Source organism: Solanum dulcamara, chromosome 10 (genome assembly GCF_947179165.1).
Source record: "Solanum dulcamara chromosome 10, daSolDulc1.2, whole genome shotgun sequence".
NCBI classification, from domain to species: Eukaryota; Viridiplantae; Streptophyta; class Magnoliopsida; order Solanales; family Solanaceae; genus Solanum; species Solanum dulcamara.
The window spans coordinates 1,050,026-1,112,579 of NC_077246.1; the positions used below are offsets into that span (position 1 = coordinate 1,050,026).

At 33.6% G+C, this 62,554-nt stretch overlaps 4 protein-coding genes and 1 pseudogene across 4 annotated transcripts in view; 3 read left to right on the plus strand and 2 right to left on the minus strand.

Annotated features, from left to right (window-relative positions):
• Positions 1-3,033: 3,033 nt before the first annotated feature.
• LOC129870639 (ethylene-responsive transcription factor ERF017) lies at positions 3,034-4,115 on the plus strand. Its single transcript, XM_055945465.1, has one exon. The coding sequence runs from the start codon at positions 3,124-3,126 to the stop codon at positions 3,868-3,870; it is 747 nt and encodes a 248-aa protein (XP_055801440.1). The 5' UTR covers positions 3,034-3,123; the 3' UTR covers positions 3,871-4,115.
• A 15,401-nt stretch (positions 4,116-19,516) lies between these two features.
• LOC129870272 (oligouridylate-binding protein 1) lies at positions 19,517-32,675 on the plus strand. The gene is made up of 12 exons (XM_055944994.1): positions 19,517-19,802; positions 21,442-21,503; positions 22,393-22,495; positions 23,589-23,665; positions 23,740-23,801; positions 23,890-23,977; positions 24,083-24,158; positions 24,277-24,307; positions 30,517-30,636; positions 30,999-31,084; positions 31,486-31,659; positions 32,249-32,675. The coding sequence occupies exons 1-12, from the start codon at positions 19,716-19,718 to the stop codon at positions 32,495-32,497; spliced, it is 1,215 nt and encodes a 404-aa protein (XP_055800969.1). The 5' UTR covers positions 19,517-19,715; the 3' UTR covers positions 32,498-32,675.
• LOC129871831 (U2 spliceosomal RNA) lies at positions 21,575-21,662 on the plus strand (annotated as a pseudogene).
• A 4,180-nt stretch (positions 32,676-36,855) lies between the features above and the next one.
• On the minus strand, positions 36,856-38,867 carry LOC129870939 (protein TIFY 10A-like). Its single transcript, XM_055945810.1, has 2 exons — positions 38,634-38,867; positions 36,856-37,801 (listed from the first exon to the last, which is right to left on the minus strand). The coding sequence occupies exons 1-2, from the start codon at positions 38,788-38,790 to the stop codon at positions 37,194-37,196; spliced, it is 765 nt and encodes a 254-aa protein (XP_055801785.1). The 5' UTR covers positions 38,791-38,867; the 3' UTR covers positions 36,856-37,193.
• Positions 38,868-59,361: 20,494 nt separating this feature from the next.
• Positions 59,362-62,554, minus strand: part of LOC129870264 (probable polygalacturonase) — a 9,076-nt gene continuing 5,883 nt past the window's right edge. Inside the window, exons 3-5 of the mRNA XM_055944983.1 lie at positions 61,598-61,846; positions 60,725-60,878; positions 59,362-60,082 (exon numbers count right to left, since the gene is read on the minus strand). Coding sequence (XP_055800958.1) covers positions 59,557-60,082; positions 60,725-60,878; positions 61,598-61,846 — 929 coding nt within the window. The 3' untranslated portion in view covers positions 59,362-59,556. The remainder of the gene's footprint in view (positions 60,083-60,724; positions 60,879-61,597; positions 61,847-62,554) is intronic.

The window sequence follows — 62,554 nt, forward strand, 5'->3', positions numbered from 1 at the left end:
AACAGACAAGATGAGGAAAAATGAGACTTAAATGATATGAATACAAGAGATTCACCAATATATTAGTAAGGAGGTGTGAAAAGTTGATTGTAGAGATTTAAGAAAAGTAAAGGTAAATCGAAGAACAATTTGAGAGAGTCAATCAGACATGAAATAACATATGACACACCTTCAATTTATTAAAAATATGACACCATATAGAAATGATGAATGTCGAAAATCAGAATAGAAAAATCGTAAGTAATTGAGTGTTGTACTCTATGCTCATCTTCTCCTAATTAGATTCACCAATATATTAGTAAGGAGGTGTGAAAAGTTGATTGTAGAGATTTAAGAAAAGTAAAGGTAAATCGAAGAACAATTTGAGAGAGTCAATCAGACATGAAATAACATATGACACACCTTCAATTTATTAAAAATATGACACCATATAGAAATGATGAATGTCGAAAATCAGGATAGAAAAATCGTAAGTAATTGAGTGTTGTACTCTATGCTCATCTTCTCCTAATTACTATTTACTCAGTTTTATTTTTAGTTTTTTTTTTTTTTTTTTGGTAATACATTAATTTTAATTTTATACATGACAAGTTTAGAGTCATAAAATTAAGCAATATGTTGGTTCATTTGATATAACTTTGATTTAGAATCATAAGATTGAAAAGTCTTTTTTATCTATGCTAAATCAAATGAGGTCATTATTTTTTAAAAATCAACAACAATGACATACTTAGTATAGTTCTACAAAATGAAATTTGACAAAAGGTAAACTATATACACAAATATTTTACTTTTAATATTACTAGTATACTTACCCACGCGTTGCGTAGATATTTTAAAATATAATAATTTTCAAACTTAAAATAACTAATACGAATTATTATTGAGTAACAAAAGTACATGTATAAGTACAATGTTCTGATTTTATATATACACTTGTTGCTAACAAAATTTTACCCTAATCTATGTGCAATGAGGATATGTTCTTCAAAGAGACCAAACATTATTCTAACAACTTCTCCTTCTTTTAGTATAATGAAGATTAATAGCACATGTGACGTGTGTTGAATTGATATTTGCGTTAATTAATTAAATTTTAAATTCATAGATCAATTTAAAACCTAGTATTAAAAATATTAATTCTATTTTTAGCTAAGCTATAAATATAATTGCAAAGCACGTTGCAACCTTTTTAGCACACTCCTCTCTCGTTCAATCTTACAAAATAAGACCATTTTTATTTAATCAAATATAATTTCATAAAATAAGAATGAACAATAAATGAATTTTAGAGATCAATATAAAAAATACTATAATCAAATTAATTTATACCACATAAAAATAAACTATTTTCAATGCAAAGAAAAATTTGAATGAAAAAAAAGGGATCATCTTCTATTCATTTAATTAACTATATCTCTTCTTTTTTTTTTTTGATTTTTAGATTTGGTTAGCCTTTTTAAAATATGGTGTAGATTTTATTCTTTAGTAATATATATAACTTACTAATGGCAGATAATATTAGGATTTAGTTTTAAAAAATTTAAACTATTTTTTATAAATAATTAATATATTATTTTAATATTAATTAGATAAAGTTTAAAAGTTACAAACACCACCAATATGCTATTATGAGTATACCGTGAAAATATATATGGCAATTCATTTCAAATTAAGTCTAATTCAAAATTTTGAAAGTAATAATATCAATTATTATCTTAGATTTAAATACATGTGGAGAAATTTTATATGATAGAAGAAATTTTAAAAATGATAAGAAAGTTTCAGCCAAAAAAATAATGATAACAATAAAATTGATAAAAATGAAAATCTAAAGAAATAATAACAACACCACAAAATAAGCTTGACTATAGCAAAGTCTATTGAGTAGAAATCATTAAATTATCCAACAAATATAAATTTTATAGGTCCATTGTACATGTAATCAAAATATCAAAATATAATACATTAAATCTGCATGATGCAACAAGAAAAAGCTCGATAAAAATAAGTTAGATTAAAGTAAATTACAAAAAAACTCATAAGTTAGTAGATCCAAAGCATGTATAAGAGATATTATGTTAATTTATTTGTAAAACGACAAATTTAAAAAGTCATTATCAAAAAATATGTCAACAAAATAAATTCATTATCGCAGATGATTTATCTTGTTTTGATTTTCTAAAAATTGTCTACTAAAACTCTACCGCTAATAGAGTAGTACATAAGTTAATATGTAGTTATAACATATTCTAAAATTATCATCAAGTTGAAAACTAAACAAATTATAAATATAAAATCATAACATCGATTAAATTTTGAGATGGGATTCATGTGAAGAAATAAATTAAATTACCTTAATCAATAGGATGAAAAGTGATGATCAGCTTGATATGCACGAGCATAGAGATTAACTATTTTTGCTATGTTAACTCAATATGTACTTTAAGTATTTTCCATTAAACTGCAAGATTAAAATTGAAATTTTTGTTTTAAATTCAAAAGCTTGGATAAGGTTTGAGTGATCAAGCTCCTCATAAATTCTAAATGTGATTATAGATTTACTCATAAAAAATATAATACATCATAAATAACGTAACATAATTAAAAAAAAAAGAATTAAAAGTCAAATACTAAGAAGGGATGTGAGTTAAAGAAGATAGTTGGAATCTTTTCATGATGATAAGTAAAAAAGGCATCGAATGATCATCAATGTATCTATTATTTTAAATTAATTTTAATTTAAATAATTTATTAATTTTATTTTTGTGATGATGACATATAACACATAAATAAAAAATCTTTTAAGAATCACAATAGATAATTTGAGACGAAACGAAACTCTTTATAACCCAACTTCCACGAGACATCTAAATTTAATATCCACGAGGAAGTTAAATCACACGTGGTCCTCCTCCTCTTCTCCTTTCTTCTTCTTCTTCTAAAATACCCGTACCGCGTAGTCCACAACACGGCCTGTTGACCTTACACTCTTCACTTCACTCTCCCACAACATATAAATAGAGCCGCCAATTCCAAATTTTAACAACAACCCACAGTCCAATTTCATCAATTTCGATTCAATTCTCCAAAAGATAATTTTTTTTAAAAAAAAAACTAAAAATGGTGAAACCCAATGGAAAAGATTCATCTGAATATTCACCATCGTCGTCGTCGTCTTCATACAGGGGAGTAAGGAAGAGGAAATGGGGGAAATGGGTATCGGAAATTAGATTACCCAATAGTAGAGAAAGAATTTGGTTGGGTTCTTATGATACGCCAGAAAAAGCTGCTAAAGCATTCGATGCCGCACTTTTTTGTTTGCGGGGTAAAACTGCTAATTTCAATTTCCCGGAAAATCCACCGGATATACTGAACGGAAGGTCTATGACTCCGTCGGAGATTCAATCAGCGGCGGCACAGTTTGCTAATAATACAGATTCGGTTCTTACCCGGGTCGGGCCGAGGGAGAGGGAGAGTTCGGATCTTTCTTCTTCGTCGTCGGAAATGTTTCGGGCGGAATCTCCGTCGGTTTCGGTTTCTGATAGAGTGGAAAGGGAAAAGACGGAATTGTCCTTGGATATGGATATATTTCGGGCGGAATCTCCTGTTTCCGGTAGAGTGGGTAGTGAAAATACGGAATTGTCCTTGGGTAATGGATTTATGGACATGTTTTCGTCGTTGGGGACGGGTAATAATATGTCCAATTTCGGTATTTTTCCGGGTTTCGATGATTTATCGGGTGAATTTTTCGTACCACCATCGCCACCACAAATGCCTAATTTGGAATCATTAGAAGAAGAGAATTATTTAAATTATGATGGATTTCAATCACAAGGACCTTCGTTTCTTTGGAATTTTGAAGATTAAAAATGTTACACTATATTAATAATGGTTAGTATAAAGTTTAATATAAGATTAGAAGTAACAATAAGTATTAAGTAGAATTGAATTGTAAAACTTTAGTTGTTGGTTTTGTAGACAATTCTAGACGTTTTTTTGGGTTGCTAGAATTGCCACAGCATATGTGACTTTCTATACATAAAAGAAGATGTAATTTTTTTATTAATCAATTTGATAATCATTCTTATTAAATTAGAGTTATGCTTGATCAATATTCGACCAGTGTTTCTACGGAAAAAAATTAATAATTGAATTGATGAGAACAGAAACTTATTTAAATGTAGAAGTGAATGTTATTAGTTGAGCTCGAAGTGATTGTTATAACTCTAAAGTAATATTTGCTCGGCTATAATAATGCTAGGTTACGTGATTTCTGACACTAGAAATTTTATTGACTTTTAATTATTTTGCAAATATCATTAATCGATAAACTCATCAATCATGAGTAGAAAAAATTATAATTAAACACGTAACTACTATATTGAAAGTCTGTGTTATGATATTTTCAACCAATAAAGAGACGATAAAAATAAAATAAAAAATGAAAAACAAACAATTAAGTTCTCGCATCTCAATTATCGCTCGATAAGAAATCTAAAAAATCAAGACATGTTTTTTCCCCTACATTTTACTTTGTATACTTAGGTAAATCTTTAAAGAATGAAGGAGATGTATACATGTACATATCTCCTTGTATATTTGTATATTCCATTTTCTGACATGTGTATCTCCCACGTGTATTTCGATATATCTGTGTATATCTACTTGTGATATATACATGATATCAATATAGTAACAAAAAACACTTTTCAACTCAATATGATGGCTATTCAAGTGAATGATGGATCATTAAACTTTGGTATATTTATAGAGTGAGTATTAAGATGGATATGTAAATATGCAAAGATTAAATAAAATAAAAAATAATCATATTCGCTAGAACATGTAAGTAGGCAGTACCCATTTAAGATTAAATAAAGAATATTGTTTGAATTGATTTGATCATATCTTACATACACCTAAAATCGCATAAGAGAAAATTATTTTGAAAAAATCAAATTTATCGCAATCGATATAAACTCTAATAAATATAGAGCACGAAGAAGACAAAGATCAGTACATAATTTAAAGGGATAAGTACGCCACATGGCTATTCAGTAAAAGTAATTATCAAAAAAATGGTCATTCGTTGTATAAGCATATATAGACAATGTATATTTCATTTATAGTTATGTTATATTTAGCTTTTAAGTGTATCGTAATGTATTTGCAGTGTATAGATCTGGTATAATTAATATATATTGTATACTCAATGTATACTTTCTATAACTTTTGACAAATTATATTGTATAGTCAATGTATATATTTCATATGTTCTTGGCTACTTTTTATTTAAATAAAACATGACTATATTTATTTTAAGCTAATTAACTTATTTTATATATTTGAAATTGTCCCTAAAAAATTAGTTGAGAATAGTTTTATTCTCGTTGTGCGGTGATTTTGAACTTATTACTTTTTTTTCTTTTTTTTTTGAGATTTTTGGCAGTGTGTATAAATGCTTTTTTTGTAGTCTTATTTCATTTTTTTGTTCCCTTCTTATATATAAATAAATTATTGGATCAATAATAAAAAAGGGAAAATCAATGCTTGTATCCCAAAAGAAAAACTATTTACAAGGAGTTACCCCCTTAATTTCATACCCCCTCGTATTTTTAACTGTTAATTCGCGTTTATTGTCTGATTTCATCGGAGTATATATCAACGAAAAATTGAGAACACTACTCAGCAACTCCCTGATACTATTAGAGTATATATATAACATGCAGTGTTTCGGTGAAAACACTATTTAATTACTGTTTGATACCGTCAAAATATATAGATACTATTAGAGTATACATATGAATACCATTTAAATATTTATATACTCCGATAGTATCAATGATGAATAAGCAGTGGTTTATTAAATAGAACAAGGGGCAAATGGGTAAATATTTAAGGCCGTGAGTCCATTTCGGATAAATAGTTTGAGTTGAATCCATTTTGAATAAATAGTTTGCCTAATGAATCTAGTTTGTTTAGTTTTCCCATAAAAAAATACAGAAACAGATGTGTGGCCTTTGTCGGATAGTATCACTTGTCTAATAGTTGTCAAAAGTGAGTTTTAATTTTGAAAAAATTATAATCTTTTTCTTATTTTTAAAAAAGGAAAAGTAAGAAGGAGATGCATTAATCATAGTTTTAGCATTACGACAAATTCGTGTTAAATGTATAGACAATAAGGATGTTCTAGTCAAAATGAATCCTATTTTGACTAGAAAATCTTTTGCTTTTGTAGATCTAGGAAAATACAATAAATTCTCTTTCCCAAATTTCATCTTCACGATCTATCAAAAATATTATACTTATATAGCGGTGAAACATGAAAGTTAATTAAGAGAAATACTTTTAAAATTTAAATTATGAAAAAACATCCATATAAATTTTAAAAATTAGATAAAAATGGACCAAAAGTAATTGTATTAGCATAACCAAAACATCACGACAAAATGAATGAGATTTCTTTTTTTCTTGACCAAATACAAATATACATATGAAGGGAGAAATATTATTAACGTCGCGATAAAATAAATGAGATTTCTTGACCAAGTACAAATATATATATAAATGAAGAATTTTCTATAATATTTATTATTATTTTTTAATAAGAACACCTGCGACCGTCATTCTTTAGGTGCACACAAGGTAGATCTCGCTTCACTATAATAGCCCGCAATTTGCACAGAAGATAAATCACAGTAGGCGAATTCCATACAATGAGGTCGAAGTGATTGTTATAACTTTGAAGTAATATGTGATCGGCTATAATAACGCTAGGTCACTTGATATCCTGAAAATTCTTCGTTTACAATTTTAAGAATTCAAAATTACTATTAGAATTTGTAATAATATGATTCTATGTTTCGTAAGTCTAACACTTTCTAAGTGACACTAGAAATTTTATTGACTTTTAATTATTTTGCAAATATCATTAATCGATAAACTCATCAATCATGAGTAGAAAAAATTATAATTAAACACGTAACTATTATATTGAGAGCCCATGTTATGATATTTCCAACCAACAAAAAGCCGATAAAAATAAAATAAAAGATGAAGGAGGTTTATATATGTACATATCTCCTTGTATATTTGTATATTCCATTTTCATACATGTGTATCTCCCGTGTGTATTTTTATATATCGGTATATATTTATGTGTGATATTTACATGATATCAATATAGCAAGAAAAAAATACCTTTTAACTCAATATGGTGGTTATTCAAGGTGAATGTTGAATCATTAAAGTCTAGCATATTTATGGAGTGAGTATTAAAATGGATATGTAAATATGCAAGATTAAATCAAATAAAAAATAATTATATTTGCTAGAGCATGTAAGTAAGTAGTACTCATTTGAGATTAAATAAAGAAGATTGTTTGAGCCGATTTGATCACATCTTACGTACACCTAAAATTGCACAAGAGAAATTTATATTGCAAAAAATAAATTTATCGAAATCGATATAAAATTTAATAAATATAGAGTACAAAGAAGAAAAAGATTAGTACATAATTTTTATTAGTTGAGAATAGTTTTATTCTTGTTGTACGGTGATTTTGAACCTATTATTTTATTTTTTTTGAGATTTTTGGCAGTGTGTATAAATGCTTTTTTTGTAGTTTTATTTAGATTCCCCCCCGGCCCCCTTCTTTTATATAAACTGGTGTAGATTACGTGCGCTGCACGTATATGTCATATTAATATAAAAGATTTCACGCAAAATGAATTTATTATATAATATTGCAACAAAAATTACAATACATATAATAATATTAATTTAAATGGAAGAATATTTCTTCTAAAATTAATATATATGTATTGCACGTGTATATCACATCAATTAATTAACATTAAATACATAAAAAAAGATTATATTGTTGAAAAATAGCAATTAACACTAAAAATAAATGCAGTATTTACAATCGCTCATAATAAAACACAAATATCAATCTACTACATAACTTTATCTCATAAGAAATTTCACCTTTGTATCGATATTTATGATAAGTAATGTAAAATCTGCCTTTTTGTCATAGTGGTCAACTACTCTTTATTTTAAGCTTTTTTGACTTCAAATTCTAGAATTCGGGACAAAGTAAGTATATATATTTATAATAAAAGAACATATCTTACGTACACCTAAAATCGCATAAGAGAAAATTATCTTGAAAAAAATAAATTTATCGAAATCGATATAAACTTTAATAAATATAGAGTACAAAGAAGAAAACGATTAGTAAATAATTTTTATTAGTTGAGAATAGTTTTATTCTTGTTGTGCGGTGATTTTGAACCTATTACTTTTCTTCTTTCTTTTTTTGTTTGAGATTTTTGGCAGTGTGTATAAATGCTTTTTTTGTTGTCTTATTTCAATTTTTTGTTCCCTTCTTATATATAAATAAATTATTGGATCAATAAAAAAAAGGGAAAATCAACGCTTGTATCCCAAAATAAAAACTATTTACAAGGATTACCCCCTTAATTTCATACCCCCTCGTAATTTTAAGTGTTAATCGCGTTTATTGTCTGATTTCATTGGAGTATATATCAACGAAAAATTGAGAACAGTACTCAGCAACTCCCTGATACTATTAGAGTATATATATAACATGCAGTGTTTCGGTGAAAACACTATTTAATTACTGTTTGATACCGTCAAAATATATAGATACTATTAGAGTATACATATGAATACCATTTAAGTATTTATATACTCCGATAGTATCAATGATGAATAAGCAGTGGTTTATTGAATAGAACAAGGGGCAAATGGGTAAATATTTAAGGTCGTGAGTCCAATTCGAATAAATAGTTTGAGTTGAATCCATTTTGAATAAATAGTTTGCCTAATGAATCTAGTTTGTTTAGTTTTCCCATAAAAAAATACAGAAACAAATGTGTGGCCTTTGTCGGATAGTATCACTTGTCTAATAGTTGTCAAAAGTGAGTTTTAATTTCGAAAAATTTATTATCTTTTTCTTATTTTAAAAAAAGGAAAAGTAAGACGGGGATGCATTAATCATAGTTTTAGCATTACGACAAATTCGTGTTAAATGTATAGACAATAAGGGTGTTCTAGTCAAAATGAATCCTATTTTGACTAGAAAATCTTTTGCTTTTGTAGATCTAGGAAAATACAATAAATTCTCTTTCCCAAATTTCATCTTCACGATCTATCAAAAATATTATACTTATATAGCGGTGAAACATGAAAGTTAATTAAGAGAAATACTTTTAAAATTTAAATTATGAAAAAACATCCATATAAATTTTAAAAATTAGATAAAAATGGACCAAAAGTAATTGTATTAGCATAACCAAAACATCACGACAAAATGAATGAGATTTCTTTTTTTCTTGACCAAATACAAATATATATATGAAGGGAGAAATATTATTAACGTCGCGACAAAATAAATGAGATTTTTGACCACATACAAATATATATATAAATGAAGAATTGCTATAATATTTATTATTATTTTTTAATAAGAACACCTGCGACCGTCATTCTTTAGGTGCACACAAGGTAGATCTCGCTTCACTATAATAGCCCGCAATTTGCACAGAAGATAAATCACAGTAGGCGAATTCGATACAATGAGGTCGAAGTGATTGTTATAACTTTGAAGTAATATGTGATCGGCTATTATAACGTTAGGTCACTTGATATCCTGAAAATTCTTCGTTTACATTTTTAAGAATTCAAAATTACTATTAGAATTTGTAATAATATGATTCTATGTTTCGTAAGTCTAACAATTTCTAAGTGACACTAGAAATTTTATTGACTTTTAATTATTTTGCAAATATCATTAATCGATATAAACTAGTGTAGATTACGTGCGTAGCACGTATATGTCATATTAATATAAAAGAGTTTACGCAAAATGAATTTATTATATAATATTGCAACAGAAGTTACAATACATATAATAATATTAATTTAAATGGAAGAATATTTCTTCTAAACTTAATATATATGTATTGCACGTGTATATCACATCAATTAATTAACATAAAATACATAAAAAAAAGGATTATATTGTTGAAAAATAGCAATTAACACTAAAAATAAATGTAGTATTTACAATCGCTCATAAAAAAACACAAATATCAATCTACTACATAACTTTATCTCATAAGAAATTTCACCTTTGTATCGATATTTATGATAAGTAATGTAAAATCTGCCTTTTTGTCATAGTGGTCAACTACTCTTTATTTTAAGCTTTTTTGACTTTAAATTCTAGAATTCGGGACAAAGTAAGTATATATATTTATAATAAAAGAACATATCTTATGTACACCTAAAATTGCATAAGAGAAAATTATCTTGAAAAAAATAAATTTATCGAAATCGATATAAACTTTAATAAAAATAGAGTACAAAGAGGAAAACGATTAGTACATAATTTTTATTAGTTGAGAATAGTTTTATTCTTGTTGTGCGGTGATTTTGAACCTATTACCTTCTTTCTTTTTTGTTTTAAATTTTTGGTAGTGTGTATAAATGCTTTTTTTGTTGTCTTATTTCATTTTGTTGTTCCCTTCTTATATATAAATAAATTATTGGATCAATAATAAAAAAAGGAACGACCCTTCGTTAGTTCCGGAATGTTGGTTTTGGTCTAGAACGACCCTTCGTTCATTTTTTGAGGCTTCCGAACTAATATCGAGGCCCGTTGTGGAATGAGGCTTAAAATGACTCTTGGGTGTATGATCCACTTTTTAATAAAATGATCTCGTATGAGAATTCTGAATGTGCCATTGAGTCCGGAACGTTGAATTTAGTGGGGTAGCATATCTGGTTTATTTTTATCGGATTTCAAACGAATCCCGAGCACCAATCGGAGATCTTGATTATTTTTTTGTTCAAAAACTGCAGCAGTGTTGCAGCTATAGCAGCCCTTCCATTTTCTTTTTTTTTTTGTTTTTTTTTCTTCAACTTTAAAACCCCATAACTTGAGCATTAGGGCTCCAAATTGGGTGATTCAAAAGGCAAAATTGTGAGGTTTTTCGTGGAGAACGCATTGTAGAGATTGAAAACTGATTTGGAGCATTCGATTCAGGTAAAAAGCGCGATTTTAATTGCAGCTGTGTCCATTTTCAGATTGAGTTTTTGAAGAAGTTTGAGTAATTGTTTCTCGACCTATATAAACCCGATTATGGTGATTCAAGGGTCTAAATTCAAGAGAATTTAGTGAGGAATCTTGTGGTAATCTCAGAAACACGAGGAGAAGCTTCGTTTGAGGTAAAAATGCATTTTTAGTTACTGATTTAGTCATTTTCAGAATGAAATTTTGTGGAATTTTGGAAGAGTGTATCTTGGTCAATATAACTCCGTTTTGAGTGATTCTTGAGGCTAGATTGTGGTTTTTTTTGCAAGGAACGTCATGGTGTAATTTTTTTTGATTGACAGATTTTTGTTTTTGAGAAATCGACGTGTAAAGAGGTTGTTTTATATTATTTTCTTAGTTTGAAAATGTGGGAATTGAATGTTTGATCGTCTTACGTAATTTTCCACCCCGAATTGTGTTATAAATCTGATTTGTGAGCTTGAGGTGACGTTTAGAACCTATTTTGGGGGTCAAATCTAAAATTTTGTATGTGGGTCCCACAATTCCCGTTTTCGACCCCGAAATTGGTCCGTCTCCAAAAATTATGAAATTAGTGTCTAAACGACCGTATTGATGTATTGGTTCTATTTTTGACAGCTTGGAAACATTACGAGGTAGTTCGTAAGGTAAAAGCTCTGGCACAGTAATTTGGAGCCCGCGTGTTTAGCCTAAAGGTAGGCTACGGTTTTACCTTTCTTTAGATTGAGCTGAAATGTGTGAAAGCATGTTGAAATAGTTGGAATTTGGGTTGGGTAGTTTGATTGTATATCTTAGGTGTTAGAAATCATGCTTTAGGCTTATTATCGGGTTTTCAGATATTTAGAAGCATGTGTATCTTATCGTTATTTGTTAGTTTTAGAAGGAGAGTTGAATGAGCATGTTGTTGATACGGTGGAGTATGTTGGCCTTATTATAGGATGTAAACTTGCTTTAGATGTCCCGACGTCGCTCAGGTAGATCTAGATTCTTGTAGAATGGTGTAGCGGGCTAGTGCTTGGTAGTTTGGCCTTAGCTAGGCGTTACTCTTGTTCTTAAAAATACCATCATCCATAACTCGGTATAATCGTGACTTTCATGATGCGTCGGCAACACTAGATTTCGTGATCATTGACTTTGGCTCCGATTTTAGTTTTGGCGGCATATTGGTTGACTCATTGGGAAGGAGATTCTCGGTACTATTATTGTTTAGTTGGAAAGGAGAATATTCGGCACCCTAGGATAAAATACCTATGAGCATCTAGGTACCCAGTCTCGACCTCCATTCTGAATTATCGGGGAGCATCCGGGTACCCAGCCTTGGCCTCCGCCGACTTGCTAGTATGACGAGCATCTGGGTATCCAATCCTGGCCTCGATCATATCGATGTGTTACGGTGAGCATCCGGGTACCCAGTCCCGGCCTCGACCGCACTTATGTATTATGGCAAGCATCCGGGTACCCAGTCTCGGCCTTGGCCATTTTGAACATTCGGGTGAGCATCTGGGTCCTAGTCCCGTCCTCGACCCCTAAATCACCACTAGATCGATTGACTCTTAGAGATTCTGAGTTTGGAAATGATATAGTACTTCGGCTCCTAACATCGGAGATTCTTGGTTCCTAGCCTTGGTAGTTGTAGCTATTCTGTGTACTCGGCGGGCTTATGGAAGTTCGTCCGGATTTTTATTTAACTTGCGCACGAGTGTCCCGGCTGGGCTTATAGGGGCCCAGTTGGGTATAGATAGTTGTAGTTCTCATAGGTAGTACTCTTTCCTCCTTTTATGCTTATGTTGACTCATATTTAGGCTATTCTCTATTTCATATTGTGTTTACCTTTTCTGCCCAGTCGACCTATGATGCCTACTGGGTATCTATTGTCATGGTACTCATACTACACTCTGCATCTACTTTCGTGATGCAGGACCGAGCACCAGCTATCGACGTGGATAAATTGAGCCTGTTTGTAACGACCCATTAGGTCGTTTTGAATACTAGGGCTTTTTATTTCATAAAAGACTCACCCCGTAAATTTTTAATGGGTACTTTGGATTAATTGATAACTAAGGTTATTTAATTGAGGGATGAATTTAGATAACTTATTTAGTTAATGGGCTAAAGTGGTAATATATTTAATATCCTATACCACTTATTCTATATTCATTAAAATAAGTTAATAGGTTTTATTACTTCAATACATAAGAATTTTTAGAAAAGAAAAAGAAGCAAGAAAGGACGAGAAACTTACCTTCGCAGACGACGAAGAGAAGGCAGCACGTACAAGGAAAAAAAAAGAGGAGACAAACTAGCCTCAGGTAAGCCACCAAAAATGTTTCCTGAATTGTATATATATGATATACTTCATATTGGGCCATTATCATAGTTGTTAAATGTGAAAGTGAGAAAGCAACCTGCTTGCACGATTTTTTTATTTATTTATTTATTTATTGTTTTGGCTATTCAATTATGATTTAAGTTTTGATATGTTGATATAAGTAATTAGTTAATAGGGTATTGTATTATACAAATATAATTAGATTTATGTTATTGGAGGAATTGAGACCTAACCCTAGACTTGATATTTAGGATTTGATTATAGATTTGGGTGAGTTTTAGGTCTAAGCTAGACACATAGTAACATGGGTGTCTATGGACTCAGTTGCTTACGAATATTGTATAATTGATAGATTGAAAACGTGAGGCTTTGAAGAAAGAAAAGACATTCGTGAATTAGCTTGCTTGGATTCGGTTCTTCGGTTGAGGTAGGTTATGATTTTTACTCTATATCATAGATAGACTCTTAATAGTGATTGATATTAATTGGGTAATATGTGTGAAGTTTACTACGCATTTAATTGTTGTGGTTTGGATGGTTGATATGTTGTTGTGATTGGTCTAAAATCCCGAGGCCATGAAATCCATAATCTTGAACTTGCCATATCAAAAATGGTGCCTTAAATGAAGAAGGCTTGATGAAATATTGTTAATGAAGTGGAATGTAATCATGAAGAATGATAAATTAATTATATTTGGATTGGGTGTCACGTTCCGACACAATATATTTGGATCGAGTGTCACGTTCCGACATGGTATATTTGGATCGGGTGTCACGTTCCGATATGGTATATTTGAATCGGGTGTCACGTTCCGATACGGTATATTTGGATCGGGTGTCACATTCTGATACGGTAATATTAAAGGAAAATAAATTAAAATAACTTAATACTACCCAATCTCCAATAATTCATTTTCCAAAAGAGTGTGATGTGGAGGCTTGATTCCTCATGTGTGATCTTGATATTATTGACTGATTATGTAATTGATCTTGTTGGTTGCCACCTGTTAAGTGCTACGGTTAATTTCCCGCTGTTACTTATGGCATATTGATTCCTATTTTGAGTCGGCCGATGATACCTACTCAGTACATGTTGTCCTGTACTGACCCCTACTTGTATCTTTTCTTGTTTTATTTTTTGGAGTGCAGCGAGTCTTCCATCAGCTTCGAATCGACCTCAACTCTAGTCCGTATCAAGTTCATCGGATTTAAGGGTGAGCTATCCTTCTAGCTCGTGATGGATTCTCTCGGTTATGGCATGGTGTCTTTAGTTTTTGGACATATTTTGTTATTTGTTTATTTTGGTGTTGATATTTCCAGACTTAGTTTTATAATTTAGATGTCCTTCATTTGATGATTTTCAAGTTTTGGGAAAACATATTAAATTGAGCTTCCGCGTTATTATCATATTTATTAGTTGAGGTTTGTATCGTTGGTTCTCCCACCTAGGAGGTTAAGTGTGGGTGCCACTCATGGCCCATTTTGGATCGTGACACTATTGTAGTCAACTTCGGAGACGAGGGTGAGTACTTGGCGGTTTTGGATCATTCCTGTCTCCTTCATCATGGATGACCCATCTTTTGCCTTCTGAGACTAGCCAGTTGTTATATATATTTTTGGTCCACTTTCGGGACTTGTACTCGTATTTTATTTCATAGCAGCTCTGTACTTGTGATATCCAGGTTCTGGAAGATCTTTAGTTGTTTAAAACATGTTTTGGTTTACTTCCGCTTATTCATTCTGTTTACTTTTATAATTCGATACTCTTATTTAGATTCTGCCCTCAAACCCATTACTTGAAGTTCTGGGTTGACGGGTTGGCTTACCTACTAGAGGGTTATAGTAGGTGTCATCATGACCTAAGGAATTGGGTCGTGACAGAACAGTACTCAGCAACTCCCTGATACTATTAGAGTATATATATAACATGCAGTGTTTCGGTGAAAACACTATTTAATTACTGTTTGATACCGTCAAAATATATAGATACTATTAGAGTATACATATGAATACCATTTAAGTATTTATATACTCCGATAGTATCAATGATGAATAAGCAGTGGTTTATTGAATAGAACAAGGGGCAAATGGGTGAATATTTAAGGTCGTGAGTCCAATTCGAATAAATAGTTTGAGTTGAATCCATTTTGAATAAATAGTTTGCCTAATGAATCTAGTTTGTTTAGTTTTCCCATAAAAAAAATACAGAAACAAATGTGTGGCCTTTGTCGGATAGTATCACTTGTCTAATAGTTGTCAAAAGTGAGTTTTAATTTCGAAAAATTTATTATCTTTTTCTTATTTTAAAAAAAGGAAAAGTAAGACGGGGATGCATTAATCATAGTTTTAGCATTACGACAAATTCGTGTTAAATGTATAGACAATAAGGATGTTCTAGTCAAAATGAATCCTATTTTGACTAGAAAATCTTTTGCTTTTGTAGATCTAGGAAAATACAATAAATTCTCTTTCCCAAATTTCATCTTCACGATCTATCAAAAATATTATACTTATATAGCGGTGAAACATGAAAGTTAATTAAGAGAAATACTTTTAAAATTTAAATTATGAAAAAACATCCATATAAATTTTAAAAATTAGATAAAAATGGACCAAAAGTAATTGTATTAGCATAACCAAAACATCACGACAAAATGAATGAGATTTCTTTTTTTCTTGACCAAATACAAATATATATATGAAGGGAGAAATATTATTAACGTCGCGACAAAATAAATGAGATTTTTGACCACGTACAAATATATATATATAAATGAAGAATTGCTATAATATTTATTATTATTTTTTAATAAGAACACCTGCGACCGTCATTCTTTAGGTGCACACAAGGTAGATCTCGCTTCACTATAATAGCCCGCAATTTGCACAGAAGATAAATCACAGTAGGCGAATTCGATACGATGAGGTCGAAGTGATTGTTATAACTTTGAAGTAATATGTGATCGGCTATAATAACGCTAGGTCACTTGATATCCTGAAAATTCTTCGTTTACAATTTTAAGAATTCAAAATTACTATTAGAATTTGTAATAATATGATTCTATGTTTCGTAAGTCTAACACTTTCTATGTGACACTAGAAATTTTATTGACTTTTAATTATTTTGCAAATATCATTAATCGATAAACTCATCAATCATGAGTAGAAAAAATTATAATTAAACACGTAACTATTATATTGAGAGCCCATGTTATGATATTTCCAACCAACAAAAAGCCGATAAAAATAAAATAAAAGATGAAGGAGGTTTATATATGTACATATCTCCTTGTATATTTGTATATTCCATTTTCATACATGTGTATCTCCCGTGTGTATTTTTATATATCGGTATATATTTATGTGTGATATTTACATGATATCAATATAGCAAGAAAAAAATACCTTTTAACTCAATATGGTGGTTATTCAAGGTGAATGTTGAATCATTAAAGTCTAGCATATTTATGGAGTGAGTATTAAAATGGATATGTAAATATGCAAGATTAAATCAAATAAAAAATAATTATATTTGCTAGAACATGTAAGTAAGTAGTACTCATTTGAGATTAAATAAAGAAGATTGTTTGAGCCGATTTGATCACATCTTACGTACACCTAAAATTGCACAAGAGAAATTTATATTGCAAAAAATAAATTTATCGAAATCGATATAAAATTTAATAAATATAGAGTACAAAGAAGAAAAAGATTAGTACATAATTTTTATTAGTTGAGAATAGTTTTATTCTTGTTGTACGGTGATTTTGAACCTATTATTTTATTTTTTTTGAGATTTTTGGCAGTGTGTATAAATGCTTTTTTTGTAGTTTTATTTAGATTCCCCCCCCCCCCCCGGCCCCCTTCTTTTATATAAACTGGTGTAGATTACGTGCGCTGCACGTATATGTCATATTAATATAAAAGATTTCACGCAAAATGAATTTATTATATAATATTGCAACAAAAATTACAATACATATAATAATATTAATTTAAATGGAAGAATATTTCTTCTAAAATTAATATATATGTATTGCATGTGTATATCACATCAATTAATTAACATTAAATACATAAAAAAAAAGATTATATTGTTGAAAAATAGCAATTAACACTAAAAATAAATGCAGTATTTACAATCGCTCATAATAAAACACAAATATCAATCTACTACATAACTTTATCTCATAAGAAATTTCACCTTTGTATCGATATTTATGATAAGTAATGTAAAATCTGCCTTTTTGTCATAGTGGTCAACTACTCTTTATTTTAAGCTTTTTTGACTTCAAATTCTAGAATTCGGGACAAAGTAAGTATATAGATTTATAATAAAAGAACATATCTTACGTACACCTAAAATCGCATAAGAGAAAATTATCTTGAAAAAAATAAATTTATCGAAATCGATATAAACTTTAATAAATATAGAGTACAAAGAAGAAAACGATTAGTAAATAATTTTTATTAGTTGAGAATAGTTTTATTCTTGTTGTGCGGTGATTTTGAACCTATTACTTTTCTTCTTTCTTTTTTTGTTTGAGATTTTTTGCAGTGTGTATAAATGCTTTTTTTGTTGTCTTATTTCAATTTTTTGTTCCCTTCTTATATATAAATAAATTATTGGATCAATAAAAAAAAGGGAAAATCAACGCTTGTATCCCAAAATAAAAACTATTTACAAGGATTACCCCCTTAATTTTATACCCCCTCGTAATTTTAACTGTTAATTCGCGTTTATTGTCTGATTTCATTGGAGTATATATCAACGAAAAATTGAGAACAGTACTCAGCAACTCCCTGATACTATTAGAGTATATATATAACATGCAGTGTTTCGGTGAAAACACTATTTAATTACTGTTTGATACCGTCAAAATATATAGATACTATTAGAGTATACATATGAATACCATTTAAGTATTTATATACTCCGATAGTATCAATGATGAATAAGCAGTGGTTTATTGAATAGAACAAGGGGCAAATGGGTGAATATTTAAGGTCGTGAGTCCAATTCGAATAAATAGTTTGAGTTGAATCCATTTTGAATAAATAGTTTGCCTAATGAATCTAGTTTGTTTAGTTTTCCCATAAAAAAATACAGAAACAAATGTGTGGCCTTTGTCGGATAGTATCACTTGTCTAATAGTTGTCAAAAGTGAGTTTTAATTTCGAAAAATTTATTATCTTTTTCTTATTTTAAAAAAAGGAAAAGTAAGACGGGGATGCATTAATCATAGTTTTAGCATTACGACAAATTCGTGTTAAATGTATAGACAATAAGGATGTTCTAGTCAAAATGAATCCTATTTTGACTAGAAAATCTTTTGCTTTTGTAGATCTAGGAAAATACAATAAATTCTCTTTCCCAAATTTCATCTTCACGATCTATCAAAAATATTATACTTATATAGCGGTGAAACATGAAAGTTAATTAAGAGAAATACTTTTAAAATTTAAATTATGAAAAAACATCCATATAAATTTTAAAAATTAGATAAAAATGGACCAAAAGTAATTGTATTAGCATAACCAAAACATCACGACAAAATGAATGAGATTTCTTTTTTTCTTGACCAAATACAAATATATATATGAAGGGAGAAATATTATTAACGTCGCGACAAAATAAATGAGATTTTTGACCACGTACAAATATATATATATAAATGAAGAATTGCTATAATATTTATTATTATTTTTTAATAAGAACACCTGCGACCGTCATTCTTTAGGTGCACACAAGGTAGATCTCGCTTCACTATAATAGCCCGCAATTTGCACAGAAGATAAATCACAGTAGGCGAATTCGATACGATGAGCTTGATCAGGAAAATACTGCAATCTCGAGACCGTCAACTGAAAAATCACATGTTCAACCAATCCAACAATCTTGGCGAGTCCTCCCGAGTAAGTTGCATTTTTCTTCTTGAACAGTAGATTTTATGAGACATAAATTTAAATTAATTGATTATCATATAATTTATAGAAAAAAAAAGTAAAATATTTTTTTAAATTTTTTTCCCATCACTTTTTATAAAATGAGGTAATTTCATAAGGGTACATAAAACCACCATGTCTATCTTTCCTGCAATCTTCTGTTTTGCAGTATTCTCCCTCTTCTTTGAGGGTTTTTTTTTCTTTTCTTTTTTTCTTTTTTTTCTTTTCAATTTTCTTCATTTCAATCGAAACCCTAATTACCCTTTCAATTTTCTTTATTTATTTTTTATTTTTTTTCTATTTAAATTTTGCATTTTTTTTGTTTGTTGAAGATGATGCAACAGCAAAGGCTGAAACAGCAACATCAAGCCTTGATGCAGCAATCCCTTTATCATCCTGCTCTCTTAGCACCTGCTCCGGTAATTTTTCCATTTTTGCCCTTTCAAAAGTTTTAATTTTTTTTTGTGGGTAATTTCATGTTTTGCTTTACTTGCTATTAGCTACTTAGCATTGTTGTGTTTGTTTTGTGCTTTGGTTATCGCGTTATTTTGTTGTTGTAAATGTTTTTGCTTATGTATGTGTGTTGTTTTTCATTTAACATTATTTTGTTGTTGTTATTCTTTCATTTTTGTATTACCTTTTTCAATTTTTTTTAAAGCTGAGCATCCATCGGAAACAACTTCTCTAGGGTAGGGGTAGGGGTAGGGGTAGGGGTAGGGGTACGTGTAAGTTATGCATACACTCTATCCTTTTGAGACACCACTTGTGGGATTACATTGTGTATGTTGTTGTTGTTTATTTACATATTGAGTCTGTGATTCTGGGTCCTTTTTCTCTGTTTGTTGTTTTGTTTGGCAATTTCTCTTTGTTTATTCTCTCAAAGATTTAATTTTTCCTATTATTCATGTAAGTATTTGTCAGGTTTTGACCTCTTTACATGTATCAGATTTTACATATCCAATGAAGCTACACATGACGTGTTTTCATTTCTGGGTTTTGGTTTATTTGAACATTGAGTTTTGGTTTACAAGTTTGAATATCAAAGTAGCTGCTTGGCATTGTGTTTAAATTGTGGTTATCCATTTGTCTTCTTAGTATGTGATGGATGTGCAAGTCTGAATATCAAGAAGCGACATGCTTTCCATTTCCACTTCTGACTTCTTGAATAGTATGTGTGTTTGAACAATGACAATTTGAGTCTAGTACCTATTTGTTTGTTCGTTTTATTTCATGATTGGGTAAATATTTGGTTCCTGAGGGAAATATGACATATAGGAGAAAATTTCTGAGTTTATCTCATTCCTTACAAGCTTGTAAATGATTAGAACAAGTGAAAGAGGCTGGCCATATAGTGTTTCGTGAAAGACTAGTGCTTTGTAGTACTTCACACAAATTCATTTTGTGTTAAAGGATTTTAATAGCATGCAGGGACATTACTGAGTCTTATGCCTTTGGTTTGTATTATAATTTTATCCATTATTGATGTTTGGCTTTCAAAAAGTTGAGGTGATCATATCTCTGTTTGACATCTGGAGTTTCTATTCTTGTTGAGACAAGTGGGGGATAATCTAGTGGAAAAGTACTTCACCTTCAACCTTGAGGTTGGGGTTTAGGTTCAAGTCATCAAGGGAGCAATGTGAGAAAGCCAGTGTTGACTCCCCGGGATGGGGGATGGGATGGTTTTATCATTTGAAAAGATTTTTTTTAATGTTTTTGAAGTGTAAGACCCACATGATGTTCAAATTTTCCTTTTCTTCTTTGTAGATGTAATTTCATGATTTCCTCAAATAAGTTATTAAAAAATAAATTTTTACGAAATCCTTTGGGTGGGGTATAGTACTAACCGGCTCATTCATATGTCCTTTCTCTCCCCCCTCCCTCCAAATCTTTATGTAATTTGTATATGTGAGTATTTTGTATTTTTACAATGCGCACTGTCATTCTTTTATTGTTCCCTGAATCACTGTTTATAGATTCTTACTCGACTATAACTGGACTGACTATTAGCATTTACTTCCTTTTCATTTTCACTGACATTTTATTACTATTTATTTACAGTTAGAGTCCATCTTGAGTGGAAATCTGCCTCCTGGATTCGATTCAAGTACTTGCAGGAGTGTGTGAGTGCCTTAAACATTTTGTATCTGATAATCATTTCATGTCCCACTTTTTTGCAGTTATAACTTTTAAGATACCTTTCTCGGTCTTTTGGCTAAGATCAAGTGTAGTATCTGTGTTTTTTTTCAGTAAAGCTAACATTTATTCACAAAAAAACTCATCAACAAAAGAAGAGACATGGCTAGGAGGGAATGAGGGTTTTCCTCTCTTCTCTTTTTTGGGTTGTTGGGGTGGTGGGGGTCAGGACATTTTAAAGACTGTAATTAGGAGTATCCTGACCATTTGGCAAGGACTTACTTGCATTGATACAAGACTAACTGGGCAATTTGCCTGTGTTAGCTTATCTTATTCTTCTTGAATTGTCTCGAATTACCTATGGAGTTTGAGGGGTTCACTTTTATCCACATAGTGAATAATTCTGGAATTTAACAAAGAAGGCCCTCTTAATTTCTCAAGTGTAAATGATTTGGGGCACAAAATCTGCCGTAGATGTGAAACATGCTACCAAAGGAAAGAGAGTGACGTTGACTTGCCACTTGACATTGCCCCAAAAGAAGCCGAACACTTGCTTTTTCCCAATTAACATCTCAACTATTGGTGAAGCCTGAAGATGAAATTAGAGCCTGATCATTCAAAAAATTCAATTAAGATGGTTGCTGCTGCTTGGAAATAGAAAATGCCATTCTGGCAGTCTACCCTTATGTGTGACAATCTACTCATTTGTGTATTTTCCATATTGATGCGAGCACCACAGACAAGTTTATAGTTGTTCTTTTATCTATTTCTTCTAGGAATTTTATTTCTCAAGCGAGCTCTTCCGTATACTTACAAGAGGATTGGTATATTATTGAATTCTGATAACCTTTTTGCTTTTGACATGATTGAATGCAGGTATGTTGGAAACATCCACTCACAAGTCACAGAACCACTTCTTCAAGAGGTTTTCTCAAGCACTGGTCCCCTTGAGGGATGCAAGCTCATAAGAAAGGACAAGGTATGGTCATGTTTTACTTACTATATAAGCCATGAGAATCAGTTGAAAAATCTCACCCAACTACAAAATTACAATTGATAACTGTGATAGTTCTTTACCTCATCAAACATGTTAATTTTTTTTTTTTAATTTGGTATGTGTTGTTATTTTATGGTACTTGTGCATTGGAAAAAGTCTAAATTGTGGTGGGAGTTCAAAATTCACGAATCACTTTTGAGCTCTTGTAGATAAAATTATGTCAGTTTGAATGCGTTGTTGGTTTTCTTTTATCGAGTTATTCACAACGATATTGTTGGTCTTATTCCTTGATTTTATGTTTCTGAGTTAAATTGTCTAGCATGAACAAGGCAAATTGGGGAAGGATGTGCAATCTACAAACCAAAACTGACCTAGCTTGACCCCTGTAGCAGTCTTGTATTTCTTTGTGTTGAATCTAGCTCAGAAGATACTTATATATCTTTGTCTAGAATTCATATTGATAACTTGGATTATTGTGCAATACTTTTGAGTACATTTATTTTATTTTAAGTCTGTAACGCTATGAAGCTCTTTGATTTGTTGTATAAGCTGTGCTAAAGGTCACTACAAGTTACTGGATTTTTTGGAATAGTAAAAGTATCTTTAAAACTGTGTAACTTTCCAGATATTTGGTTTTATAATAGATAATCATATTAATCTCCATTAATAGGTGAACATATGGAGTGTTTTCCTGTTGTTAGGCTATTCTTTGCATTAATATTGATATTATTGTGTTCCAATTTATTAATCTTGACAAGTGAGGTATAGCCTAATGCTAAGGACTCCCCCTCTCTAACTATAAAGTTGGATGTTCAAGTCTCCTAGGGAGCAAAGTGGGGAAACATTGTTGTTGGACTGGATATATCACAATTTTTTTTTAAAATTCAAACTTTAATTGTATATTGTTAAGAACATGCATTTTATTGCAATTCAGACAACCCCGTAGAATACTGATTTATACATCTATAAAATCAGTAGTTCATCTCAAGTCTGAAAATGGTTTAAGATTATCCCTTTGTTTGTTGTGTGATTAGTTAGTACGAGATTGATATATGATGATTCTCTTACAACGCAGTCATCCTATGGTTTTGTGGATTACTTTGATCGCCGATCAGCTGCGTTTGCTATTTTGACGCTTAATGGAAGGCACTTGTAAGAGTTTAAACAAAATTTTGACTTCATAGTTCAATATTGTTGCATGGTTTGGCCTAACTTGTAAACCACAGATTTGGACAGCCTATAAAAGTTAACTGGGCGTATGCCAGTGCTCAAAGAGAGGACACATCAAGTACATATCTTATACACCTCCATTTTCGACCCTCTTAATTTTTTATATTATGATTTTAAGAACTAAAACTGTTTCTTCTCACTTGCAGATCATTTTAACATATTTGTGGGCGATCTTAGTCCGGAGGTTACAGATGCCACACTGTTTGCGTGCTTTTCAGTATACACTAGCTGCTCGTACGTTCCACTCTCTGTTTATTTTGTACTATACACGTTTTCCTGGCATTCGTATTCAGAAAATGGATGATAATACTCAGTGCTACATTAATGTTTCTCTTGCAGAGATGCAAGAGTGATGTGGGATCAGAAAACAGGCCGGTCTAGGGGATTTGGGTTTGTTTCCTTTCGTAATCAGCAGGTATTAAGCGAGCTAAATACTATCTTCTGATCCTTTGCTACGATTTCTCATCTTTACCCCCTCCCCCCAAAAAAGTAAAAATAAAAATAAAAGCAATTGTAATGTTTGTTTTGTGCAGGAGGCCCAAAGTGCAATAAATGACTTGAATGGTAAGATCAAATGTTTGGTCTATATCTTGTTTCTCCATTATATTTGTATACCCTGTCTACAATCTCATCAAATTAAGACCTTGGTGTCTGCAGTGAATCTTTTTTACCATCCATATACTTTTGGAAAAATGCAGCTGTGCCTATTTATATTCCTTAAGTTGGTTCAATGGTAGACCTAATATGTTTTTTTTTTTTATAAAGTTATCTGGTATTATAAACAAAGAAGTACACCAATAGTGAACTCCTGTAGTAATTACATCAAAAGTATGGAGGGAAAGTCAAAAGAAACTAAACACCTATTTCCCTCATAAACTATCTAAAAATAGGGTGATGTCCCCCGGATCCTTAGGTACATTGTGGATACACCAAAAATAAAAGGTCACTAGGCAATTCAATTTAATGCTTTGGAATGGGATGCTCTTGTTCTCATAACATCTCTGATTTCTTTCCTTCCATATAGTCCACCAGATGCAGGCAGGGACAATCTTCCATCTCTCCTTGTGTCCTTGTGTCCTGATTGATTTCCATCTCTATTCCAACATGCTAGAGCTTCTGCAGTATTCCTAGGCATGGTTCATCTAATACCCCTCAGGTTAATAAAAAAATTCCATAGTTTCCCAATCACTTTACAGTGTAAAAAAAGATGGTTTATTGTCTTTGTCTCAGATTCACAAAAAAAAAACATCTGGAGCATAACTGTTTTCTCCTTTTCATTAAATTGTCCCGAGTCAAAACAACTTTTCTTGCAACAAGCCCTGTGAAACAGACCACCTTATGTGGTATCTTCCCTTTCTAGATCATCTTCCAAGGCCACATATTCTTGGTTTTGGTTGAAATGTCTAGTAGTTTGTAGGCTGATTTCACCTTGAACCTGGCATCTTTATCCAGCTTCCATGTCAATTTGTCTTCCTCATATGTGAGGTTCTTGGTTTGTTCCAAGATATTGTAGAATTGAATCATTCTCTCTATTTCCCAGTCATTGAGGAACCTTCTAAAGGTCAGGTTCCAGCCTTGTTCATTTCTGACTTCTAGAATTGTAGCCATTTTCTGTTGATTGAGAATGTAGATGTCTGGAAACTATTGTCTCAAAGGTGTTTGTCCCACCCATATATCATTCCGGAACAAGGTTTTCCTCCCATTTCCCACATTGATAGCAGAATTACTCCACATTCTTGGCCACTAATTTCTGATAGTTCTCCATAAACCCACACCATAAGGAATATTGACCTCCTTAGTAGTCCAAAATCCTTCCTTACCATATCCCTTGCAATGATGATTTCCTTCCACAAGCCATGTTCATCTGTTGCTAGTCTCCAAAGCCATTTTAACAGAAGGCTCTTATTGTGGGCTTTTAGATTCTTAATTCCTAAACCTCCCTGTTTTTTGTTGGTTATGCAAGTATCCCATTTGACCTAAGTGAAATTTCTTTCCCCTTCTCCATTACCTTGCCGTAGAAAATTCCTTCTCATGGCATCCAACTTTTCAATGATCTTCCCAGGCATAGGGAAAAGGGACATCATATAAGTTGGCATGGCCTCAAGAACACTGTTGATCAGTGTGACTCTACCATCCAAGGATAAGTATTGACTTTTCCAATTAACCAATTTCTTTTCACATTTTTCCACCACTGAGTTCCATATGCTCAAGGATTTACTCTTTGCTCCCAAAGGCATGCCAAGATAGGTGGTGGGAAGCTCACCTATCTTGCCACCTAGAATGTTTGCCAGTGAACTGATCTCTGGTATTTCATTCACTTGGTAAATAAAACTCTTTCCCCAATTTATATGAAGTTCAGATATTGCTTCAAACAAAATGAAAATAACCCTTAGGTGTTTCAGTTGTTCACACTCTGCATCACAGAACACTAATGTGTCATCAGCATATTGTTAATGGGATATAGACACTCCCAGTGAATCCCCCTCACTCACCTTGAAACCCCTAATTCTGTTGTTTTCTTGAGCAGTCTTCAACATATCACTTAGACCTCCCATAGCTAGGATAAAAAGAAAAGGAGAAAGGGGATCTCCTTGTCTCAATCCTCTCTCAGAGGAAAAGAAACCAGATGGTGCACCATTGATCAAAGCAGAGAACTTCACTGTGGTCATACAAAACCTCATCCATTTTATCCAGGTATTTCCAAACCCCATCCTCCTGAGTGTACTCCACAAATATTCCCAGTTCAAATGATCAAAGCTTTCTCTATATCTAGCTTACAAAGAATTCCTGGGACATTGGATCTGTTTCTCACATCTACACATCATTGGCCACTAGAATGGCATCCATAATTTGCCTACCCTTTATGAAGGCCATTTGTTGGTCATCGACTAACTTTGGCATAACCCTCTTGAGTCTTTCTGTTAGGATCTTTGATATGATTTTGTAGAAGTTCCCAATCAGGCTAATTGGCCTGAAATCTTTCAATTCAGATGCTCCCACTTTCTTGGGGATCAGGGCTATGAAAGTAGCATTAAAACTTCTTTCAAAATAGCCCTGATCATGGAAATTCTGGATGGCAATTACCACTTCCTCCTTAATCACATCCCAACACTGTATGTAAAAGGCCATTGAGAAACCATCAGGGCCTGGGGCCTTGTCCCCTGCACATGAGAACGCACTGTCTTTGATTTCTTGTTCTTCAAATTGACCTTGCAAAGCTATATTATCCTCTTCACTGATCATAAGTTGGAATCTAGAATTGAACTGAGGTCTTTCTGTTTCAGTATATAGTTTCCGGTTGAAACTAATTATTTCATCTTGGATCCCATCTGGTTCAGTAATATTGGCTCCATTTATGGTTACTTTGTCAATGTTGTTGTACCTCATGTGACAGTTAGCAATCCTGTGGAAATATTTTGAATTCCTGTCCCCTTCCTTGAGCCAAAGGTTCCTAGATCTTTGCCTCCAAGCCACTTCCTCCCTCTTGGCAATTTCCTCCAACTCCACTGTCAGTACTGCTCTCAAGTAGGACTTATCATCAGAAAGTGCTCACTGATCTTGAATCAAATCTAGATCAGCTAGTTGGTTGAGAGTACACTGTTTTTTCAAACCAAGGTTTCCATGAAGTGTTTTGCTCCATTCTTTCAGCTTGACTTTCAGTAGTTTTAGCTTGCAAGCTAGTATATAATCTGGTCTTCCCACATAAGTTACAAAACACCTCCATTCCTTAATTCTTTCCTTGAATTCTTGAGTCTGTAGTCACCAGTTCTCAAACTTGAAGTAAGAGGTTGGTTTCTCCCGGTTGCCACATTCCAATAACAAAGGATTATGGTCAAATGTTACTATAGGTAAGATTGATTGCTAATATGTTTTTTTTTTTGAAAATGGTAATGTTGTATTCTTCAGCATTTAAGAATATGCTGGTGACCTTCAGAAAACAGAGGGGAACAAAAGAAAAGAAAAGAAAAAAAATACTTATAAGGATCATAATAATTCCACAATCTGCTCTGTTTCCTCTTAACCTTTCTCTTTACACCAAAAATAAAAAGATACAATACAATTCCATTTAACCTTCTGAATGGAATTGGACATAGCTTCAAAGTTTCTATTGTTTCTTTCTTTCCAAACTGTCCACCAAATGCAATGTGGAATTACTGGCTCTTGCTCCCCCCTCTTCTTATCCAACAACTCAACAAGTCTGCAGTATGCTCGGGCATGGTCCAATTTGTCTTTGTGAGACTAAGGAAGATGGCCCACATTTGTGTTGTAAAGTTGCAATGCAAGAATAGATGCTTATTGGTCTCCTCTGCCTTCCCGCATAATAAACACCAAGATACTATAATCTTTCCTCTTCTCTTCAACACTTCATGTGTCAGGCAAGCCCTTCTAGCAACCAACCATGTAAAGCATTTTATCTTAGCTGGTGCTAAGGTTCTCCATACCTTTCTCCACAAACTTTGCTTAAAGTTGCCTGGTCGGGGGCTTTCCATTTTGTATGCCCTGCTAACAATGAAAGTCCCATTTTTACTATGTTTTCATCTCAAAGAATCAGGAGCATTGGTGGTGCCAGAGAATTTTTCTAATAGCTCTAGCAATTTGGCCACTCTCTCCACTTCCCAGTCATTCACAAACCTTCTGAAGTTCAGATTCCATCCTTGTGCTGTCCAACATTCATTGATATTTGCATCTGGATTACTACATAGTAAGAACAGATCTGGAAAGGATTCTTTTAGAGGGACCTGTTTGTTCTCGCATCTGCCCAAAACTTAGTTCTCCTGCCATCTCCCACTTCAATGTATATATTAGTTTCAAGCTTTTGCCACAAGTTTCTAATAGTTCTCCGGACCCCCACACGTTAGGCATCAACACTAACATTATTACACCAAGGATTGTACTCGACATACTTGGATCTGATGACATCCTTCCATAAGGCTTGCCCCTCTTCATTATATCTCCATAACCACTTCATCAAAAGGCTATTGTTTTGTTTCCTCAAATCTCTAATGCTCATACCCCCTTTGTTTCTGCTGTTCAAGGTTATCTCCCATTTGACTAGGTTATAGCCTTTAATTTCTTTGCATCCATGCCAAAGAAGTCCCTCCTTAATCTGTCCAGTTTCTTCAAAACTTTAGGGGGTAATGGAAATAATGCCATGACATAAGAAGGGAGTCTAGCACTGAATTGATGAGGGTGTGTCTGCCTCTCGGAGACAAATATTGAGCCTTCCATCTGGCTAGTCTCCTTTCTGTTTTCTCTACAATGTCATCCCAAATTTCCATATCCATGTGTTTATTGCCTAAGGACATGCCTTAGTAAACTGTTGGCATATTCTCCACTTTGCATCCCAAAATATCTGCCAGATTCAAAATGTTGGTCACCTCCTTGATTGGAAATAAATTGCTTTTCCCCCAATTCACTTTCAGACCCGAGGCGGCTTCAAAAAACAGTAAGATTGTTTTGATAAATCTTATCTGGTCCTCTTGAGGTTCATAAAAAATGATAGTGTCATCTGCATATAGCAAATGACAAACTTCTTGAACTCGACCACTGCTACCCCTTATTTGAAAACCTTTGATCCATTTGTTTTGTATTGCTATTCTCATCAATCTATCAAAGCCTTTCATTGCCAAGATAAAAAGAAAGGGGGATAAGGGATCACCCTGTCTCAGTCCCCTTTCTGAAGGGAAAAAGCCCACTGGTTCACCATTCACCTGAATAGAAAATCAGACGGTGCTGATGCAAAAATTAATCCACCGCAGCCACTTTTCTCCAAAGCCCATTTGTTTGAGAGTGTTCATCAAGAACTTCCAATTTACATGATCATATGCCTTTTCAATGTCCAGTTTGCACATTACACCAGGCTCAACACCTTTCAATCTTGAATCCACACAATCACTAGCTATAGGTCTATAGTCCTAATATGTGAATTGGAAAAATGCGGTTGTGCCAGTTTCTCGAAAAAATGTGGTTGTGCCTATTTATATACCTTATGTTGGTTTGATGATAGACCTATATGTGAAACCATGGTGAGTGAAGGTGTTAAAAAGGGAGAAGGTAAACCTAAAATCATTTGGAATGAAGTCAAGAAGGGCCTAAAGTTTTCAGGGATCCATGTAGACTAAGCGAGAGATTCAGTTTATGCGATACTCTTTCCTTTTTAGTCGGTCACAAAAAGAATGACACCTTTTTGTATTTAGTAACAATTTAACTTTAAAATGTGTATTTTAACTTAAATGAAATGATATATAGCCACACAATCTATGATTTATCTTAGACCACAAGTTCAAAAGTCGTCTTTTTTTCTTAAACTCCATGCCCAATCAAACAACATTCAAATATTCTCAGCATTAAGGAATACACGGATTGACACTATCTTTCCTTCTAGGAATTTTAATTTCATATGGCTAATAAGTTAGCTTCTTGCTATCTTTGCTTTATCATTTTAGAAGAGTGAATTCTATTAAAGATGCCCCTAGTTTTATTTATTACCTATTGAAACTTGGGGTTCGTTTGGTCTGTGGACAAAGTTATCCCAGGATTATAGTTCTGGGTTTACCTCTCAGGTGGGATGATAAAATAACACTAATTTGAGGTGATATTAGTTACTCCTTCAACCAAACAAAGTATAAATTTAATTTCAAATTTAATCCTGAGATATCCCACCTTATCCCATGAACCAAATGACCCCTAATAGTAATTCTATCGGAACCTCCTGTGGTTTTCTTTCTTTCAGTGTTGCCTAATTGATATTTTTTGCTTATTGTAAACAAAAGGCAAGTGGCTTGGAAGCAGACAAATCCGCTGCAACTGGGCAGCAAAAGGTGCTGGAGCCAGTGATGACATGCAGAGTCCAGATGCCAAGAGCATTGTTGAATTGACAACTGGAACATCAGGTTGGTTATGTTGCATGCTTATTTTGGCTACTACTGCTTTTGTATTCTCCGCATACTATTTTAACTTCTGATGGCTGAGAGTCTGTACTCATTTATATTTTAAACATCTGTATGTTTTCATTGTTTTCTATTTCAATTAGCTGCATATTTCATGCAGGATCTTTGAGTATAGACCAGAGAACGTGCATATGATATGGAATTCCGTGCTATATACATAAATCTTCTATCAAACTAATGTGGGATCGTGAACTATAAATGTGAAATGAAGTGTTTACATATGCTTGGCGGTTGGCCTATCCTTGTTTATTATGGGAACTTGTATTACGAAGATCTTCATGTCATTAATTTTTTCATTTATGTAGATGATGGTCAAGAGAAGGTCAACAAAGACGCTCCAGAAAATAATCCCCAGTACACTTCTGTTTATGTTGGCAACCTTGCTCCAGAAGTAAGTACCATTTGAACCTCCATTTCTTATGAACCTATTATAAGTTGTAGGGATCAGTCACCACTCTTCTGAAATGATACTTGTGGTCTAAAACAAGTCATAATATTTAAATCACATCAGCTCTTTCACCAGCTCAAAGTTGAAGGAATAAAGAAAGTTTGAAATTTGTTGTCTAAAACAAGTCGTAATATTTGTATGGCTATAAATCAACTCATCAAAGGTAAAATGGGAAAATAAGTTAAATTGTTTCCAAGGAATATGACATTCTTTCTGGGTCAGAGTAAAAAGGGAAGTACTAAAATAAATTGGGACAGAGGGAGTATCACTTAACCTTAGTCAGGAGGAATTTATTTGCAATTATTTATAATATCTTGTTATTCTGACTTCCAGTTGTGTTTCAGGTCACTACAGTTGACCTCCATCGTCATTTTCATGCTCTTGGGGCTGGTGTCATTGAAGATGTCCGCATCCAGCGAGACAAAGGTTTTGGTTTTGTAAGATACAGCAGTCATGCTGAAGCAGCTCGAGCTATTCAGTTGGGAAATGCCCGAATCCTTTTTGGGAAACCTGTTAAGGTACTATGTTATACCATGACATGAATTTCTTGGCAGTTAGTCTGTATGGTATGTCTAGCATTTTCTATATCACCCCATGAAAATGCAGAAAAACGATTGTCCCCATTCCTGCTGCACTTTTGATTTTGGCAGTGGGTTGTCATCGAATTTTCTGGAGCACCTTGTGCTTGGTCTTGTTTTGATGTTAGAGTGTAAACCTTTCATCATGTTTTTTTTTGGTAGAAAGTGATTTCCTATGTATCTGTTGATGGTATTTTGCTTTGAAATGAAACTTAGCCTAATGTTTAGGTTGAGAAGCTGCTATGCAAGTGCTTTCCTATTGGTAAATTATGTAATGAACTAGTAGTTGCTGACGTTCCGTTGAAGGCATGGGTAGAAAATCTGAGAATAGTAGTGAATATATGGCTGTGGCGTATATGGTTTTTTGATAGTCGAAAGGGAATCTTAAGTTTCTCTAACCAAAATAGGTAATGGCCAAGTATCCTGTCCTAATCTGCTCCTTGTTTATTTGAAGAATTTTCAGAATCAAATATAGATGAAATTGAAATAATCCTGAAGTGTAATGTCAATTTTCTGTTTCCATCTGCAGTGCTCGTGGGGAAGCAAGCCAACTCCACCAGGAAGCAGCTCCAACCCTCTACCACCTCCTGCTATCGGACAACCCGGTATTTCAGCCATGGATCTTGCAGTGTACGAGAGGCAGCTTGCTTTGGCTAAGATGGCTGGTATGCAGACTCTCATGCATCCCCAGGGACAGCGAATTGGCGGTCCTAGTCAGGCTATGTATGATGGTGGCTACGGAAGCATTGCTTCCCCGCAGCCACCAATGTACTACTAGTTGTTGATTCTCAATAAAGCACATGTTGTTGCTACTTCACTGTGCTATTTTTAGGTTATAGTATCCCTTTCAGGTTCCTTTAATACCTTCAGAATGTATTGGATATGTAGTTTGTATTCTGTTTGAGACTGAAGGTTTTAATTTCTTTTTGCAATACAATAGCACTTTCATTGAGTGAGCAGTTATTTCTTGTCATTTTCGTTGTTTGATACAGATATAGACTTTTTAGAATATTTAGGAAACAAAGGGTGTGTTCAGTACGGAGGAAAATATTTTCTATTTCATGTTTGATTGGTAATATTTTTTGGAAAATATTTTGTGAGTCTTTGTGTAAATATACCGCCGACAAAAGTTTTATCAACTAAAATGAATGCATGTATAGTATATGTAATGTATTGATATTGTATGAGTAGTATATAATCATGTATGTAAGATGGACTCGGTCTAGTAGCTTCTACCATGTCGACGATGATTTTCCACTTAATAAGTGAAGGGGAGAGGGAAGTGAGGCTTAGTGAGCTTTATAAAGCCGACCACTACATTAGCCATTGGCGAAGAAAGCTTGAAGAGCTTTCCATCATTCATTACTAACTCAAGGTCATAGGTCTCCGAGTCAAGGTCATAGGTCTCCGAGTCAGTATAATTATTTGTTAGAGATGTATAAACGCAACAGTTCATATTCCTCGACGAATTGTATTTTATTTTTAATTTTGACCAATTCATATCTTCTCTAAAACAGTTTCAAATTTGGATATAAGTTTCTCTCGATGCTTCAAATTTTTTAATATACTATTCACTTAAAACGAATTTGGTTTTTGAAAATAATGAGTATCATTTAATAGAAGTACTAAAGGACCTTCAAAATTTGAACTTAAAACAAAGTCAGTCACACATATTCTAGATAATTTATGGATTAATACACACAAAAAACTTAAGTAATCCTAAATTCCTATTTTGTGACACATACTCAAAAAAAATTGATGCCCGCCATTAAATGCAATGAGTATCATTTAACAGGTCATCTCTAATGGATGCACAAAACGTGAGCTCAAACGAAGTCGGTCACACATATTTCGAAAATGCAACATCAGCCTTTTGAAAATAATGAATATCATTTAACAGGTCGTCATCAATAAACCCACAAAATTTGAGCTCAAACAAAGAGGGTTACACATATTCCAAAAAAAATTATGGACTAAAAAATACGGAGGAAATGAGATAATCCTAAATTCCAGTTCAGTGGCACATAAACTTCAAAAAAAGCAATGTCTTCTTTTTTTGACAATGAGTATAATTTAATAGATCGTCACCATGGACTCAAATAGAGTCAATCAAATATTTGTGTCAAACAACCAATCAAATATTTTCTAAAAAATTTATGTACAATATACACGAAAAATTGGAAATAATCACGAATTCTTGTTTCGTAACACATACTCCAAACAAAGCGATGTCTGCCTTTTAAAAATAATGAGTATAATTTAATAGATCGTCACAAATGGACCCAAAAATTTAAGCTCAAATAGAGTAGGTCACACATAGTCCTAAAAATTTATATGTTAAGCACACACGAAAAATTGAAATAATTCTGAATTCTAGAAAATTCATGAACTAATACACATAAAAAATCGAGACATGTCTAATTTTATGTTTTGTGACTCATAAGATCCAAAAAAGCAATGTCTGCCTTTCGAAAAAAATGAGTATCATTTAATAGATCATTTCCTACGAACCCATAATATTTGAGCTCAAACCTTATCAGTCACACACATTTTAGAAAATTCATTACCTAATACACATAAAAAAGTAACTTATCTTGATTTCACATTTCGTGACACATAAACTTCAAAAAATGCAACATTTGTCTTTTAAAAACAAGGAATATCATTTAATAAATCGTCACCAATAAATCCATAAAATTTGAGCTTAAACAAAATCCCCTACACACATATTCTAAAATATGCATAAACTAATATACACAAAAAAATTGAGACAATTCTAATACAATTGTTCTATGACTTTATAGAACCAAATGTTTCAACTCTCTACATTTGTTCTATTCATATCATAGTATATTATAATTATTTATATATTATTAAAAGACTTTTTAGTAACGTGGGAACAAAACGTGACTATTGTAAAGTCTTCTTAGCTAATAGATATTTTATTTCCATTTATTTATAAATAATAATAATATTACTACTTTCCAGGAAACATGTAAGTCCACCCCCTTACCTAACATTTGTCTACCCACTTCCTTATGTCTTTCTTCTAACCACGTTTTTTTTTTAATATATAGACTCTAGTTATAATTCTCCATTATTCGGTATTTATTGACTCGATTAATTTAAATATTTCTCCTCTAATAAGATTATGAGTCAATTATTTGTTTGATCTTTTGTTTGTTTTTAACTGATCCGGTCAATTAAAAATAAAGTTTATATTTTCTAAAATAAAAATAAAATTTATGAATATTCTACACTTTATATATATTATTGTTATTGTTCGAATTTAAAATTTTTAATTAAGAATGAACGATCGTTTATCTATCCATTCATTTTGCGTTTATTCATTCTTTGTCCGTGTTTTATTTTTCAAAACCGCGTGGTTGATAACGACGGTGGATTTTACTCTTGTTTTATTCCTTTTTCCCTTTTTATTTTTTTCTTTGAAGTGGGGTAATAGTGGAACTTCCAATTATTAAAAAATAAAAAATCACGAGTAAGGGGTGGTGGTGGTAGGAGACATAGGTGGAGTCAGAATTTTCGTTAAAAAAGTTTAAAATTTGAATAAGTAGACATACGAATTAGTCAAAGGGAGTTTGATATCTACTATATATATATATATAATTTTTTTAATCATATATAGTATAATTTTCTAGCAAAGGAGGTTCGGATGGTGGGGTGGGGTAGGGTGGTGGAGTTAGGATTTTGATTAAGGCGGTTCATAATCCGAAGAAATAGATACACAAACTAATCGAAGGGGGTTCAACATCTACTATATATACATAAAAAATTAATTTAACCATGTATAAATAGTTCTGTCGAAGGAGGTTGAACCCCCTAACCCACGAGGTGGCTCCGCTGGAATGGGGTGGTTGGGGTGGGGGTGGGGAATTAAAGAAGATGAAGGGGAAGATTTGGTCAAATTTGAGGGGAGATTAGTTTTATGATCATTTTCTTCTATCCAAATAGCAATAGAAAATCATTTCCTCCCTAAGTTATGTAGAGTAAAATATTTCAATAGTATAGTTAGGTATGGGTGAGATTCTATTCCATTCTTTATCGAAAAATTATTTTGTTTTAATGAGACTAGAATTCGTAGTTTTTTAGGTTAGGATCTCAAAGAGTAACATTCTTGCATATCTTTTTTAATACATGTACATTGTTGAATCTAGACATAATGAAATTTTTTAGCTTAGCGACCAAGGCGATTCAAATTGTGGGCTAACTCAGGAGAGGGTCGATTGAGCCTTTTTTTTAATCAATCTTCGACCGTTCGGTGTAGTTATTGATGCAAATTATAAAGAGTTTTGGTCTCAAATTAAATTAGAGCGTCATTTCATTCTCTTAACGGAAATGAGTGCATTAATTGAATGAAGAAAAGCCACACCAAATTCTGACTATAAATTAGGCAGTGTAAACATGATTAGAGTTTGGCCAAAGTGGAACAAAGCAAAATGTGCAAAATTTTCTGAAATTATGTATTAGGTCAATTATTGGAGGCCAACAATATGGTCATACCAAATCAATTATACAGTATAACATATCATGTGAAACACTTGTCAAATTGAAAAGCATAATATAAAATTTCTAGCAGGCATCTTTGACCTTACCCTACTTTGTAGGTGTGGCTTGTGGATTATTATTTCCATTGCCATTTTTAAGTTCATACTTTTGTATGCATTTGTTTGTTTATTTTTATTTTATATTTTATAACGATGATGGCTAGACCAGTTGGTTGCGTAAATTGACTATTCCACCGGATACCAAATAACTTTGCACATCAAGATTAGATAGATCAAAATGAATCACCTAATAATTCGCGTCAATATTAGAATTTTGAACTTTGAGCTCCTATAATTTCCACTCTTTTCCTTCACCATTTTCTTATCTATGACAAAAACTGCAATTTGAGACTATGTTGTTCGAAATTTCCAAAAAACGTCATTGCGTTTGTGTCAAATTCTTCAAAAATATTGTTATTAGAGGATTGACACGAGTCCGATTTACATTTTTGAAGAATTCGAGTAGTACTTAGAGCTCTTCCCTTTAGAGGCAATGAATTGTGTCAACACAAATAGAAAGGCAAAGGAACTTGCCTTAAGACAATATAAACAAAATCAATGAACCTTGATGAATTTAAATAATAGTACATATATATGAGGTACTTAACAACTTGACTACAAAAAAATGTTGTAAATAATATTTCATAGTTAGATCAAAGTGGCTTCAATCAATCTTGAAGCCAACCAAAAAAAGAAAAAAAAAACCAAAAACTTGGTCATTTAATAGTAATATAATAAAGTAATAGGCCTGCAATCCGGTGCACTAAGCTCCCATAAACTTTCCTGCATTTCTATAAAAGACTATTTTCATAACTCGAACTTGTGACTTCGGGTCATATAACAGTAACTTTACGAGGTACGCCAAGACTAGCCTTCAATCATCAAAAATGAAAAACCAAAAAAAGAAAACTAAAAGTATTGCTCAGTTTTAACAAATTGAGCACCTAATCCCAACCATGCCTTGTTTTCCTCATTCTTGGAATTAGCTATTTTTTTGTTGCTGGAGATTTGGTATGGTGCAATTGCTGTTATTCTATCTTTTCTTTTCTCCAAGAATCTTGTAAGTGAATTCCTCCTTGCAATTGGTAAATCAGCAACAGAAGGCTGTGGAATTGGAACTCGACACTTTGGGAGTTCTTGAATCAAATTATTCCCAAAATTTGTAGCAGATTGATCAGCTGGTTTTTGATTCTTCATCATAATATAAGTGAAATTGTTTGTGGGGTTTTGTTTGTTGGCTAATTTCATGATTTCATTTGCTTTATCAGCTGGAAAATCATCAAACACAATGACTTGTCCACCATAGAAAATGGTCATTTGTGCCTTTTCTGGTTGATCAGATTTCCAAGATTCAGTCTTTTTTGTGGATTGTTCTTTGCAGAAATCAAATTCTTGAGGGAAAAGATTCATGGGTTTTTGTGGATTTGTTTCTACTGATGATGATGATGAATCACTTGATTTCTCAATCATTGGCAACAAATTCATAGTAGTTGTAGTGGCAGCTGTTTGTTGAGATCCTGTTTCAAGAAACATGGAAAGTTTGATTAGTTTCATAAAACCCCAAAAAGATTAAATCTTTGCAATTAGAAACATGAGAACATACTTCCAAAAACCAATAAACAGAGTCGAAATTAGGATTTTGAGTTTATGGTTATGCATTTGTGTGTAAAAGTTCAAGTTTTGATCAAAGCTATTGAGTTGCCCCGAACTCATAAACAGACTTGTAGCTCCTCTTTGCTGAGAAGAGCTACAATCTTTGCAACCAGAAACATGAAAAACTACTTCCAGAAAATCATAAAAAGGAGAGGGGTGTTAAGGATTTCGAGTTTATGAGTTCTAAATTTCAGTAAACATAGTTTATTGTTCTATATAAACTATTTACATATTAAGTAACCTTTAAACACAAATACAAAATTTTAATCAAATCTATTAAGTTCTGTCGAGCTCTTCAGCTAGCATTTGACCTTAGATTTTGAAAATCTATCTATTCTGCTATGAAATTTGATTAGATCTTCACATATTTTCAAGTTCCCAAAAACTTACCTAGACTTCGACTCACAAGACTTCAAATTTTTCATAAGTAAAATGTCCAAACCCAACTTCAAAAACTCAAATTTTCAAATTTCAAACATCAAAAAGAGCTAAATCTTTGCAACCAAAAAAATGAACAAACAAAAAGCTACAATCTTTGCAACTAGAAACAGGAACAAATATTTCAAAAAAAAACCCAAAAGCTACAATCTTTGTTACTACAAACATTAAACTAAAAACACCTTTAAACTAGAAAATAATTCAGAAAACATCTATGAGGTTAAAAAAAAGCTAATTTTTTTCAAAAAAAAAACATACCATTTGTTTCAAAAGTAGTGCGGTAGATTCCAAGATTATTAAGATCTCCAACAGAACCTTTTTTCTTCAAGAATTGGCTCAAACGATTACAAGTTTGTGTAAACTGAGATTTCTGACCGATCACCTTGCCTGAATCCACATTTTCCGATGACCCCATCTTGTTTTTCCGGCGACAAATGTATTATAAGCTTTTATAAATGCTTTGTGAAAGGAACTGTTTGGATGAATAATTTTGTTTTGAGTCTACTTGTGTTTATATAAGGAGGTGGGGTGCGGGGTGGACGTGGGGGGTGGGGGTGTTTTTTAATTAACGAGGAACACATGTTTGTTTGAAATATTTTTATGTTTGAATTTGGAAAAAAGGAAAAGAAATAATTAAAAGGACAAAAGAAAAAAAAACAAAAAAGTAAAAGACATATTTCAAACACGTTTTGTATTCTCTGTATATTGCGTGTTCCTCGCCTCATCTTCAGACTTGGAAATTGCCCTTAATATTCTTTATATTTACAACATTTGCCCATTGGGTTTTGGGGGGGGGGGGGAGGGGATCACCATGAGATAAAAATTCAGATAGTCAATGAATTAAATGCCTGAATAATCACTTAACTTATATTAATTGACTATTAAAGTCATTCAATTTTTTTTTCATGGTTCAATTTCGATATTTATTTAAAAGCATGACAACTATAAACTTTTAGGAAAGAAATATTTTAAAAAATTAAAATTATACTTAGATTTATTTAGGATGCAACCACCCACAGTTGGATGACAGTGGAAGTTAACTAAGCAAAATTGGAGAGCATGTTGATCTGGTGTTTTGTTCGTAGTTGGATCAACAAATATCGTGAAACAATCATGAATAAATGAATTGTCTTTATTAAACTTATTCTTATTAAACATCCTAATAAATAAATAAAAAAGCAATCCTTCCAAGTGCTTAAGAATGAGATTCACGATCTTTGAATTTCTTTTGAAAGATAAAATTAAATTAAATGACTTTAATAACTAATTAATGTAAGTTATTTGATCATTGACTAGATATTCAACTCTTTGATAACTTTTATTTTATTAAAGTGTGTTTGAACTTAATTATAATTATGAAAGTATTACTTATATTAAATCAGGATAGTGAATTTGAAAAAAAATATAGGCACAATTCGAATTGGTATTTCTTAATTTATGTAAATTCACTTGACCTCCATCAATTTATTTAATTTTTTTTTGGTTTATCATTAGCTATTCGAAATTCACATTGAAGTTTCGATTAAATTCGGATCGCATATTGCAAGGTCCATTAGAAGGTGACGATTCTAATAAAATTTTCTTCATATTCAGAGCTCAAACCAACACCTTTAATTAAAGATGAAATAGTCTCGCCGCACTATAATTCATATTGGTAATTTATTTCAAATCTAACTTCATTAAAGTTGTACCAATTTACTCGTGACATATTAAATAGTGGCCAGTACATAAAGGGCCATTGGATTCAGTCCTTAATTTATAAAATAATATTTATTTTGGGACGCAATTTTTACAAATTATGATGTCATTCATTTAGGGACAATTTTTTTTTATTAATATTAGTTGTTTACACTACATTGATGTAATTTACAGTAGTGAACGAATTTAATGGTGTAAATATAAACATTAATTATAATTAAGTGCTGTATTATATATTCATATACATGACATACATTTATTGATTTGATATAAATACGTGTGTGCGTAAGTTGTATATTAAGTAAACAAATAAAAACAAAAAATTACTTATGAGTTAATGATCTAAAATACATCTGAACTATCATTTTTTCACGAGTTTTACACCCCAATATCAATTATTTTTATTTTCCTACCAAAACTATCATCATCTATTTATTAAAACACATCTCAAAGCCGATTAGATCAATTATCAGTTATTTCTTTTTTCTATCCGAACTATCATCATCTACTCAACTAGGTCATGTATATTAATACACAAATGACGAAAGTTCAAGTAAGAAATGAAATAGCACAAAAGAGTATTACAGTTCAGATGTGTTTTTTATTATTATCTCGTTATTTTTAATATTATAAACAAATAAAAATGAAGAGATGGAGAAATATCATAATGTACTAATACGTAATACCCGATCTCCAAGACATTATCAAAACAAAAAAATCACCATCAAGAAAACTACGTACATAAAAGTGATTAATTGGTATCGTTTACTTATTCAACATGAAAAATGTAACACCAGAAAATTCAAGTTTTTTTCTAGAATTTTGTTTAATCCAATAACGTGTTTGACATGTAATTGGAACTATATATCAACTTTGAGAAATAAAAATAGTATAAATATTATCTTTAAATAAAATGGAAATTCCGTCGAATATGACTTATATGAGTTCATGGTCCCAAAATAATTGACTCTATAATATTTAAAAAAAAATATTATTGACTCCAATTCTTTCTTAAGGTTCTTGGATTATAAGAAATAATTAGTAACAACATGTTGTTGATTTGGTCTAATTTATTCTCGAACTTTCCTTATATTTTCTACTTATGATTTAAATATAAGTCCTTCACCTAAAAGCTATAGCCTATTCATTATGGCTTATAAAATGTTTTTAAGCTTAGCATATAATCTTATACTTTTAATTTTTCCACCAACTTGTGCTCCTTAATCCTTATGATCTTTACTACAATAATAATAATAATAATCAAAAACATATTTGAATATTTTTGCGAGTTTCACATCTCAATTATCAGTTGTTTTCATGTTTTATTTAAACTATCATTATCTACGTATTAAAACACACATAATTTAACAGATCATGATAGTTAATGTATGAAAACTGAAAAGGGAATAACTGATAGATGGCCTAGTCAGCTTTGACATGTATTTTTTTACATAAATAATGATAGTTTAGATAAAAAAAAAAAGAAATATGGTGATGATTCAGGGTAAGAAAAAACAACAACTGATAGTTCAAATATATTTTTAATTATTAACTCGAATACTACTAATAATGATAATAATGATAATGTTATTATTATTAATTCTATTATTTTTATAATTAAAAGGACCAATTCCTTTAAAAGTTAGATGTGATCAATCGCGAAAAATCAGTAATAATGGATTTGATTTCTGGTAAGCAAATGAAACACATTAAAGCCTATTAAGACAGTTTACAGTAAAATATTTATAAATTTAATAAATTTTTTAATACTTACAAAATCTACGTAAAAGTTATTGAATTCTCATGAATTTATATATTATATATACAATTTTGAGGCAACACTCTCAACTGATTATTTTTATTTTTAAAAAATTAAATTCAAAATAAATTTTTTTTCAAATAATTCCATCACAAACATCCTATACTTGGATAAGTGAGCATAAGAGTTTGTAATGAATGGTAGAATATTAATTGTTGTTAAACAAGAATACATGAGCTTGTACTTGTTGAATTAAAGAGAGAAAAAGGGGACACAAACCAGACAAGGAATCATAAATATGGGTGTCCTATAAATTTATAAAAAAAAAGTGCATATAATAAATATAGTGCTAGCACATGTTGCACGAGGCATTGGGTAACAAAGCAAAATAGGTGACTCATTCAATACATATTTGAATAGTCGAAAATTAGAATAAAATTTTGCTTTTTTTAATTAAATATATCGAAGTCAAACTATAGGTATAAAATATATTTTAACAAGAAATGTTTCTCCCTATTTCTTAAATAGGGTTTATATGTACATCGTAAAATTAAATTAATTAGAAATTGATATGAATATTGAATATCGAACGAAAAATAAAATTTGAATAGTGTTGTACACTTTAGGGATATTTCCAGGAAACATCTTCAAACAGTGACCTCTCACCTTATTCCTTTCTATTTCCTTTTTGTAGATTTTTATTTTTTCTGCTTTGCGGAAGCAAATTTGTAATAATCATGATTTGAGTTATTCGTCGTTAGGAATTCTCACAAAGTGGATAAATTTCCTTGCTCACAAGTCACAACTTAGATATTCTTTAGGTGATGTAAAATGTATTCTCCGAAAAAATACTAATCGTTATATTAAATTCGGCTTTCATCTTTAGATCGAAATTTCGAGTGCAAATTTTGAAAATGAAGAAACTCTTGATTGGAGTGCTTTTACCTTTAATAGATTTTTTATTCAATGTGAATCAAAATTAGTAGGATCAATAAATTCTAATACTCTAATCGAAAGAAATTACATAATGTTGTAATTTATTTTCATTATTTAAAATACTCTATGTTTTAAATTATTGTAGTAAGTGTTGCCAAAGTAATACTTAAACAATCTAGATTGTAGAGTAAGATTTTTATTTTTATTTTTTTATATATCTTCAATAAATTCTTTTTGTAGGGAATAAGACAATTTTTTTAACCAACTCATTAATCTTACTGGAGTTAAACAATTTCCATGCACTTTCCTATATTTGAAAATTGTGCATAAATGTAGCTTCCTGGAAAAAGGGAATTGGATTAAAAAAATTGTATGCAGAAACTTCTTTCCTACTAACGATGGTAATTATTTTATTACTGTAAATATTTATAGCTTTTATAAAAATTCATGTCCTTTTTTTAGTATTTCGAAATCACGAAATAGAATTTAGTATTTTTCTCAACTTTTAGTGAACATTAGCCTATGAATATTTTGTAAATATTTCTGTCCGAAACGTTTTTGCTCCAAATTTGGTAGTACCATCCGTAATTACCTAGTGAATGATATTTACAACTTTTATAGAAATCCACACCACTTTTTTAGTATTTCGGGGTCACGAAACATAAGTTTAGTGTTTTTCTCAGTTTTTCATAAGCAAGCGGAATCATGCGATTTTTTTATTTTTTCGTGTGTGTTAGCCCATGAATATTTTGGTGAATCGACTTTCGGTTGATTTTTCTCCAAAACATTTACAGTACCCTCCCTAGGTACCCGGGAGATCAGTACGTGCAGCCTCGACACTATCCACGGTGCATTCATAGCATTTATGGGCCGCACAAGTGGAATTAGGCGATTTCTCATTTTTCCATGTGTGTGAGCCCATGAATATTTTAGTGAACTGACTTCCAATTAATTTTTCTTCGAAACCCTTATGGGACCCTTTGTAGGAATCCAGGGGATCAGTATGTGCGACCTCGACACGATCCGCGATGCATTCATAGCATTTAGGGGTCGCACAAGCAGAGTTATGCATTTTTTTTTATTTTTTTCATGTGTGTTAGCCCATGAATATTTTGGTGAACTGACTTTCGGTCGATTTTTCATCAAAATTATTATGGGACCCATCATAGTTACCCGTGGGATCAGTACGTGCGGCTTCGGCATGATTCACAGTGCATTAATAGCATCTAGGGGCCGCAAAAATAGAATTAAATAATTTTCTCATTTTTCGTATGTATTAGCACGTGAATATTTTAATGAGTTGGTTTACAGTTAATTTTTCTTCGAAACCATTATGGGACCCTCCGTAGGTACCTGAGGGATCAATTCATGCAACCTCAGCATGATCCACGACGCATTCATAGTATTTAGGAGTCGCACAAGCGGAATTAGATGATTTTCTCACTTTTTCATGTGTGTTAGCGCATGAATATTTTGGTGAACTGGCTTCCGATCAATTTTTCTCTGAAACCATTATGGGACCCTCCTAGGTACTTGGGAGATCAGTATGTGCAACCTCAACACAATCCACGGTGTATTCAAAGCATTTAGGGATCGTACAAGCTGAATTAGGTGATTTTCTCATTTTTTTATGTGTGTTAGCCCATGAATAATCTAAGTGAGTTGGACTAGATTTAGTTCACCAGAGGAAGTGAAAACCATTCCAAAGAGTGTGAAAAATTGAGGTGAGGGGAAAAGACTTGGAGTTTGACGTGAATGATTGGATGTACGTGAAGGGTGGTTGGTTGAGGCATGTAACTAGAGTTATGTAGCTATAAGGTAGGTGATGGGGTCATAAGTGAAGTCCCTTTTGGTTTTGACTAAAGAGTAGTAAGTATCGTCTAACTTTCATGATAGGAGGTAGACGAAGAGTTTGTTAGTTAGGATGAGTTAGAATACACTTGAACCAATAATGGAGTTTTATGTTGGGGTGTTTTGTGTTAGTAAAGACCTAGTATAGGTGCTGAATGGAAGGGATGAGTAGTCATGAGATGATAGATTTAAGCTAGGTTTATGATTTTGAAGAGAGATCCCCATGTTATTTAGAGGGATATGAATATAACTAGGTAATGAGGTGTAATGAATGGGTAAATAGTACTTAGGTTATGAAAGGAGACGAGATAATAAATTGTAATTAAACAAACAGTGAGACGAGGGTTGATTACTTATCATGAGGTCTTAGTAGGAGCGTGTTTCTTAATTTCACCTAGTAGTTGTAGATTGGTATAGTATGCAAGCAGTGTGTGATGTGCGTGTTAGTACTACACCCTAAGTTTGAATTTGAGGTAAATGGTGTGAAGAAAGAGGAGATAGCATTATGAGTGTGATAGTGCTAGTTTTAAGATTTTATTTAATAGGCTTGACATGGTGTATGTGAGATATTAAGATATTAACTTGCGAGGAGTATGTGTTACGAAGGGGGGGGGGTATGTGACCCTCAGATGTTAATAGTGAATTGAGGCTAAGTCATTTGGTAAGAAGAGACTTAGTATGTGTATCTAAGATAGTATAAAGTTGTATGAGGCTTGGAAAGAAGGAAAAACTTGGGCATCGATATATTGGCCTTACCTAAATATGAAGAGGATTGGAGATGTCATTCATGAATTGGAGTTACCTTTTGAGTTAGCCGCCATTCGTTTGGTGCTTCATGCTCGATGATCAAAGGAGTGCTTGGGAGATCCTTTGTTGGTAGTTCCTATTGAAAGTGTTGAAATCAAGGACAGTTGGCCCTATAAGGATGACATAAAGACCAAATATCCACTTCTATTTGTGCCATCAACGATGATGTTGAAAGTAACTTCCTATTCTTGATTCGAGTTGTTGTCTTCTTTCTTGAGTCCGCAAGTTGATGATCTAGATGTTTGAATTATTCGATTGATAGAGTTTCGATGTTTTATTCGTGCCTAATGATGAGAATGTTGAAAGTAATGTCCCTACTCTTGACTTGAACTGATTTGCCTATTCTTGAGTCTGAATGGTTGATTGTATAGATTGCTTGATTTGGTTGATTGATTGATTTGATTGAGTCTCAATTTTTATTCATGCCTTGAGTCCATCTCTGGTTGATCTTCATTCGAGGAAGAATGATCCCAAGGGGGAGATAATGTAACACCCCAATTTTTTTCCACCAAGACTCGAATCATTCTTTATATGTGTGTAGACTCGAACTGAATGACTTCTAATTGTATACATGAGTTAGGATCAATTCCTAAGTATTTTAAGAGTATTAGATGTAGTTTAGGGTCATAAGAGATCTCTAACAGCAAGCCAAGTCCAAAAAATTTCTATCTGCTAAGTTTTCGAATGAGTTCGTATAAGGGTCAACTTCAAACAACCATATCTCCTAGAATATAACGAATTGGGTAGCCCATGACCTATTAAATTACAGGTCTTTGTGTCTTCTTTCCAACACCACCACGATTGCATTTTTTTAGAGTTTGAAGTAAAACGTTATCATCATTTACTGAAGCATGTCCGTACAGGACAATTCGGCGAGCTCACCAGCCAATTTGGCGACTCACCGAATAGTTTGGCGAACCACGACCTAGCTCACCGAATAGTGACCGAAATCCTTTAAAAACTGCTGGATTGGGCGAGCTAAAGCACCTTTGGCGACTCACCGAATGGTTCGGCGAGGAGACCCCCAGCTCGCCGAAATTATCGATGAAATTTATTAAAAGGTAATTTTTCTCAATCTTTCAACCTAATAATATTCTTATACGTAGAGATTCTCTCAAAATGCCAAATTCTCCTTCTCCCAAAGATCAAGAACTTCAAGAAAGGGATTTCTCCAATATTGGGAGATCTAAAGACTTCAAGTTCAAGATCTCCTTCACAAATCTATAGATTGGTTTATCAACTTCAAGTTACAGGGTTCCAAACCCAACACTTTTATCTAATAACTCCTAAGATTCAGGTATGTAAGACTAACACAATGTTGGACCGAATTCGTCCACGTGCCCCTTCATCTTTATTGATTCAAGTTGAGTTGAGTTGGAATTTTTGAGTTCCTTGAATTGAATTCTTGAGTTATCTATTGTCTTTCGGGTTCCTTGTACATATTTAAAATACGTATTGATGTTGTTCATGGGTTGAGTATTTGATTTGGATGCATGTTCATGTCTTCATTCACATGAACCCTAATTGAAGATTATATTTGATTTTGAGCATTGATTGTACAAAAGTTTGAGTTTTCACATAAGTTGATTTTATTATTATTTTGAACATAGATATCTTGAACATAAATGATGGTTTTGAGACAAAGTTTTAATGAGTTATGATTGATTTTCAAAAATATATTTCTGAAAGAACTTGATGATTTAAGGATGAGTCAAGCCCGAGTTGAATTGAAAGAGTCTTTCAGAATTTTAACCGTTTTGATCGTGATTTTGCTATGCATTATTTTGAGTCAAAATTACATGTTTTAAAGAGATTTAAAAGAGTTGAGTATTTAATCTCAATGAGTGGATTTTATTGAGTTGATTTGAAAGAGCATAATGATTGAGATGAGATTGAGTTTCGATGTGAGTCCAATGAGACTAGTCAAAAGTTTTGATTGAACTGATTTGTTTAAGTTGCATGAGTATTTTGAGTTTTGAGAGTAGTATCGAGCACTGAATTGAGCAAGAGTAAAACTCAATAACTACGTAGCCAGTGTAGGAGAGGATTGGACCGTTAAAGTCGGATGTTTTCCTATTTCATTGTCTTGAAAAGATAGAACTTGATTGATTGGTGGATCCAGATTGGTAGATTTGTCCTTTACCTTAGCAAGTATTGGACGAATATGGCAACGACGTCGGTTCGTTGTGCATCACCTACTTATAAATGGTGGAATTTTTGTTGGTTAAGAGAGACTCCCAGATTGTGCATGAAAGTATATGACATGTTTTGATCAAGTTGCATATTACTGAGTCCTTCTTAAAGCATTGTTATATTAAATACTTGCATATTATATTGAGTTGGGTAAGTTTCATTCTATCTTGAGTACCTTGGATGTATTATTATTTCATTCTATCATATTACATACTCGTACATTCCACGTATTGACATTCATTTGGGCATGCATCATTTTATAATGCAAGAACAGGTGTTAGAGATCATCAACATGCGCTTTGTTGAAGATCTATTTCTTTCCTGATAGTGGTAAGACTTCCTTGCCTTCGGAGGGATCATATTCATTCTTTTCATTGCTTATGAGTAGTTTTTTTTGAGGTAGCCATGAACTTGTCATTGGCTCTATTTAGGTAGTAGAGATAGAGACTTCATAGACTAGATAGTGATGGATTTATTTTGATGTCTTTAACTCTTGATTAGTTTTCTTTCAAACTATGTTTTTGATTTGAATGATGGAGATTGATGATTGAGTCAACCCACTAAGATTGTTTTTCTCTTAAACTAAGTCTTCTGCTGAATCAATGAACGTGTGATCAGGCCAAGTGGTTCACTTGGGAGCCAGTAATGGCTTCTGAGTGCCGGCCATGCCTAGGGTACCCTCTTGGGGCGTGACAGTATTATCCATGAATATTTTGGTGAACTGGCTTCCGATTGGTTTTTCTCCGAATTCATTATGGAACCCTCCGTAGGTACCCGGAGGATCTGTACATCCGTCCTAGGCAAGAATCCACAATGCGTTAATAGCATTTAGGGGCCGCACAAGCGGAATTATATTATTTTTTCATTTTCTTCGTATGTGTTAGCCTATGAATATTTTGATGAACTAACTTTCGATTAATTTTTTTCTAAAACCATTATGGGTCCCTTCTAGGTACTTTGTAGATCAGCACGTGCGACCTCGACACGATCCATGATGCATTCATATCATTTAGGGGTCATACAAACGTAATTAAGTAATTTTCTCATTTTTTTGTGTATTGGCCCTTGAATATTTTTGTGAACTGGCTTCCGATTGATTTTTCTCTGAAACTATTATGGAAATCTACGTAGGTACCTAAGGGATCAGAACGTTCGACCTCGATACGATCTATGTAACATTCACAGCATTAAGGAGCCACACAAGCAGAATCAGGTGATTTTCTTATTTTTTCATATGTGTTAGTCTATGAATATTTTGGTGAATTGGTTTCCGGTCGATTTTCTCCAAAATAGATTTTGGACCCTCTGTAGGTACTCGGAGAATCCTACGTGTGGCCTAGTCACAATCCACGGTGTATTTGTAGCCTTTGGAGGCTGCATAAGTGGAATCAGATGATTTTTTTTATTTTTTTCATGTGTGTTAGCCCATAAATATTTTGGTGAACATGCTTCTTGTCAATTTTTCTCTAAAACTATAATAGGACCCTCTTTAGGTACCCGGGGGATCAGTATATGCGACTTCGACATTATCCACAGTGCATTTATAACATTTAAGGACCGCACAAGCAGAATTAGGCAATTTTTTCTCATTTGTTTCATGTGTGTTAGCCCATGAATATATTGTTGAACTGACATCCGATCAATTTTACGCTGAAACCATTATGTGAACCTCGATATATACTCGGGGGATCAGTACGTATGACCTCGGTCCAATCTACAGTACATTCATACCATTTAGGGCCGCACAAGTAGAATTAGACGATTTTCTCTTTGTTTGTGTATGTTAGCCAACGAATAATTTGGTGAACCAACTTCTGTCTCCAAAACCATTAAGGGACCCTGTGTATATACTCGTGGAATCAGTACGTGCGATCTCGTTACGATCCATGATGCATTGATAGTATTTAAAGACCGCACAAGGGGAATTAGATAATTTTCTCAATTTTTTCGTGTGTGTTAGACCATTAAAATTTTGGTGAACTACTTCCGGTCGATTTTTCTTCGAAACCATTATGAGACCCTTGGTAGTTACCCCAAAATTAGTATGTGTATCCTTAGTATGATTCACGGTACATACATAGCATGTAGGATAAGCACAAGCGGAATTAGATGATTTTTCTCATTTTTTTGTGTGTGTTAACCCATGAATATTTTGGTGAACTGACTTTCGATCGATTTTCAACAGAATCTGTTATGTGACCCATCATAAGTACCCGAAAGATCTGTCTATCCGACCTCGACACAATCTATAGTGCATTCATAGCATTTAGGGACCGCATAAGAAGAATTAAGTGATTTCCTCATTTTTTTGTATGTGTTAGCCAATGAATATTTTGGTGATCTGGCTTTCGATTATTTTTTCTCTGAAACCATTATGGAACCCTCTGTAGGTACTCGAGGATCAGTATGTGTAGGCTCGACATGATCCATAGTGCATTCATAATATTTAGGGATCGCACAAGCGGATCAGGTGATTTTCTCATTTTTTCGTGTGTGTTAGATCAGCGAACTGTCTTTCGATTGATTTTTCTTCAAGACTGTTATGGGAAACTTAGATGGTACCCGAGGGATCAGTATATGCAGCTTTGGCATTATTCATGGTGCATTCATAACATTTAAGGGCCGCACAAGCGGAATCAGGGGATTCTCTCATTTTTTCGTGTGTGTTAGCTTATAAATATTTTGGTGAACTAGCTTTCGATCAATTTTTCTCCTGCCCCTTTATGGGACCCTCTGTAGGTACCGTAGGTATCAGTACGTGCGGCCTCGGCACCATCGACGGTGCATTCATAGCACTTAGAGGCCGCACAAATAGAATCAGGTGATTTTCTTATTTTTTCGTGTATGTTACCCCATTAATATTTTGGTGAACTGACTTCCGATCAATATTTTCTCTTAAACTATTATGGGACCCTCCGTAGGTACCCGAGGGATCAGTACGTGCGGCCTCGACACCATCCACGGTGCATTTATAGCATTTAGGAGCCGCACAAACAATCTGGTAATTGTTTTTTTATTTTTTTGTATGTGTTAGCCCATGAATATTTTGATGAACTAGCTTTCGGTGGATTTTTTCTCTTAAACTATTTTGGGACCCTCGGTAGGTACCCAATGGATCAGTACGTACGACCTCGGCACCATCCACGATGCATTCATAGCATTTAGGGGTCGTACAAAAGGAAATAAATGATTTTTTAAATTTTTTTTTGTGTGCGTTAGCCCATTAATATTTCGATGAACTAGATTCTGATCGATCTTTCTTCAAAACTATTATAGGACCCCCTGTAGGTTCTCGGTGGATCAGTACATGTGGCCTCAGTACAATCCACTATGCATTCATAACATTTAGGGGCCGCACAAGCAAAATTATGTAATTTTCTCATTTTTTTTCATATGTGTTAGCTCATGAATATTTTGGTGAACTGGCATCCGGTCAATTTTTCTTAAAAATCATTATGGGACCCTCTGTTGGTACCCTGAGGATAAGTACGTGCGGCCATGACACAATCTATGATGCATTCATAGCATTTAGGGGTCGCATGAGCGGAATTAGACGATTTTGTTTCATTTTTTTTCGTGTAGCCCATGAATATTTCGGTGAATTGGATTTCAGTCGATCTTTCTTCAAAACCATTATTGGACCCTTCATAGGTATCCTTAGGATCAGTACGTGCGGCGTTGGAACGATCATTGATGCATTCGTAGCATTTAGGGGCCACACAAGCAAAATTAGATGATTTTCTAAATTTTTCGTGTACGCTAGTCTATGTATATTTTAGTGAACTGGATTCTGGTTGATTTATATCTAAAATAGTAATGGGACTATCCGTAGATTCTCGGGGGATCAATACCTTTGGCCTCGACATGATCCATGTTGCATTCATAACACTTAGGGACCGTACGAGCGAAATTAAGTGATTTTTTTATTTTTTTGTGTGAACTAGTTTCTGGTAGATTTTTCTTCAAAAACATTATGGGACCCTTTGTAGGTATCCGAGTGATCAGTATGTGTGGCTTTGACATGATCCACGATGCATAAATAACATTTAGGGGTCGCACAAGCTTAATTAAGCGATTGTTTTAGCCCATAAATATTTTTGTGAACTGACTTTCAATAGATTTTTCTCCTAAACTATTATGGGACCCTCCGTAGATACTCGAGGAATCAGTACGTGTAGCCTACGCACTATTCTGGTACATTCATAGCATTTAAGAGCCGCATAAACAGAATCATATGATTTTCTCATTTTTTTTGTGTGTTAGTCCATAAATATTTTGGTAAATTAGTTTCCAATCAATTTTTCTCTAAAACCATTATGAGACTCCCTAGGTACACAAGGATCAGTATGTGTGGCCTCAGAATAATTCACTGTGCATTCATAATATTTAGGTCCGTATAAGGGGAATCATGCAATTTTCTCATTTTTTTATGTATGTTTGCCTATGAATATTTTGGTGAACTCGGTTTAGATCGATTTTTCTTCGAAATCATTTTGGGACCATACGTAGGTACTTGGGGGACCAGTACATGCGGCCTCGGCATGGTCAACAATGCAGTTATAGCATTTAGGGTCCGCACAAGCCGAATTATATGATTTTCTCATTTTTTTAAAGTTAGCCATTAATATTTTTGTGAACTGGCTTTCGATTGATTTTTCTTCAAAACCATTATGGGACTCTCCTAGGTATCCGATGGATCAGTACATTCGGCTTCGACACTATCTAAGGTGCATTCATAATATTTAGAACTGACACAAGTATAATCAAGCGATTTTGTTATTTTTTCATTTGTATTAGCCCATGAATATTTTGATAAACTGACTGTCGATCGATTTTTCTCTGAATCCATTATGGGACCTTTCGTAGGTACCCTAGGTATTAATAAATGTGGTATCGGAACGATCAACGACGTATTGATAGTATTTAAAGGCTACATAAGCTAAATCAAGCGATTTTTTCATTTTTTTCGTGTGTGTTAGCCAATGAATATTTTGATGAACTGGATTTTTGTCAAATTTTATCCGAAACCATTATGATACTCTCTATAAGTACCTGGGGTATCACTACATGTGGCCTCGGTGTGATCCTCGTTGCATTAATTGCATTTAGAAGCTGCACAAGCGAAATTACACGATTTTCTCATTTTTTTCGTGTGAATTATTAGCCATGAATATTTTGGTGAACTGGCTTCCAGTTGATTTTTCTCTGAAATTATTGTGGGACCCTCTGTATGTATCCAGGGGATTAGTACGTGCGACCTAGGCACAATCCACGGTGCATTCATTGCATTTAGGTGCCTCACAAGTGAAATTAGATGATTTTTTTTATTTTTTTCATGTATTTTAGCCCATAAATATTTTCATGAACTAGCTTCCGATCGATTTTCCTCTGAAATAGTTGTGTGACCCTCCATGAGTACTATGAGGATCTGTACATGTGGCTTCAGCACGATCCACAGTGTATTTATAGCATTTAGGGGCCGCACGAGCTGAATTAGGCAATTTTCTCATTTGTTTCGTATGGTTAGCCCAAGAATATTTTGATAAACTTGCTTCTGGTTGATTTTTCTAGGAAACAATTATTGGACCCTCAATAGTTACCTGGGGGATCAGTACGTGCGGCTTCAACATCATCTACGGTGCATTCATAGCATTTAGGGCCGCACAAGTGGAATGAGTCCATTTTCGCATTTTTTTCTTGAGTGTTAACCCATCAATATTTTAGTGAACTGGCTTTCGATTAATTTTTCTACGATACTATTATGGGACCCTCTGTAGGTCCCTGGAGGATCATTACGTGCTATCTCGACATGATACATGATGCATTCATAGCATTTAGAGGTCTTACAAGCGAAATCAGGTGATTTTCTCATTTTGTCGTATGGGTAGGCCATTAATATTTTGGTGAACCAACTTTCGATTAATTTTTATCCTTAATCGTTATGGGACCCTTCGTAGGTACTCGGGGGATAATTATGTGTGACTTTGCTATGATTCAAGGTGCATTCATAGCATTTAGGGCCGCACATGTGAAATCAGACATTTTTCTCATTTTTCATGGGTGTTAGCCCATTAGTATTTTAGTGACCCGCTTCCGATAGATTTTCTTTGAATCATTATGGGTCCCTCAATAGATACTCAAGGAATTGGTATGCAGTCTCGGCATGATCTACGGTGCATTCAAAGCATTTAGGATCTGCACAATCGGAATTAGGCAATTTTATTATTTTTTTGTGTATGTTAACCTATGAATATTTTGGTGAACTGACTTTCAGTCGATTTTCTATGAAACCATCATGAGACCTTTCATAGGTACCTGGGGGATCAGTACGTGCGGCTTCGGCATGATACGCGATGCATTCATAGCATTTAGTGGCTGCATAAGCCCATGAATATTTTGTCGTGTGTGTGAGCAATGAATATTTTGGTGAACAAGCTTCTGGTTGATTTTTCTCCAAAACCGTTATTGGACCCTCCTTAGGTATCCGGGGGATCAGTACGTGCGACTTCAGCACGATCTATAGTGCATTCATAGCATTTAAGGGCCTTTAAAGCAGAATTAGGCGATTTTCTCATTTTTTTCGTGTGTGTTAGCTCATGAATATTTTGGTGAATTGGCTTCCGATTAATTTTTCTCCAAAACCGTTATGGGACCATTTTTAGGTACTCGAGCGATTAGTACGTGCGGCCTCAACACGATCCACAGCGCTTTTAAAAAATTTAAGGGCCTCATAAGAGGAATTAGGCGATTCTCTCATTTTTCGTGTATGTTAGCCTATGAATATTTTGGTGAACACATTTTCGATCGATTTTCTCTGAAACCATTATGGGACACTTCGTAGGTACCTTAGGGATCAATTATGTGCAGCCTCAGCATGATCCACGATGCATTCATAGCATTTAGAGACTGCCTAAGCGAAATTAGACGATTTTCTCATTTTTTCATGTGTTTTAGCCCATCAATATTGTAGTGAACTGGCTTTCAGTTGATTTTCCTCCAAAACACGTAGGATCAGTACAGCATGATCTATGGTGTATTCATAGCATTTAGGGACTGCACAAGCAGAATCAGACAATTTTCTCATTTTTTTCATATGTTTTAGCCTATTAATATTGTGGTGAACTGGCTTTCGATTGATTTTTCTCCAAACCTATTATGGGACCCTTCATAGGTACCCGTAGGATCAGTACGTGTAGCCTAAGCACCATCGATGACACATTTATAGCATTTAGGGGCCACACAAGCGGAATCAGATGATTTTCTCATTTTTTTCATGTGTGTTAGCCCATGAACATTTTGGTGAACTGGCCTCAAGTCTGTTTTTCACTGAAACCATTATGGTACCCTCCATAGATACTAGGGGATCAGTACGTGCGGCCTCAGCATGATCCACGGTGCATTCCTAGCATTTAGGATTTGCACAATCGAAATTAGGTAATTTTATTATTTTTTTTGTGTGTTAACATATGAATATTTTGATGAACTAACTTCCAGTCGATTTTATCTGAAACCATCATGAGACCATTCATAGGTACTTGGGGGATAAGTACGTGCGGCTTTGGCACGATCCACGGTGCATTCATAGCATTTAGTGACCGCACAAGCCCATGAATATTTTGGTGTGTGTTAGCCCATCAATATTTTGGTGAACTGTCTTTCGGTCGATCTTTCTTCAAAACCTTTATTGGACCATCCATAGGTACCCGGGGCTTCGCCATGATCCACGGCGCATTTATAGCATTTAGGAGAAGCACAAACGAAAATTAAGCAATTTTTTTTATTTTTTTCGTGTGCGTTAGCTCATGAATATTTTGGTTAACTGACTTCTGATTGATTTTTCTTTGAAACCATTATGGAAACTTCGATATGTACCCGAGGAATCAGTACGTATGACCTAGGCACGATCCACCTACATTCATAGCATTTAGGCGCCGCACAAGCGAAATTAGATAATTTTCTTATTTTTCCATGTGTGTTAGCCCATGAACATTTGGTGAATTAGCTTATGATTGATTTTTCTTCAAAATCATTATGGTACCATCCGTAGGTACCCAAGAGATGAGTACGTGCGGCCTCCGCACGATCCACGATGTATTCATAACATTTAGGGGTCGTACAAGCGGAATCAAGAGATTTTCTCATTTATTTCGTATGTGTTAGCCCGTGAATATTTTGGTCAACTGGCTTCAGGTTGATTATTCTCCAAAGCCATTATGAGAATATCCATAGGTATCCAGGGGATCAGAACGTTCGGCCTCGACACGATTTATGGTGCATTCATAGTATTTAGGAGTCGTACAAGCGAAATCAGGTGATTTTGTTGTTTTTTTCATGTGTGTTAGCCCATGAATATTTTGATGAATAAGCTTATGGACGATTTTTCTCTAAAACTATTATGGGACCCTCCGTAGGTATCCGAAGGATTAGTATGTGCAGTCTCAACATGATCCACGACGCGTTTATAGCATTTAGGGGCTGTATAAAAAGAATTAAGAGATTTTCTTAGTTTTTCGTGTGTGTTAGCCCACAAATATTGTGGTGAATGGCTTTCGGCTGATTTTTCTCTGAAACCATTATGAGACTCTCTGTAGGTATCCGGGAGATCAGTACATGCGGCCTCGGCATGATCCACGACACATTCATAGCATTTAGAGGCCTACAAGCGGAATTAGACGATTTTTTCATTTTATCGTGTGTGTTAGCCCATGAATATTTTGGTGAACTAGGTTCTGATCGATTTTTCTTCGAAATCATTATTTGACCCTCTGTAGGCACCCGGGGGATCAGTACTGCAGCCTCGGCATGATCCACGGTGCATTCATAACATTTAGGGCCGCACAAGTGGAATTAAGTGATTTTCTCATTTTTTTTCTTGAGTGTTGGCCCATGAATATTTTGGTGAACTGGCTTCTAATCTATTGTTCTCTGAAACCATTATGGGATCCTCTGTAGGTACTCAGGGGATTAGTATGTGCGGCATCGACATGATCCACAACGCATTCATAGCATTTAGGGGCCGCACAAGTGGAATTATGTGATTTTCTTATTTTTTTTTCTTGGGTATTAGCCCATGAATATTTTGGCTAACTGACTTCCGATCTGTTTTTCTCAAAAACCATTATGGTACCCTCTATAGGTACTCATGGGATTAGTAAGTGCGACATCGACACGATCCACAAAGCATTCATAACATTTAGGGGTTGCACAAGCGGAATTAGGCGATTTTATCATTTTTTTCGTGTATTATTAACCCATTAAAATTTTAGTGAACTGGCTTCCGATTAATTTTTCTTCGAATCCATTATAGGACCCTCTGTATGTACTCGGAGGATCAGTACGTGCAGTCTCATCATGATCCACAACGCATTCATAGCATTTAGGGAGCGCACAAGCGAAATTATGCGATTTTCTCATTTTTTTCGTGTGTGTTAGCCTATGAATATTTTGGTGAACTAGCTTCCGATCAATTTTTCTCCAATTCTATTATGTGACCCTCCATACGTAGATTTGTACGTGTGGCCTGGCTACCATTCACGGAGCATTCATAGCATTTATAGGTCTCACAAGCGAAATCAAGCGATTTTCTCATTTTGTCGTGTATGTTCACCCAAGAATATTTTGGTGAACTGGCTTCTGATCGATTTTTCTCCGAAACTATTTTGGAACCCTCCGTAGGTACTCGGGGGATCAATAGGTGTGGCATTGGCATGATCCACGGCGCATTCATAGCATTTAGGGGCTGCACAAGCGAAATCAGATAATTTTCTTATTTTTTCGTGTGTTAACCCTTGAATATTTTGGTGAACTGAATTTCGATTGATTTTTCTACGAAATGTTATGAGACCCTCTGTAGGTACTTGGGGGATCTGTACGTGCTGCCTCGGTATGATCCATAACGCATTCATAGCATTTAAGGGTAGCACGAATCAGGCGATTTTGTCATTTTTTTCGTGTGTGTTAGCCCACGAATATTTTGGTGAATTTGCTTCTGATTGATTTTTCTCCAAAATCGTTATGGGACCCTCCGTAGGTACCCGGAGATCAGTACGTGTGGCCTTGGCACAATCTACGGTGCATTCATAGCATGTAGGGGCCGCACCAGCATAGTTAGGCGATTTCTCATTTTTTTCATGTGTGTTAGCCCACGAATATTTTGGTGAACTGCCTTCTGGTCGATTTTTTGCTGAAACCATTATGGGACCTTCCGTAGGTAGCCCAGGGATCAGTATGTGCGGCCCTCAACACGATCCACGGTGCATTCATAACATTTAGGAATCGCACAAATGAAATGAGGCGATTTTTTTCATGTGTTAGCCCTTGATTATTTTGGTGAACTGGCTTCCAATCGATTTTTCTCCGAAACTGTTATGGGACCCTCTGTAGGTACCCGAGGGATTAGTGTTTTTCTCTGTTTTTGGTGAACATTAGCCTATGAATATTCTTTAAATATGTCTGTCCGAAACACTTTTGCTCCAAATTTGATAGGATCATCCGCAATTATCTAGTAAATGATATTTATAGATTTTATAGAAATTCATAACTTTTTTTTAGTGTTTAGGGCTTACAGAACAGGAATTTGGTGTTTTTTTTATGTTTTTCATGAGCTAATTAGCAGATGAATATTTTGTAAATATGCATGTTTGAAATTTTTTTGTTCCAAATTTGGTAGGACCATCTGTAATTACATAGTAAATGATATTTATAGCTTTTATAGAAATCCACTTCACTTTTTTAGTGTTTAGGGTCACAAAATAAGAACTTCGTGTTTTTTTTCATTTTTTCGTACGCATTAGCCTATGAATATTCTGTAAATATGTTTGTACAAACAACAACAACCATAATAATAATAAGATCTAACGGGAACTCATATTTAGAAGTGTAATTTACAGTTTTGATCTATTTATTAGATCCTAGTGCAACCTTCTGAAGTGAAACTTCTATTATTTTCCCCGTTCCATTTTATGTGCCATCCTTTCTTTTTTAGTTCGTCCCAAAAAGAATATCATCTTACTATAATTAGAAACAATTTAACGTTAAAATTCTCTTTTTACCCCTAATGAAATGTTTTATATCCACAAAAATATCTAGAAATTATTTTAAACCACAAGTTTCAAAAATCTTGTTTTTTTCTTAAATACTATGCAAGTCAGAGTGCCACATAAAATGAGGAATATATTTTTTGGTCTATATATGATGTCGACTACAATTTTGTGTTAAGAGTTTCTAAAATTTGGAGAGGAGAAAATATGTCACTTTGGTTTCAATCCAATAACCAAATTAGTGTAAAAAGGACAGTTCGGTGCACTAAATTCTTGCTATAAGCAAAATTCAGAGAAGAATTGGACCACAAAACCCTATTGTATGTAATCTTACCTTGCATTTATACAAGAGAGTGTTTCCACAGATCGTACTCGTGAATATATATATATATATAAGACAACCTGATGCACTAAACTCCCACTATGTGAGAGGTCCGAGGAAGGACCGAACCACAAGGATCTATTGTAAATGGCCTTATCCTATATTTCTACTGGAGAGTGTTTCTACCGCTTGAACCCTTTGACAATAGCCAAACTAATATAAAAAGAGGCAATCCAGTACACTAAGCTCCCACTATGTGAGGAATTCGAGGAAGGACCGAACCACAAGAATTTATTATACGTTATCCTGCATTTCTGTGAGGGGGTGTTTCTACATCTCAGACCGTGACAATAGCCAAGCTAATGTAGCACAAAGGATTAGTTCAGACATTAACTTTATGGAACTAAGGTTATGTACAGGAACAAAGGAGCTGTTCTTTACATTGGATCTGTGGATGTGAATACATCAAAAGGAGTTCTTTCTGTATGTATAATGCAGAGAACAAACTGTAAAAGAAAAAAGAAGAGGCAGCCCAGTTCACTAATCTCTACTATGCGATTGGTCCGTGGAATCATTTTAAATGTCATAATCTATGTCTGTCGCGTTTTGAGCATCAGAACGTCTGATCAGATGTCCTTGCTCGTCATATAGATCGAGGTTCTTGCAAGGGGCAGGGAAGATAGTCCCTATAACACGACCTTGAACGTAAGCACACTGGAATATATGCTTCTTCTTGTACGTTAACCCAACCGACATATCTCTGAAAGTAACGTTTCTCACCCAGATTTCTTTACTACCATGGATTTGAACAGGCACGCGAACTCCCTCACCATGGATTGTTGTGTAGCTTATGTTCTCCAGTAACGGGACAGCCTTGGGGTCAAAACTCTCGTCAGCATGTTCATTGTAATCGGTTTTGATGACGATTCCCACCCTAACATTCTCAAATGTCAAATTCTTGTATGTTATATCTCGAACGTATCCTCCTCTTCCAGGCGCTGTTTTGATGCGTACAGCACGTCTCGAGTTCCAGATAAAGAGGTTTTCCACAGTGACATTTGACACTCCACCAGACATCTCACTTCCTATTGATACACCAGCACTGCCATGTAGCTCAACCATAGTTAGTCCCTAGTTAAATATTGGCATAATACATAGAGGCACATAAACTTGGTCTCAGCTAGCAAGTAAACACTCCAATTTTGAGAGTACACGTCTAGACACCTCAACTTGGTCTCACCTGGCAACTAAACACTTCAATTCGTCTCCACTGTGTCTCACTGACACCTGACACTTCAATTCGTCTCCACTGTGTCTCACGGACACCTGACACTGACGTGGGACAAAAATTGGAGATATCTAGATGATCATTTTGTAAGTTGGAGTATTCAATTGATATAGTGAAAAACGAGTTGAGGTGTCTATATGTGCATTCTCAAAGTTGGAGTGCTTACTTGCCAGCTGAGACCAAGTTTGAGTGTTAGTTCATATGTTATGTCATCAATCAATCAACTAAACTACAGTCAAAAAATAGCTACTAAAACGATCATTGACCACTGCCTCTTCAAACTAACAAGCGGCTGACCAGCAGGCCAACCATCAATGCTCAACGAACATTTGCTCAAATGTAAGAAAAAAGGATTTGATTTCTTGACCATCTATAACACCCCCAAGATGCAATTGTTGTCAGAAACATCCATCGTGAAAAGAAATGTAAATGCACGTGCCTATATGGAGAACTCACCTGACATTGGAACGAATGACAAGGTTACGAATGAGTATATTCTTCGAAGGCCGTCCATATGCAATTCCATACTGATCCCATCCACTCTTTATCGCGATGCCATCATCACCAACGCTGATGTAACAGTTCTCTATCAACACATCTTCACAAGAATCTGCTCACTCCATTAAAACACATTAGAAGCTTATACTGAGTGGCTGGCAACAGTAAATAAGAAGTAAGAAAGTATGAATGGATATTAGTCTTTTAGAGTAATGTCAACATCACACATCGATTTCAGCAAAATCCTGTCCAGAACTTTTTTTTTTGTCTAAAAAGGATCGCATATGACTGAAGAAATACAGCAAATTATTATGTCAAAACTTGAGCGAGCTGCTTGGCCAACAACAATATACCCAGTGTAGTCCCCACAAGTGGAGTCTAGGGAAGGTAGGATGTAGGGAGGCTTTTTCTGATAGCCCCTCGACTCAAAAGAAAAGTTTTCAAGCAGGGAAAACATGATAGCAAAATAGTAAGATACAAAGCAAATGAAACAACAAATAGTACCACATATCGTAGAATAAGAACCTAAGTGATTACTAACTACTACTAAGAAGAGGAGATGAGGCTAGTCACGAGCCACAACCATCAAGTGACATAAGTAATTTTCTGGTATATTTCCTTGCTCATTATTGATTTGATTAAAGAACCAGAAATCTATAAAACCAAAAATTCACAAAAGTTGAGTCTAAAATATCACTGTATTCATAGATGACCTACCCAGATCAGGGAAAAAGAACAACACAGGTAAATTAATTTTTTAGAAACCCTCAACATAAGCTTACTAGCGCAAGATTCATTTATTAAGATAAACTGAACCCATCGAAGACTCACCTGGATCTATGCCATCAGTATTCGGAGCCCCAGCAATGGGTGCCAGGATTGTAACATTCCTAATTGTTACATTCTTGCAGTCGTATGGATGAAGTGTCCAAAAGGGTGAATCTTGTAAAGTTATATTTGAGATTAGTATGTCAGTAGACCACATGATCTGCACGAGCGGTCCTCTGGTATGGTTAAGAAGCTTCAGCCGGAATTTCTTCCACCATGCTTGACCCTGCCCATTAATGGTGCCATTATGCCCTGTTAATGGGAATACCATTTGCATAATTAGATCCAATAGTCATTCCTGTATGCTTTCACAACCATTCAGAATACTTTAATCTAGAAAATCTGCTTAAGTTATTTTGAGCATGTAGTAGGTACTAGTTGCCTTTATCATTACTAAACTTTTAAGAAACATGCAGCACATCTTATAAAGAATATCGATGAATGTGTGAAGGAAGAATTAATTAAGCAAACCATGAATAGAGTGGTTAAGTTTTGTTTGCCAAATGACTCTGAAATTATTATGAAGATGGAATTAATAAGAAAACAACACTTCATATTTTTGGCGCCAAGAAAATTTTGGATCATCTCTTTCTCCTAGGGGTGGGAGTTAGGTTCTTCAGAACTTTGGTTTTCCGGTTCTTCATGGGTACACCGAATACCAAACCAAAATTAGTTCGGTATGACTAATTACTTCCTTAATGCCTAAGAAAAGGGTCATTTTCTCTTGAATATGCGAGATGAAAAGCAAAGGGTCATTTTCTCTTGAATATGCGAGATGAAAGCAAAGGGTCATTTTCTCTTGAATACGCGAGATGATGTGAATTCCGCTCATATAGCGTTTTTAATTTCATACATAACAAGTTACATGAAGCATATACTTCATATCAAGTTCCTTCATTAAGAGACGATAATTCCCATTACAAGAACTAAAAAAAAGAATCTCTTCAGCAGTTCTTATGG

Excerpts from the sequence above, each read along its gene's own strand:
- LOC129870639 (XM_055945465.1), top strand. The coding sequence starts at position 3,124 with ATGGTGAAACCCAATGGAAAAGATTCATCTGAATATTCACCATCGTCG.
- LOC129870272 (XM_055944994.1), top strand. The coding sequence starts at position 19,716 with ATGATGCAACAGCAAAGGCTGAAACAGCAACATCAAGCCTTGATGCAG. Across the intron at positions 22,496-23,588 it reads AGCTCATAAGAAAGGACAAG|TCATCCTATGGTTTTGTGGA; the intron begins GTATGGTCATGT and ends CTTACAACGCAG. Across the intron at positions 23,666-23,739 it reads ACGCTTAATGGAAGGCACTT|ATTTGGACAGCCTATAAAAG; the intron begins GTAAGAGTTTAA and ends TGTAAACCACAG.
- LOC129870939 (XM_055945810.1), bottom strand. The coding sequence starts at position 38,790 with ATGGGGTCATCGGAAAATGTGGATTCAGGCAAGGTGATCGGTCAGAAA. Across the intron at positions 37,802-38,633 it reads CACTACTTTTGAAACAAATG|GATCTCAACAAACAGCTGCC; the intron begins GTATGTTTTTTT and ends TTCTTGAAACAG.